This window comes from Equus asinus, chromosome 8 (assembly GCF_041296235.1).
Source record: "Equus asinus isolate D_3611 breed Donkey chromosome 8, EquAss-T2T_v2, whole genome shotgun sequence".
In the NCBI taxonomy this organism is placed as follows: Eukaryota; Metazoa; Chordata; class Mammalia; order Perissodactyla; family Equidae; genus Equus; species Equus asinus.
This window is the reverse complement of record NC_091797.1, coordinates 16,397,075-16,469,163: the sequence shown is the minus strand read 5'-3', so window position 1 is coordinate 16,469,163 and position 72,089 is coordinate 16,397,075. Positions and strand designations below refer to the sequence as shown.

The 72,089-nt window shown below is 35.0% G+C and overlaps 2 protein-coding genes across 2 annotated transcripts; both read right to left on the bottom strand.

Annotated features, from left to right (window-relative positions):
* Positions 1-38,594: 38,594 nt before the first annotated feature.
* Positions 38,595-47,013, bottom strand: DEFB114 (defensin beta 114). Its single transcript, XM_044776837.2, has 2 exons — positions 46,956-47,013; positions 38,595-38,737 (listed from the first exon to the last, which is right to left on the bottom strand). The coding sequence occupies exons 1-2, from the start codon at positions 47,011-47,013 to the stop codon at positions 38,595-38,597; spliced, it is 201 nt and encodes a 66-aa protein (XP_044632772.1).
* Positions 47,014-56,221: 9,208 nt separating this feature from the next.
* Positions 56,222-57,200, bottom strand: DEFB113 (defensin beta 113). The gene is made up of 2 exons (XM_044776838.2): positions 57,143-57,200; positions 56,222-56,433 (listed from the first exon to the last, which is right to left on the bottom strand). Exons 1-2 carry the CDS (start codon positions 57,198-57,200, stop codon positions 56,222-56,224), a joined length of 270 nt encoding a protein of 89 aa, XP_044632773.2.
* Positions 57,201-72,089: the final 14,889 nt, after the last annotated feature.

The window sequence follows — 72,089 nt, the reverse complement described above, 5'->3', positions numbered from 1 at the left end:
TTGGATAAAGAAGATGTGGTATATATACACAATGGAATACTACTCAGCCATAAAAAAAGACAAAATTGGCCCATTCACAACAACGTGGATGGACCTCGAGGGTATTATGTTAAGCGAAATAAGCCAGTCAGAGAAAGACGAACTCTATATGACTCCACTCACAGGTGGAAATTAGTATATTGATAAGGAGATCTGATAGGTGGTTACCAGGGAAAAGGGGGGGTGGGGGGAGGGCACAGAGGGGGAAGTGGTGTACCCACAACATGACTAACAAAAATGTACAACTGGAATCTCACAAGGTTGTAATCTATCATAACATTAATAAAAAAAAAAACACACACACAAACAAAAGACAGAAGGAAATTGAGACCAAGAATCAAGAAATGCAAAAGAGAGGAGAGAGAAAGAGAATTCGCAATATGATATTGAAAGAAAATCCTAGGATTATTGGTGTATAGTCATTTAGGGAAGGGGAATTAGAATAAGACCATACAAGAGACATGTCTTATTGGACTGATAGATTATTTCATATATTTGAACATATTGGAGGAGTCTTCACAGTTCTGTCTGAGATTTTGTAATAGGTAAATATATTTCTAAACAAATATTTCAACAGGTATTATTCCAAATTAAATCCAAACAATGTATATATAATCACAGTATTTTTTTCTCAGTATGCTAATAATCACAGTATGCTATTAAATATCTGAAAAAATTATCTGCTCACAATCATGTAAACATTGAAGAGTGAGATTTAAAAAAAAAATCATGATATAACTCTTTTGAGAGGATGAGAAGAGGTGAAAGTTATGGATGGTGAAATGATATTTTGAGTTCCAAGTCCTAATGCATTACAGAAAGTTAATAAATAACATCTAAAACTAAATGAAAAGTGTAGTATAAACATATTGTATGGAAATATAGAGGTAATAATAGATCAAATAGTGAAAAGACACTGAAAAATGGAATTTAGAAGTGGGGAATGGTGGAGCAGGGGTTGCTATTTTTCATAAAAAAGCTACAATACTACTTGACTTTTTAGGAACGTGTATAGCTATCACTTGAATGATAATCAAAATTAAAATTGAATCCAATATCACAAAAATTAGAACAAAAATAAATACTGAAAACAACTGAAGACTTATGTACAAAGCCCAGTACATGGAGATTTGCATTCATTATCTCATCTAAAACTCAAAGCAATCTGTGAGTATTTATTATCTTTTCATTTTCTGTACATATTACCTATGAGAAAAGAGAACCTTGAGAGTTCAGTAACTTACCAGGATCACACAATATGCTTGAAATAAGAATTTGAAGTCACATCTTTCAGATTCCCAAACCAGCACTTTCAATAAGTACAAAATGCTACTTGATCCATCTCCTTCATTCACTCAATAAGTATGTACTTGGACGCTTACTATGCCCTCAGCCTTGAGTCAAGCACGTAATATATATAAGTGCTTAGTTAATGGAATTAAATAAATTACTACAACATCATTTAATTACAACTGTGAAATATGCTAAGAAGAAAGTACCACATTCCCACACTTAGATTTTTTTTTTTTTTGGTTGAATTCTTTGTATCCTGTCCCAGAGAATTCTCTGACAAGAGATGTAGGATGTGTCTCACTACATCTCTTTTTCTGTGAAGCACAGTCTTGAGACACAGTTAGCATTGGTTACTCAAAGCCCGGTCCCATGAGATGGAGAAGTAAGTCTACTTAGCAATATCCTGCTCCATAATGAACACTTATACTGTCTCTTAAGGATCTAGAACAGAGAGTTTATAAATAATCAATTTTTGGTAATATTTGGAGGAAAGAAACTCAGTAAAGGAGTCAACAAAGTCAGTGTCAGGAAGAGAAGCAGGTGACAGTAGCACTGAGAAAGGAAGTAAGTGAAACTTAAGGAAGTGAATTCCTCATCTCCATAAAATATAAAGACGCTCTATCATAATGAGAAAGAGAATTAGAGGACAATATAGGATGAAGGGAGTGCTTTTAGAAAATCGCAGTAATTTAATGGATTCATAGGGTGAAAGGAAGCGATCAAAGTAGAGAGAAAGGGAAAATGATCACTGAGGTGTCAGAGCAAAACTAGGGGATGGGCTTTCTTAGAGGTAGTTGATTAGCCTCAGACAGGAGAAGCCCCTCACCGTCTGAGACAGGAAGGAAGGCAGCACTAAGAGGGCAGAGACAGACATGAAGCAGCACAGTGAGAAGAGCTCATGTTGGTAGACTTTTTATTTTGCCCCACCAAGTGATAGATGGGCAGTGCTGGTGGTGGGAGTTTGAGGCCCTGAGATGTATGGTGAAGGTAGGGAGGTACCATTGTGGATTGTGAGGAAAGGAGGTAAACACAGAAGACTTGAATGATGGCTAGAGGGTAATCAGGGACCATCCATCTTCTCCAGCAGCATTCAGCAATAGGGTGTAGAAGACTGGGGATTGAATCAATCCAAGGTTAGAGTTTTTCAGGGAGAGCTGGGCAAAGGAGTTGAAAATGCTAGTAAGAAAGTGGTTGAAATTTAGCAACAGTGGTAATAGGGTTGCAATGGAAATGGATTGGAATAGAATATTTATAGTCTGTCTTTCTCTGTTGAAATAGGCAATCTATTATAAATGCAGATATTGACATTGTTTGACATGATGCCTAGAAATTATCTGTAATCCTAGAATATGGAAAATATGGTGAAAATAAAACTAGTAAGCCAAATCTGTGATGTCCTTGCCCTTTTCTGTTACATATGAACTATTTTGAAGCAAGATGTAATAAGAATCATATAAGACTTTTCCTACTATTTAAAAATATGTTTTCATATGATTTTACAGAAGTTAATGAATAAAGTTTTCCCTTGTGGTCTTTTTGACTGTAGTGAGAGTGTATGTAAGTGTGTGTGAATGTGTGTGTGTGTAAATTCACGTGCAGATACCATATTTGGGCTCTGAAAACCAGTTACGACTGAGGCCTGAGTGACAGGCTGCTGGATCGGGCAAAGGCGGTGCTGCTGCTGTGGGCCCTCCCTGGGACACCAGACGGAGCTCCGGTTACATCTCTGCCCAGACGATCGAACTGGGAGGCTAGAGAAGCTTCTCATTCAAAATGTTCCACAGCTGGGATCTTGTTTGTAGTATTAGTCAATGCTTCAGTGCTCTGATCCTGCGGATCAGACTCTAGAAGGTCGTCTATTCAGTTTTGTAGGCCGTTTAATCAGTTGCTGTTTTGGACATAAAAAACAATCTTCCGTCATTGGAAATAATGCAGTTATTTCCTCTTTGGCAATTTGTTTGGAATCCGATTTTAATTTGTAGAAAAAATGTATAATAAAAAAGGAGAGGTCTTATAAGTGACTTTTATTATATGAATTATAGAAAAAAGTGTTCATTTTAATTTTTTTAAATAATGAAAATTTCAATAAAAGCTCTTTATCTAAAACCCAAGTGACTAAAAAAAGTGGGAAAAATTATAGGTTTCAGATTTACCAGTTTTTTTAAAATATAGAAAATTATAAAAACCTGTAGTTTGTTCTCCTAACTTATAGATTCTTATTAGTAAAATAGCTTAGGTTTAATGAGATTTTAAGAGCAATAGTAAAAATAATATCCACAAACTTTGTAGTAAAAAAAGAAAACCAAAACAATTTTTTTCTAATTTATTCCTATACATTTCATCTTCAAAATAATTTCTACTCCGCATTTAATATATCAAAGAAATGACAAAAAGTGATTTGATTTGCATATATATGAAATTTCTCAGTTATCATCTTAATGGCATCTTTTAAAAATGTGGTGCATTTAATACTTCTTGAAACTCCCCGCCAGGACTGCTGCTCACATATACAGTGTTTCTTTGAAAATTAACTGCATTGGGATCCATCATTGCACTTGTCCGGTCCTCTTTCCCTTTGACTGACTTCTCCCCTTTTCTTTGCCCTTCCTCTGAGAGTCCCACAACACTGCCCTCAGCACAGCTGATAAGTTCATCATATCATCCTTTTTCATATCTTTTTGCTTTTTACTTTGTGTTTATTTCTTTTTCTCATTTTGTCATTAAAACTAATGCTTTGGAATGATGTTTCAGGCTATAAAATATTGCCCAGTGGAACATAACAGAATACAATAAATTAAGTGGTCTCTCAAGGTAGAAGGAAGCTAGGTGATTTAGATTTTTAAGATTTTTCTAATTTCCCAAATATTCTAAAATGAGCCAGAAGAACTAGTGAGCAATTCATTCATCCTTATATCTTTTTATTTTCTGCCAATGAGTGGATATTGAAAGGAAAAAATTAGAGTTTTTCCCCTAGAGTAATTAGGCAGAAGACAAAAAGCAAGATTGTATTGAGAGGAATAAAGAGAATTAATACCAATTATATTCTCAGTTTTCCATTCTTCAGCCGCAAAGCTTGCAGTGAAGTTACCTGTTTTCTTAATGCAGAATTTCTCTTTTTTAAAGAATCACTTAAATCAAAATACGTACTATTACTCAAACTCAAAACTTTAAAAAATATGTGATTTTGATGGCACCTTTACTAACTCCATCACTCTCTGACCACAGCAGTTATATTTCCTAACTTCTTGAATAGGCTATGTATATCTAGGAAAATCTAGCTTCAAACAAAATAACTTCTCTTCTTATTGCTGAATATCTACAATTTCCATTTCTAATGCCTTGTTTTTCATATCTTCATTACCTCTTTATAGGTGACTTCCAAATTTTATTCCCATCTGTAACTTTTTACCTGATATACCTATCCCATTACAAAACTACTCAAGCACTTGACTATCTCACATTTCTAATGTGAGACTCTATGAATTTGAATAATTTATCTAAAGATGATATCATCACATTCCCTCCCAAGAAGGTTCTCCTTCAGATCTTCTCCAGGGCTGTACCTAGTCTCATCACTTATTCCATCTGTCATGCTGGGAAACACAGAGCTAACATTGATCCTTCCTTTTCTTTCAACTCATTTATCTAGTTTGATCCCAAGCCATGATGTATTTCCTTAAAAATATTCCATGGAAAATAGATCTGGAACTTGAAGAAAAATGGTTACAAGTCCATAGTTGAAGAAGAAAACAAAGAGAAATAATTGGGTGCTGAACACATGGCATTCTAAAGATCATGAATGTCCTTGGAAGAGGTCAAGGGACCATGGGACATAGTCAGTAAAGAAAAGTAAAAAGCAAAAACAAAGAATTAGGATCATGCGATGTCAGGCAAGTTCAGAGAGAGGAAACTAAACAATATTGGGACTTTTCAGATCAATCTACCAAGGTTATGGAGAAAAGATTAAGAAGAGAGCCATTTCAGTGATTAGGTGTGTATTTAGAAGACAATGAATAGAACGGTTAGGTTCCTTTGTTTTATGATGCAAATTACAGTGATAGATTTTCTAATGTTACATCATTTTTATATTTCTAGATTTACTGGATAATTGTTGTTTTCTTAACTGCCTAGCTTCTGAACCTCTTTACAATATTTGGTTCTCTTACTCTTTTCTAAAGTTTGTATAAAATATTTGCTTCAAGTTTTCACAGAATTTAGCTATATTTTGCACTGACCTAGGTGGTGGTAAGGTGGATAATTCATTGAGATTTCCTGAGGCTGCTTTTGTGACCTTTATTTTTCTACTTCATTGACTAGATTTTGAGAAATGTATTAAATTCTTCCATTGTAATTCATTAAAAATCTTTATTTGGGAACATCAATAAACAAAATAAATAAATATTCCTCTTCTAAAGGAGCTATATTCCAGGGGAAGGAGTCAGCAAACAAATAATAAATACAATAAATAGTAAATTCTATAGCATGTTTGCAGATTGAAAGCTATTGGGAGTGTCGTGCAAAGCAGATTACAATATTAAATAGACTGGCCAGGGTAGGCCTAATTGAGAAGCTAAAATTTGAGCAAAGGTCTGAGGGAGTGAGGATGTTAACCAAACAGTCATCTGAAGGATAAACTTTCCAGACAGAAGGAACGGTTAGAATAAAATCACTCATGCCAATTGTGCTTGACTGGTGCAAGGAAGAGCAAAGAGGCAGCATGTCTAGAAAAGAGGTGGCAAGAGAGAGAGCAGCAGGATATGAAATCATTATGTAATGGGGGCAGATCACATAGGGCATTGCAAGCAATTGTAAGGATTAGGCTTCTACTGTGAATGTAATTGGGAGCTTCAAGGAGTACTTTAGCCAAGGAACTGATGAATCAAATTTTTTACAGAAAGTTTATCCAAGTATAACATGCACACAGAAATATTCACAAATCATGAGTTCACCTCAGTGAACTATCATAAATTCAACATACCAATGTGAGGTCATGTCCATGACATCAAAGTAAGAACCAAGAAGTGAATAAGCCACCCAGAAGATCCCCTCATATCCTTTTCCAATTATCACTTGCCTTATGGTCTGTCAAACAACTCTATGGATACAACTGAAGTTATTAGCTAAGAGGCATGACCTCCATATTGCAGGGAATTCCTTCATCGTCATCTAGTCCAAATTGTGAAGAGCAGCATAAACACTTGTTTTCCTGTCCAAAGATTTCCTACACCACTTTACGTAAGTGTTGACTTATTGCAAATCCTAATCTCTACAGTTTGCACTATTTATGTGACACTACTGTTTGATTCCTTAGCTAATATTAGCTTATTTTCTACCCCTCAGAGTGTCTTTCTAAATTGTATATAGGGAATTTCACCTAGTACTTTAAAATTTTCAATCATTCGGAAAGGCTGACCTATACCCACCTTTACTCTCCTAAGCACAATTATCTTATTTTACTGTCAATTCAAACTTCTTTCCTGTACCCCAAATAAGTTTGGGGAACATGGTTATGTCTTCTCCTTAGCTTCTAGGTTTGGGAGACATGATGCTATAATAATGATGCTGGAGAAAATTAGGGCCTTGTAGCACACGACTTATTGTCATTCTTCCAGGTCTTTTGGATAGGTTTTGGAAAATGCAACAAATTTTTTATACAACCATTTTCTCACTTTCTTAAATCAATATTTGATTTATCTTTGTGCTTTTTTGGAGCTTCTTAGAAGAAGCCACTTCGTGTTTTATTTCATCTTTATTTCACATTAGCACTTTCAATTTGGTTGATACACTATTAGTCCAATTTCACTTTATTAGTGAAATGGAGAATCATGTTTAAAGTAGAAAATTCAGATATATATGTAAATTTGACCTCTGTTAAAGTATCAAGTGTAGAAATCAGCCTTCTATTGAGAAGTATTGGGAAGGCACTTGAAAGATAACAGGATGAATAATAGAGTCTATGACCCCAAGTATTTCAGAGACTACTCCTTTGTAGTAGGCAAAATAATTTTAACTTACTCAATAGATGGTGAATGAAATCCTTTATTGATTACTTTCGAAAGCTTTTGATTGGGAGAATGAGTAGTTCAGTCACTAAAAAAAACCTGTTTATTTTTACATGTGTAAACAATAGCAATGCTTGCAATAATAAATCTAAATCTCCATACTGAGATTTTACACGTGAGTGATAAAATAAGGTGTTTTATTAAGCCTTATTTCAATGTTTTCATTTAAATTTTAGTCATCTATTTCTGACATATTTCTTGAAAGTATGAAGTCTATTTTGGGATAGAATAATAATTAAAATAAAAAATCTTTGCAAGAAGAATGGATATCCATTGTCAGAGAAACCATATCAAGTAATAGCCTATAGTTATATCTCTTCTACCATAAGACATTCAAGGAAAATACGAAGATGAAGTCAATACAAGGTTTTGGCAAGTTAACTGAAGCAAATATAGAAACTAAAACAAAGAAATAATTTTTAACTCTTATGGTAGCTTGTTTGTTTACCAACTTAAGGAAATAAGAATTCGCTATACACTGGTGATAGTATGGAAGGCAATGCCATTGCATAGCTTTGCTGTTGTAAAACGACTGCTATGATATAATTGGATAGCACTCATGCCTTCTTAATATGCTTAGACAAGATTTATTTGAGCTCTAAGAAATGCTTATAATAAGAACTTCCCCAGAGTACACTTGGGCACTGTTGGTGGTTTGGTGGTCAGCAAAGTAATCTGCAGGACTGTCACTTTTCCAGGACAGATGAGGTTACAGGAATGGCATACTGCTCCTGAAATGTGTGCCAATATTGACAGAGTACCCACATAGCCAGGATGCTTCAAAACACTGTTGAAACCCAGGTCTCCCTGAACCTTCCTCCTCTTATCCACTTCTCATGGCTATAATTGAAATGAGAGAGAAGCCAAAGGCAAGGGCAAATCCAATTTATGTTTCACGGTATGATATCTTCTTCTCTAGGAAACAATCACTTACAGCACTTTTCTAGAGGCAAGGTCACTCATGGATCAGTATCTAGAGCTAACTCAAGCTAGACATCCACAGAAACACACATCTCAGTATCTTCAGAGGTTAAAATGCCTTATATCAGAGTTGTTCCAGAATTATGTTCTGGAATAGCTGTCTCAGAATTAAATACACTTTAGAATTGGAAGAACTATCCAAAGTCATTCAATTTACCTCTCCTCTTCATAGATGCGAAGACTGAGAACCAGAATGGTTAAATAGCTGGCCCCTTGCCTATGGTTACCCACAGTAGGTGTGTGAGAGAAAAGAATTCCTTAAAACCCAGGTCCTAACTTAACCAAATTTATCTTTTCTTTCTTTTCTGCCTCACTTCCCTTCTCTGAAAAAGAGTTGAGAAATCACAGAAAATTACCTTAGAGGAACCTTAAAGCTTTTGTCACCTTTACCCTTCAAATGCATAAGACCATAAAAATTAGTATTTGAACTTTTCTGGCCCTCTCTTTGTCCTTTATGTGATTCCTTACACCAGATGTTGTTTCATTTTTTCTGAAATTATACTTGAATCTGATTAAGTTTCAGTGTTATCTTGAAACTATAACAAGTTTACTTCTTCAGAGAGCTAGGCAAATATGATACTGGTAGACAAGGAGAATAATGCACAAGGAAAAATATAAAAATAACTTCTATAGAGATTGCGTTTTTAAATTATTCTGGTATAAAAATTTTTAAAAATGTAAAGCCTTTTTAAAAATTTCTGAAGTTTATGATCTCATGTCTACTATAGTACACAACGTAATGTATAAGCACAGTTAAGACTCTGATGTAGATTGGGGATGACTCCCCCAAGCACATCCATCCACTTCTTTACCAACTCACAACCCAAGGGAGGTGAGTGCCCTCCAGCCGTCCCTGAAGTAAATCTGTTGTATATACAAAGCCCCTCTGCTCCATGGCAGCTTCGCTTCTTCCTGTCTTGAGCAATATTGATAGCTATCAACAAGCCAGAAAGGAAGAGGGAAGGTGGGAAGTTTTCAGGAAGGAAGCTCAAATTGGTAGAAGGAAGATAACCCGGTAATGTAAGCTTGGCCAAAGCAGTCATTAACAATAGAGGATTCACATCAATGGAGGGAACAAACACTTTGAACTTCTTAGAATGTTGCAACTGCCAGTTAGAGGTAGGCAGCAAGGATTTGAGTTAATACGGAATAAGACATTAGAAAACATGCAAAGTTCCAAAGTATGCCAGACTATAATACTGTAATACACACAGCATGTATATATAGAAGATATATATACACACACACACGTGTGTTATATATATTATATATAATATGTATATAATATATGTTTTATGTATGTAACTTTAGGGAAATCATTCACAAAATCTACATGAGCAAAATTTATTTTTGAGACGGATGTAGTTTAGAGAAAAGGAACCATCAGTTTGCCTTAGCTCTGTGCTCCATATGTAAAATGGTGTCTGGAAGAAGAGTAAGAAAGAAAATGTAACTTTGCTAACCTACTGAAAGTGGAGTAGTTAGCTATCTTGAGATTGAGACATGCGTTTGTGATAATTATGTTAGACTGCATGAGTAGATAAAAATAATTCCAAACAGGAATTATTTTGGAATTCCAAAATAACTGGAATTATTCCTTCCCCTCCTCCAGGGCATGCGTTTCACCACTAGTCAACACAACCTGGAATCTTGCATTTGATTCTAGGAAATAAAGTGGAATATAACAGGAATCCTGGAGCATTTTCTAGACAGCAGTGTCAGATGGTATGAGGATGTAAAACCATGTTATATGAGAAAGAAAAAAGGAATGGTTAGCAAAAGACACATAAAATGCAAAGAAAGACTATTGAGATGTCTTCAGATATTTGAAGCTGGACGTGGGAACATGATTAAACTTGTTAAATATGATCTCAAAGATAGGAATGTTACTAATCATGGGGAAGATGAATTTTAGATCTTTTAGATCAGTTATCTAAAAGTGGACTCAGTTACTCTGGGAAGTTGTAAATTTACCGTTATTAGGGTTATTCAAGGATAAGTTGGGTTACTACTTGGTAGGTACATGTTAGAAAGAGTTAAAGCATCAAATGGAGGGTAGATTAAAAATTCAACATGATATCTTTTAATCTAAAACATTGTTTGGGAAATGAATGAGCACGAAACCTGGGCAGTTACCCCCCACAAAGAACTGTTTGTGCTTGATTAGTCTATTTACATGCCAAAGTCCAAAGAATAGGAAAGATGCATGTTGTACAGCCATTGAATTAGCATGCTAGAACACTTGGATCTCTAAAAATGAACTCTATGGTTAGTATTAGAGTCATTAGTTATGAATAAATTTATATATTATTTGTCTGTTCTTGAGCTTGTGTGTGTGTGTGTGTTAGAAACAGCTGATCAAACAACTGTTTTTTGAATGTCTAATCTATAGTATATTTTACTGGGTATCATAGGTACTGGTGGTCTAGTAGTTTAGATTCTGTGCTCTCACTGCCTAGTTGTAACTGGGGTTTGTTTCCCTGTCAGGGAACCACACCACCCATCTGTCAGTTGTCTTACTGTGACGGCTACATGTTGCTGTGATGCTGAATGCTACACCACTGATATTTCAAATAGAAGCAGGGTCATCCATGGTGGATCGGTTTCAGCAGAGCTTCTAGACTAAGACAGATTAGGAAAAAGGACCTAGCCATGCACTTTAAAAAAACTGGTCGTGAAAACCCAGTGAATAGCAGTGGAGTGTTGTCTGATATAGCACTGGAAGGTGAGAGGATGGTGCAAAAAGACCAAGTGGCGTTCCACCTGCTATACACAGGATCACTAGGATATAGAATTGACTCCACAGCACTAAAAAGAACATTTTGAGTATATAGAAATTCATAGATGCAGTTTCTTAACTCAGAGTTTACCTTATTCTTTCCTTTTTCCTTTCCTCCCTCTTTTCTCTCTCTCTCTATTTCTATACTTCAGACATCTTGAGTTTTTACTTCACATTAGATATAGATTTCAGTCCAAGCTTTGGCATTTATTAGCTGTATATAATCTTTGTCAAATTACTAACCTCTTTAAGTTTTAGTTTCCTTATTTGTGGAAGATAATAATAGAACCAACTTCATAGTGAGGAGTAAGTGAAATATGATCATAGCTCTTAGCACATGGTGTTTGTTCATTTACTGCTAGCTATTATATTATTGTTTAAACTCTTTGTCATGTCTGCTGTTATGATCTCTCATTAAACTCTTCTTACTCTGGGTCCATTGGAACCTCCAACATCACTTCTCCCTGCCACACTGCAAACACCCATTCTGTTCTGTGATTATCCTGCCTTGTTTTAGAAAAGGATGGGCTTTCCACTTCAGTTTAAACCTCTACACATCCATACCTCTACTCTCACCTCTTGCCCTTCCATGGGGAGATGGGCAAATCTATTCTATAATGTCATAGAATTTTAGGTCTGGTAAATGCTAGAGTTTATCCAGTCAACTCGCCCATTTTAGAAATGAGGAACCTGGGATATCAAAGACAAGGTCTGTCCTTTTTAAGAAGTAGAGCAATTAATTAATAGGAGCAAGGTAATAGCAGAGTAAGGTGTTCCTCTGCTATCGACTACCCCAAATCCCCAGTTCCAAACAGTTATGAGTGACATTGGGAGCATGCAGAAAAGAGGAAGAAGGTCAGAGTTTGACCTATCGCCCTCAGTGGAGTATAGGGCAGTGTTTTGGATATTAAAGAAGGAACAAATTAAGGAAAAAGCCAACATATTTTTAGTGTCTATTATGTTATAAGCACTAAGATAGTTTCTTTCTATACAGCAGGCTATTTAATCCTCAATAACAAAACAAAAAGGCACAAAGAAATTATATTATTTGGCAAATGTTAAATTGGTAATAATAAACTAATAAATCGGAATGCCACAATTTAACCTATGTTTCTATGACTGTAAAATCTGTGCTGTTTTACTGCTTTTACGGCAGTACTCACTCTTCCCGATCAGCCATTCTCAGCCAGTCTTACCCGATCCCGGCCCCCTCAGGCAAATAAGACCCTCTTCTAGAGATGTTCTAGGTACACAGGATGTATTTGCCTTTGGGAGAAGAGTTGGGTAAGGAAATTAGCTATGTAGGCTGTCACATTTTATGGTTCCTGGGCACTAGGAAGTCTAATTTAAACAACTCCCCACCAGGGTGCTTACCCCTGAGATCATTCTATGAGAAGTTGGATCTCACCAAGAGAGATGTGGTAAAATTCCAAAGCCCCAAGAATATAGAGAACACTTTAATGTCAGAAAGGGTGAGAGAGTGAGCAAAAGAATTTTTTTTACAACTGTCAAGAATTGTTTGAACCTCAGAATTGTCACTGGCAACTTTGGATAACAGGAGACATTGGAACAATATATTCAATTTGTATGTTATTTTTGTTTAATGTGCCATCCTTTGTAAGACCAAAAATTTAGAAATCATCATCCAGCTTTCAGAAAAATTAAAAAGCTCTGGTTTCTAGCGTTTGCTACTTTCTGTGGCATAAGTACTCCCACCATGGCCAGTTTCAAGCCAGTAACATGAATTTGCTAACTGCAAAGTTGAAAGAGATATGCGCATTGTCTTTTGTGAGCCCAGTGCGAGTTATCATGTGCATATGATATGAGTATATGGGTATTTGACATAGGTACATGCATATTTGATGTGCATACATATAAAAAAAGACCTGGAAGAATATACCAAAAATATTTTATTGGTTTCCTCTGGAGAGAAGATATGTTTCATGAAAGGGGATTTTTCCATTTTATTCTGCATATTTTTATATCTTTGAACAAACATTTTATTGAAGTATAATATATACAAGAAAAGTATATATTGTAAATGTAGAGTTCAGTTTTCACGAACTGAACACACCTATATAGCCACTACCCAGATCCAGAAACAGAACATTATCAGCATCACTCATATCTCTGCCAGTCATTATTCCCCAGCACCCCAGGAGTAACCGTTATTCTGATTTCCAACAGCGTAGATCAGCTTTGCCTGCTTTTGTAATTTACATAAATAGCACGGTATATATTATGCTAATTACTTAACCAAATATTCAATGATATATACATTAATTTCAATTAATGATAATCATTAAATTAATCATTATTGACAATGATATTATAAACATTTTTTAGGGGCCGGCCCCTGGCTGAATGGTTAAGTTCGCATGCTCTGCTTCTGGCCCAGGGTTTTGCTGGTTTGGATCCTGGTGCAGACATGGCACTGTTCATCTGGCCATGTTGAGGCAGCATCCCACATGCCACAACTAGAAGGACCCACAACTGAAAATACACAACTATGTGCTGGGGTGGATTTGGGGAGGAAAAAACAAATAAATAAATAAACACTTTTTGTGTATTATGAATTCCTTTGTAGCAAACTTCTTTCAGCAAACTTTTTGTGAGATTCATCATTAAACATATTAAAACAGACAATGTAAACAATAAACCATATCATTATGTGCAGTAGAAGATCATTCATTCTCATTGCTGAATAGAATTCTATTGTGTGAATATAATCCAATTTATTAATCATTCCACAGTCGGTGACCTTAAGTTATTACATAAAGGGAGGCTGGTAGTACCTACTTCAATTAACGTCCTCCCCATTTTCCCTCACTATTACCTTAAGAGGCTTGAATTTAACACCAGTCTGCGTACCTCTACGTAGCACCTGGACACCTCAGGTTCTTTGGAATAGAGGCTGTTTCTCTCAGATTCCCTGGTGAATATTGTATGTCACCTTTTCAGAGACATTGTGCCAGAGGTTTTTAACCCTGGTTCCACAGAATCAATAGAACTCAAGTGCCACTACTTGAATGGATGGGAAGAAAGCAATCTTAAAAAGCATAGATGCCACTCTATTTCTTAAGAAGTATTAAAGAGAGACGTCCCAAGTAGGTGAACATGGAATTTTGAAATTTGACTTTGGTCAATTGAAGGACTAGTAGACCATAATTCTTGTGAGTATATCTCTTTAGATAAACTTTATACACAGCAGCATTGTATTTAGGTTTAAGTAAGAATACAGCCGTGTCTCTAGGGAGGAATGGCTGGCGACTTTAATCTGCCAATCAATATGATGGGCTGTTTTTAAGACTCTATGAGAAGAATCAGGCAAGTAGCTGGAAATATATTGATTACAGACTCATGTTCAACTATGTTACCTGGGGCTTAATCAGCACTACCTCAGACCAACACACAAGAAAGCATATAGGCGAGAAAGCACAAGAGTGAGAGATTCCAATTATTTCCCTACTCAACAGATAGTAGGTTCAGTTCCCTGAGGACTCAAGGAAGCCTGTAGCAGAGAGGCTATGCCTGGTGGTCAGCATGCTTAGCACAAACAGCAGAGATGTAGAAAGGAACAGTGGCAGTCTAACTTGGACGAAGACTAGGAGAGCACTAGTTCCATGGTTGAGTCTCATATCCTTCCAAGATTCCTATGTACTTCTGTGGAGCTTTGGCTGTGACTATTGAGGTTCTACTCCAAAGCCAGTGAGAGATATGAGCCAGTGACATTCAGTAATTAATGGTAATATATTCACAAATATACCCATAATCTGGCAAATTTCAAATTATTTTTGTTGAATCCATGCCTCATAGTGAAAAGTGAGTGGATGAAAGAGTTGAAAATATTAAAGAGGAGATATTGCAAATCCTGTAATCCCAATGAGAATGCACATGATAATGACGTAAAATAATGTTTTGATTTTGTCATGATAATTTTTCTCAATTTTTTTCTAGAGAGGAAATTCCAATGACTCTTCATGGACTTAGCCACAGTCCATGAGTGATGGTGGGGATGAGAAAGCTGGTAACTATAATATCTCTCTATTTGACTGGTAGGATTGGAACCTAGGGTTGAGTCCTAGAATTGCTTTAGAAGAGGTTCTGAAATGATAGGTTAAAAATGTTGTCTTTTCTATCAAAATGGAAGAAATTTATTGGTGAAATAAAAGATATGTTCTAGAAATGTCAGCCTTCTTTCTGTAATCCTCCTTCCCAATTCAAATATGGAAAGGGTGATATATCTCAAACATATCTGTCCCAGAACCTTGCAGAGCCAATTTTTCAAAATTTGATATAAATATGTAGCCTAATATACTTATTAGGAGTATCCCAACTGAAGAGATTTTGTAAAGCAAAGATCCAGGTGTGTGCAATGCTTCTTTTATTTAAATTATAGCTTTATGATGAATATTACAGTGGGTTTATTAACTTATTCAACAACAATTTAATAGCTAAATATGGAGGAAAAGTGAAATGATTTAGACATGATCTTTGTCCCAGAGGAGCTTGTAGTCTTGTGTCAGAGAAAACATGTAAGACAACAACTCTAAAAAGAGTTATCTTTTCTGATTGGAAGTGATGTATGTCCACGTTGCTAGGGTAGCACACAGGAGATAGTGTATAACTATGCTTCAAAATAGATAAATATGTATATAAGTTTACTATGGTTTGGTATAATGGAGTTCCAGTTACTCAAGATTTTCTGATCTCATAAACATAATGAATTTTTAACCATTAAGTATTTTTTTTAAAGATTCCTCATGTGGGTGTACTATTTTTGATGCCACAATTTAAAAATTTTAATTTTAGGATGCAAGACATAATCAGAAGTATTTTTCTGTGTTAAAACTATAGGGACTATAACACAAACATTATTTCATCCAGAAAATTAAAAGAAAAAACAACCTGGTTTAAAAGTATTGTACTATGGACATTGCTTAACCGAAAGATGGAGAAGTAGGAAGGGCTTCATAGAAGACATAAGAATCATCGTGTGTTTTGAAGAATGAGGAGTTATACAGATTGAAAATAAGGAAAGATATTTTAAGAAATATAACTCAACAAGCACAGTGTTAGAGTTATGAATGTCATCAAATGTGAGGGATTGACGATAAGATTAGGAAAACTAGGCCATTGTGAAATTGACAGGATAAATATTCTGTAGAAATGAGGAATCATTAGCATGCTTAAGAATGAGAGTGACTTTACAAATTTTCTTTTCTAAAGATTAGCCTAGTGAAGTTGTGAAGTGACAGTTTTGTAGGAAACTATTAAAGCAAGAAGAAGCAAAAAGCAGACAGAATATAGCCCAAGAGGGATGACAAATGTCATTAATTCTGTACTACTGGCCAAACGACACTAAGAGAAAGGGGCTCCAGACAATCTACCTTGGCATTTAGAACATATGGACATTCATGATCCAAAGATGAAAGCAAAGAAGTATGATAAATCCAGAGTCTGTCTCCATTTTGAAATAGGAAACCGAAGTTGTCATGAAGGGAAGGAATATTATTCTAAATTTCCAGGATGTGAAGACCACAATTCAGCAGTAATTTTAGGAAACAGGTGAGAATTGATTGTTAATTACCAAGCCCATGTAAGGAGATATTAGAAATAGCAAAAAAGAATGCCCAAACCTGAACTGTAGCTCTGGCAGGAAAGATGTGAGAGAAATAGGCTGAGGCTGTGATTAGGGACTATTCCTTGGGATTGTGATTAAGATTAGTATTCATGACTTCATTCTAAAGTCACTTCAAATTTTAACTTTCCACACAAAATTGAGTTTGACAGTCCACCTCCAATCTGATAGCTATGTCCCTTTCTAGAATCCTAAATAGATCCCTGAGCAACACTAGACACTGGATGTGAGCGAGCTAGGTGTTTATCTGGTGGAGAGCACTTCTGGACTATTGCACTACCTTGAGCACTTCTGGACTATTTTCTCTAAATTTCCATAGGACATCAATCTCCAACTCCTGTAGATCGTATCACCCCTGTACAGCTAATATTCATCCAGTTCTTCTCACCTCCTTTGCAGGAATCTTCTCTGAGTCAGCATCATCTGCCATCTGTATTGCTCTAGCAGCCTCTTGGTTTATCTAGAAGTACACACTCCTGATCTTCCATTCTTCCCCACAGTAGCCACAGAGATCCTTTGTTTAGCTTCTCATTTTTAGCATTGAGGGAAATTTTCATACACTTAGCATGGCCATTCATGACCTTACCTCACCCAAACTTCCACCTTTGACTACTTTCTGTACTACTCTTCCTTTCCTCTCTGACCATATTGAGTTTTCTCTGTTACTTGTAATATGTCTTTGCTCTTTTCTGCTTCAGGACTTTATGCATTTACCTGATACATCTGCTAGAAACATCCACAACTACCCTCCCCAAGCCTGTTCCCAACTATGCAGTGACGTCCTACCTATCTTTTCCTCATTCCTCAGATCCTAGTTTAAACACCATTTTCTGAATGCAGTCTTTGCAGAATTCCTCACTCGAAGGCAGGTTTAGAACCTAGATTTCTGCTATTTTAGCCCATGTCACACTAATAAACATATGATTCATGGTACAGCTCTTATGGAACCTATATTTCCTTCCATTCAGCATTACACTTCTAGTGCCTAGTACATAGTGACCCATCTGATTTCTACTGACGCTTTCTGTAACTTGAGTAGGGACTAGCCTGAAAGGTCAAACATCATTGTAGGCTTGTGCTACAGACATGGGGAAGGTAGGGCTAACAGTGAGGGCTTGACCAAGTCTGTGTTGGTAAGAATTGAAAGAGCATTATGAAGGGGTATTTAGGAACTGGAATAAGTGTACTTATAGAGGGAGAAGATACAGGACTAGGTCTATCCCCTAGGTGAAGTGTGAGTTTAACGATGATCATAAGCAATGTACGGGCAGTCAGTTTATGGGGAAAGTTTATGAGGAAAGAGAGAAGAGGGAATTATGCTGGTAGCATTGAGTTTTAGGAATCTATATTCTCATAAGAGATATGCAAGAGGCATACTTGCATCTTCAGCTAAAGAAAGAAGTGAAGGTTAGAAATACAGATTTTGGGTTTATTTCATGTGGTTGAAAGAGTGGTTGTAGACATATTGCTGAGGAGATTATTTAGAAAAAGTGGACTGAGTATGTACTCCTGGGGAACTTGGAAATGTTTCTTCTTCTATTGTGACACATCAGGCCTACAGAGTTTAACTATGTTTGGAAATAAAATGGGTAAAAAATAAGAAGAATTATTTTTGAAACCTTTAATGATTTTCATCATTATTACTGGATTTACCTAAAGCTTTAGCTTTGCAAAGGTATTTTGAATTAGAGTTTTGAAAATATAAACACAGCTATTATAGTTCATCTTTTTGGCTTGCTGTTCTTTCTTCACTCTCCAAGAAGAGACAGATAAATGAGGACTTTGGAAATACCTGGTACCTTGTAGTAAAACTTTAAGTTGTGTGTCTTTGAGCGTTATCACTAAGTTATCCTGGTCTAGCTATAGAACCCATAAAATTTTTATTACTCTGTCAAGTTTTCTAATGCTTCTGGGTTATATGAACAGTTTGTACCAGTCCTAGCTTCCCTCCTTACCCATGGCACAGACAAGAAACAAAGCAGAAACTGAAATCTTGAATTATCCCAGAGCTATCTCCTTGCCTCAGGAATTCTTTCTTGAGACTTCTCAAATCCACCCACATTTGAAGATATTTCACTCTCATCTTTTTACACCTAGTTGGTTTCTGATGATTACAATGTGATCTCTGTATACATATATGCCATTTATGAAAGAGCAGGTTTGGGATAATAAACAACTATAGCATTATTAATATGATTAAAATAATGATTATTTTTAGCATTATGATTACATGTTCATCATACACCAGATACTGCATGTGAGTTTTACTTGGATTATCTTATTTAACCCTCATATCAAGCTTATTCCGTGAGTGCTATTATTATTGTCATTTTATAGATAAGCGATTGAGACTTAGAGAGCTGGTAATGATATTTGTTCAAATAATATAGCAAAGAACATAGTGAAGCTGAGGCTCAAATCCGGGCAGTCTAACTTCAAAACACGAAGACTTCATCACTGTGATGTTCTCTTACCCACCCTCCTGATTCACCTAAATTTCTTACTTCTAGAGAAACCACTAGCTTCTTAATCACTACCTTCCACCATTTGGGAAAGAAAATGAACGTATCAATACTTAAGTCATCAACAGATATGCGCAGGGATAGCAGAGGTTCACTCATGACATAGTTTATTCATAAATGATGCTGAGAATGTACACGACAACAGGTGTCTGGTTCCACAGCAAGATGGCCAGTTCTGCAGGTAAGTGATGGTCTCCAGTGGTGGCTGTGGCTTTTTCCAGCCTTACAGTAATGTGCTTGGGTTCAGACTTCAGAGCTGTAATAGAGCAAATTGGCTGACTACTTGGATAAGACTGCTATTGTTGATGGACTTTAGTGGATATGACTTATTTAAGAATGCAAATTAGACAAATAACATTTTTTTGACTGTATTATGTGCTCCAATGACTGTGGTATTGAGAGGTATTCAGTTATAGACATTTTATAAAACTGTCTATGCCATCGTTACTCAATCGTTTGCCAGGATCCAGTAGGCAGCCGATTGGAAGTGGTTGGTGAATACAAATGACCACATTGTCTGTAGATTAAATGAATAATAAATCTGGTGTATCTATATCTGTCTATCTATCATTTCTCTCTCTCTTTCTATCTGTCTAAACTACTTACCTATGTGCTTGCCTACCTACATACCTACCTACATACCTATCTATCTCTATGCACATACATATGTATGGACGTGTGCGAGTGTGTGTTTGTGTGTGCACATGTAGATTATTTTCTGCTCATACTGTAGTTCCTTAACTTTTTTAGATCCCCAAGTTGCAATTACTCTCCTTTGGAAGAACTATTAAATTTTGTGTAGAAGAGGTCTTTATTGGAAAGTTTTGGAATTAATGGTCTAGGCTATAGGAGAATGAGTTTTTCCTTATATGGATTATAAACTCAGTTTAAGAAAATTGGTTGAAAGCTAATTGCACAAGCTTGAGGAGTTACAGAATTTCCTTTTCTATCTCCTTGTAAAAGTCTCAGTTGTTAAGGTCAACCTGGAAGGTTTTGTGTGCAAGAAAAGATGAGATAAGGGGAATTACTCGGCTACCAGATCAACCTAATTAAGTTTGTCTCATAGGCTTATTAAAACTGTCAGTAACCAAACATGAACTTATAGGTCACCAGACCTCCCCTACTCCCTGTTCTCATTTCTATGTCTGCTCCTCAGTTTCAGATGCCTCTTCTTTCAAATCTCTATTTACCTTACCCTCTTTCTCCAGCTGCCCCCAATGATTTCAAAGTAAGTGAAGTATTCAAAATTTGTTTACATTTATGATGCTCATTGTATAACAGAGCTTAATTTCTAATTGTGTATAAATGCCCAGCTAGCTATGTGGCCTCACAACCTCCCTCACATTGTTTAACAAATCAGGTTAATTTAAGAACATTGCACACTATTCATCTGGCAGAATTAGAACCCTGGTAATTTGTACCCTTAAATATATGTTTCAACATGTTACCTTATATGTTTCATGGACATTGCATTGTCTCATAGAAATTTTGTGACAATCAAAAACATTTCTCTATCTTGAAGTATTTCAAAAACCATATGTTAGTGTAAAATATAAACATATGACTATTAATAAAGTTCCTAATATTTTTAGGGAGCCAAGAATTATCTTTTGTAGTGTTCACACTGAATTCTTTGTCCCTTGTTCTCCAGGTATTAGCTATGAATTCTTCCAGCTTTCATCAGACCTCCCTGTTGCCTGTTTTCATTGTCATACACCTATGCCTTAGCTTCAAATATGGCCTCTTTTTAAAATTCCTTGTTTAAGAGAAAAAATGCATAAAACTGAAGGGCCAAATGATGTTAAGGCTTTGTGATGGCAGTGGATCAGATCTCTTTGTCCATGACCTGATGACGATTCTATTTGTTCTATTTCTTTGGTCGCTCTCAACTCCTCCCTCATTTGGGGAAGTGGTCCTACCAGTTTGGATACCTTTGAATTGAAGACTGCTGATACTAATATTTTTTGTGTGTGTCCTTTAGCATTCTTCCCTCAATTGATTGAGCACTGATATCCAAAATGATGAAATGTTTCCAAAGAACCACCCTCTATATTGGATATCTCCCACTATTTTTAGATCCTTAGGAGAGAACCTAGTTCCGCAAGTGATGCTGTGGTAACTAGGAAAGCGACACATACTGTACAGGAGTGGTTTGTATCTCAGTTTTATTTATTACTAATGCTTATACTCACTGTGCTTTATGTTTCAGGAATGCTGATTTTTATTTCAGACTTCTACATACAACAGGTGACATTTAATTTTGTGCAGAAACCAACTGGTTTTTCAAAATTATGGCACTCACGTCTACATTTGCCTTTCTTGACAAAGCAACTGTAGGTGTCTTTCATGGCGCATTTCACTGTTAAAAGGAAACAAAAAAGTACATAAACCATTGAATCATTATATGTGTCTTAGGGACACAAACTTGGTATAAATCAGTTGTTGACATGAAAATTATTACAGCGTCTGCATATGCTAGGCTTCCACCCTTGAGTAGGGATTTAAGAAGTTGCTTCTTTTACTATTTTTCTGGCGGTGACAGTCTTGTGATAGTTTCTGCTTCATTGTCAGTTTTCTCTCCAAGTTTTAGCTGGGCCCACTAGTGACTAAAGGTTAGTTTTCCATGAGAATTTCTAAATAGAAATTATTAGAGCCAGAGTGGCTTGGAACAGACATCATATATTCCTATGGCTACATACCCATAGGACAGTTGCTTCCTCTAATTCAAAAGCAATTAAACACCTAAATATTTCTGGCTTTAGGATTTAAAAATGGGAAAGTCAGTTCACATTGTTTAAATTGCTATCTTGCTTTTATCTTTTGGATTCTCTTTAATGGGAAAATTAAAGAGAACTCTGGCAGCCACTGGGACAAGAAGGATTCTTTGAACACACAGAAAGATCTGAGGTTAGTCAGGGAAGAAAGGGTTGCTGGGAGTACTAGTGATGTGTTCAGGACCAGTCTTAGACAGATGGTGAAGAAGGGTGAACTTGGTCAGCATCTCCCCATGTCTCCTTTTCTCAGAGTCCTGTCCTCTATAAAGTACTCAAGCCGACATTATCACAACTGTACCAACTAATGAACTCATCCATATCTTGGGTAGGAGATTTAATGTTTCACCTCTTCAAGAAATGTTTACATTTTTAAATTTTGGGAGGGTGACTCCCAAAGTAAAAGCATTAAACACAATGGTGAATTATCAGGCATCAACAGATAAGGCATGTGAACTTGTTTTTCCCTCTTTCCCTAGAATCTTACATATAGGACTCAACTGTGATGCATTTGATGGCACTGATAACCCAATATATTGATGCCCTCTGATTTAAATGAAGTTATTTTACCATAAATTCTCTCTGTTACTTTGGGCAATAGGCTTTATAGGAAAAAAATTATATTGATTTTTTTGCTATATAATTTAGGCCATGTGATATCACTGTTCCACTGGATAAATTAATGATGTCTCCTTATTTGTATTATCTAGAGAGATGTTATTTATCGCCTTTGATGCCAGAGGGAAAAGACATTATCTCACCAGCTTAAAAATGCATCCTCAAATTACTGTCCTTCATGAGGGGTGTGAAGCATGTATGTCGACTTAATTGGAATTTACAAATAATAGAAGATGACAGCTGTCAAGCACCAGTATGAGAAAAAGAATAGCATTATTTAAGTGGGAATTCTAAATTAGGATTTTCCCACTAGTAACAAAAACAACAAATAACTTCTCTCTAGATAACAGCTATTGCATCATATAAAAATTCATATTTATGCACAAGAAGGAATAGAAAAGTTTTCAACCTTTAGATGAAACCATACACACGCAACTCTCTTAGGTTTCTGAAGATACTGAAAATGTCATGAAGGTTTTCACATATCTTTTTTCAAAAGCAAGTGACACAAGGGACACATGTAAATCATGATAATAAAACTGGAGGTACTATTTTATTAGACAAATATGGTCATCCTATATACTAGTCCTCTCTATTTTAAGAAAACCCTTCTTTGGGGTTAATAGAAACAAAACTTGTTTTTGATTCAATTTGTCCTGAGTTTAGAAAGATTTAATATAAAAATAATCCTTTTAGTTTTCATTTGACAAAAATTTATTTTAATTATAGAAGAATTCAAACATTTGAATCTTTTATCCAAAATACTAAAGTGTTTCAGTTGAAAAATTTACTCAAAGCTAAACTTACTCGCTAGAGCACTTGGTTTTATCTGTGCTGCTAAGGGATGGAGTTGGAGTTCAAATAGTAAACTATTGAAGTTCTAGGGCTCTCCTAAATCAGGAGTTTCCAGAGTTTTTTTTGTTTGTTTGTTTCATTTGTTTATTTTTGTTTTTAAAGTGAGTTGAGTTATTTTCTTGGAGTGTGCGTTTTTACAGTGCTCTTGCATGCACAAGAAAAATACTTTTCTTGTCTCAAGTAGCCTGTAACGTGTCAAAACAGTTCTTTCAATGATCTCCATCAAGACACATATGTCTCTTTGGCTGGTAATCCAACCTAAGATGAGTAGGGTGGTTTACAAAGGAGGGCACACAACCCAAACTCATGAAATCCAACAGGGTACATGTTGCCTCCATTGTTCCTACAATAGTTGTCAAAGAAGAGTTCCTTCCTCCAAAATGAGGCACAAGAGGTTACTTCCTTTCTAAGATGTTTCAATACAATGGAAAAGCAATTATAATATTTAAGAAGAATCTAATAAATACCATAGTCTGTATTGGGCATTTTGCATATTTACATATTATTAATCATCATGGTAATACTATAAGGTAGACTTAATTACTGTATTTAATTCACAGATATGGAAATTGATGCTGAAGTTTAAATAACCTGTTAAATTTGTATGACCAATAGGTGCCAGAAACCAAATCTGAATCCAGGTATCGGTAATTCCAAAGGCCGTGTTCATTTCATTAACTTGGTTGCTATGCAACTGGACCTGAGGTAAGAGAGCCATTAAAATGTTTTACACTCTAAATCAGTTAAAAACACCAAATTTTTCAGAACGAGGAGTCTCAAAGTAAACTATGCAACATAACATAGTCAAATCTATCATTCAGCATAAGTTAGTGGAAAACCCACTGTTACTATGCTACACACAGTACCCATTATTTCTCAAGGATCCAGATGATTATACTTTAATATCATATCTGACTTGTCTTTCTGGACAGTCAGCCCATACTGAGAACAAAGCCTTTGATCGAGTCCTTAAATTGTCTCCCACAATGATATGACTCACCAGGAGCCTTACTTTTTAGTAAGATCACAAGTCTTTTCTTTGTGATTCACTCCTGGGGCCATCACAAACCACTCTCTTGGCAATTCAGTCACTCCTTTATCTCCAGTTGACATCAACCAAGACTTCTGTCTCCAAAAAGATATTTCACCCACTCAATTAACATTTCCATTTTACCTGGTGACAGTGGGGCCAGAAAGAAAAATAAAAGAAAGAGAGAGACAGGAATCTTCATGATTGAAGAAAGTCAGTCAAACCAGTAGCTCTGGAGTCTTTCAGTGAGAGGAAGGTAGAAAGTGCATCTTCTTATATTTCTCTCCCTGCAGTGATATGAATTTAGTCATTCATGTTTATCAAAAGCTAACAGTCTTGTTTAGCAGTGCCTGGGGCAAAAGTGCTGGACACTGCTTTTCTTTTATCTTGGGAATATAAAGGGCTTATGACATCCCCAGCAGATTATTATGATTTTTAATAAGTAGTTGTCTAAAGAATTTCATATCACTGGGAATTTCTTGCAGAAATGAGGAGTATAAAAATGAGAATTTAATCTTTTCTTTTTCTGTTTCTTAAAAAACTGTGCAAATTAAACTACATACTAAATTTAAAAAGCAGAAATTCTTGTCTCCTAATTTACTACTTTGCCACTAGACCACCTTTCCCCTGTGATCTACGGTCATTATTAAAACCCTCTTCATCATTACTGACATAAATAATTCTTTGCTGTCTCTCATATGCAATGTAGATCTCAGAGACACAATAGGTATAAGAGAATTTTGCAATGAATACATACACTCACACATACATACATAGGCAAATAATAATGTGTATAATGCAATATTTACAAGATGCCAAATGATGGCACCGTCAATAAATAACAAGTCATTTTAGTAAGAGAATAAATTATTTGGATGGTTCTGCAAGAAGATATTTTAATTACGGTTATATTGAGGGGATGTTTAATAAAGATCCAAGTCAAATTTTACTTTGCTTTGGGTATTCGTTTTTTAAGATCTAGAAGTAACGGGATTATTGGAAATGGTGGTTACCATGGTCCATTAAAGAGAAGTAATAATGAAATGTCCAATTGAAAGGCATTAGGTTTCTCTGGTCTTAGAGGGCAAGGGAAATTTCTCTATTAAAGATAGAAATGTAATAAATGTTATTGTGCTTAATTGCTGAACCAAGAAACCTGGAACACTGCAAGATTCTTCATTGGTTATTATATAGGAAACTATTGAATTCCTGAGACCAGTCTCTTTCTGCAACAAATTTGCAACAATGGAATTGGGTCCTCTGGACTATTCTTACTCTTAGGGGAGGTTCAAAGACTTGGTAATTATTCAAAGTGAAGGTAGGTATTTTCAGATTCGATGTTACCCTCAGTCCAAAGGGTGCTATTACAGCTTTGATGCTCATCCGAGCCTGGTGTTTTTAGGATGTATTTCTCATTCCCAGTACAATGATTATTGCAAAGGCTGCCTGCGCTGCTCTTGATTAAAGAAACATAAAAGAGGAAACTATCATGAAAACAACAAAACCCCTGTCCTTTTTGACATCTCCCCCCTACTGTAGGCTCCTTTCATGGAAAATAGCCTCTCATGTATCTAGGAAGTGTTGTCTAGGAGTTATGGTACCTGAATTCTTTTCCAGATGCTACTGACTTGCTGAGAAACATTTTGGTTAGTTCATCTATCTGGGCTTCATTTCCCTTATTACTGCCTAATAAGAGCTAACTTTTGTTCATCATTTACTATGTAGGCACTGTTTTGAACATGTTATATGCATTAACTCATTTAATTCTTACAACATCCTATAAGGTAGGTAAAATTATTACAGTATTTCTAACTTCTGGATGTGGAAACTGAGACATAAAGAGATCAAGTAATTTTCCCAGTTTGATACAGTTAATAAATGTTAGTGAGGCGAATTGAACCCAGGATGTTGGATACCAGAGTCCCATCTCTTGACCACCTTATGCATTGTGTAATGAAGGGTGTGATTAAATTATCTTGAAATCTCCCCAGTGAAAACATTCTTTTGCCTTGATTTCTTTCATTACTTATGACCTCAGACATAGATAAAAATGTAAATGCAAAACACTAGAAACTTCTATGTAATGTTATTATTATGAAATCACTCAGATAGCTAATCCTCCAATATGGTTTTTGAAAATAATTTTTTTTTAATATATTTTATTTTTTCCTTTTTCTCCCCAAAGCCCCCCGGGACATAGTTGTATATTCTTCGTTGTGGATCCTTCTAGTTGTGGCATGTGGGACGCTGCCTCAGCGTGGTTTGATGAGCAGTGCCATGTCCGCACCCAGGATTCGAACCAACGAAACACTGGGCCACCTGCAGCGGAGCGCACGAACTTAACCACTCGGCCAGGGGGCCAGCCCCGGTTTTGAAAAATAATTTTGTAGTTTCTAGAATGAATTTGTTGAGCTTATTGAATATTCTAAGTAATCTATCACACAGTACTTAAGCTGGTAAGGTAAATCACTGCATTTATCTAATTATTTAACTATCAGTCTGTCAAATGTACTGAAAAAGTACAATAACAAAGTCTCTTTGTTCTTCAAACGAAGAAATTTCTTTAAGAACTCAAGAAAGTGAGACACTGTGATACCAGAGTTGTAACATTGGATTCTGGTAGTAGATCAGATGGGATCAAGGGCATCTTCTAAAGATAAAGTATCCTAAAAACAGCACAAAGGAGAATGTACTTTATCATGTATAATATCCCACAAAGTTATAGCAATAAAAATAAGACAATATTTCTTAAAAATATTGATAAATTGATCAACAGTCCCACATATATATCAAGAAGTTTAATTTTTCATGAGTATAACATATCAAATCAATATAGGAAGTATGGTATATTCACAAATGATGTTGGGATAAGCAAAGTATCAGAAGAAAAGTGTGTAAAAACCCATGTCTCCTAATATACACTAAATTAATCCCAGATGAATTGAATTATATACTTCAAAGGAAAAATAATCAAATCTGAAATATATTTATGTCTGTGTGTATGTATATTTATACATATACGTGTATGTAAAATCTATCAAAAATATATGGAAATTTTTTATAATCACAAGGAGGGCCTTTCCAAGTAAGAAAGCTTTAGAAATTATACAAAATATAATATGATTTAACTAGACACACATTTATAATTTTTTTAATCAATGAAAAACAAGCAAAGTTTGGAGGTCAGCCCTGTGGCCAAGTGGTTAATATTCCGCCTGCTCTGCTTCCATGGCCTGGGGTTCATGGGTTGGGATCCCGGGCACAGACTTACTCCACTCATCAGCCATGCTGTGGAGGCATCCCACATACAAAGTAGAGGAAGACTGGCACGGATGTTAGCTCAGAGTGAACCTTCCTCGAGCAAAAAAAAAAAAAAAAAAAAGACAAGCTAAGTTTGAATGAAATATTTGCAACATATAATAGCTGAAGGGATGATATAAATATATACATAAAGAACAGTGCAAAATTATTTTAAAAATACAAACAATCCTGAAGAAAATTAGGAGTTGGTTGTGAAAAAACAAGTCACAGGAGCGTAGATAAACTTATCCAAAATATTTAACTCACTGGGAATTAGGAAAATATAAATGAATGCAATTATGAATTTTTTCATAATCACATGATGCATTTTTTTGTTCTTTAAAGAGCAATCATGAGTTGTGGGCCCATTGCTGGAAAATAAGCAGGACAGCCTGGCTGTGTACAACCAGTAAAAATTCACATATACGTTGACTCAGGAATTCCAAAACTTCACATTTCTTCTGCAGATAATGTGCATAAAACTGTGCATGAAATTGTATGTACACAGATGTCCAGTGCAACATAATGAAAAATTGAAGAATTGAAGTGAGCGTAACTAGAGGAGTGGTTTAAAATAACCTTATGACGGCTTCACGCCATGATGAACTATGTAGCCATTAAAAACAAAATGAATGTGTGCAGAGAGAGAAAATCATTTGTAGTATCTTCAGTAGTTTGTGAACTTGTGTATTTCAAAGTAAATTGAGGCCTTTCCTAAATTTATATGAATGTCTTTATATTCCCAACATGTTTACCACATAGACCAGCGAATATTTTGACTACCTCTTGGCTACTTTTCTGTTTCCCACCTTTCTACCTACATGTTTACCTTCTGTGAAGCTCAAAAATGATGTGGAAAAATAAAAGAGTAGGTTTTAAAAAGGTGCTCCTTGCTTTTCTTACTTTCAGATATCAGATGCTTCCCTGCAAGTAGTAATTATACAGAATGTAAAGAAAGAATAAAGGAATTGCTAATTGGGAATTGAAATACCCAGATGGAGTGAAGACAGGTATAAGCACAGCAGATGACGTGTCTTCTGTCACATTTCAATGTGCTAGAATGTAGTACCACAGTGATATTCTGTCAAGGAAAGACCTTGTCCTGGACCCTGCTGTACAGGGTACTCCCTTACCACCTCTGTACTTTGGAGTACCTTCCTAGAATTTTTCTGAGTCCCTTGGACCATTCAAGGCCATTCAGATGGCAGAGCCATCTGAGTGATGCGCCCTATGCCCTGGTTGGACCTGAGTAGTCCCTGGTGCTGTTTATTCTAGGCAGTCTCTTGACTCTCCAGGCTCCCCTACAATACCTAGTGTTGACCAGATGTTTTAGGGAGCTCTGGGGTTTCATGTCTAAAGGTCATCCTAGGGACCCTATAGTGAGGGCATCTTTGAGCAGGAGGTCTGGAGGGTGGATTGATCCTGCTGGTTGGCATGATATCTCTTTTGTGGGATTAGGAGAGATTGGGCTTCCAGAATGGTGTTCATGCCCTAATATTGGGCAATTCTCATTCAAAGGGGACAGTGAAGAAATTCAGAGCTTAGGGCTACCAATGGTTCTCCAGAACCCCTGGATCTGAGCTGCATGCTTGGGCTTATGGGGTAGGGGGTTCTTTCCCTTCTGTATTTCCATATCAATACCATCTCCAGAGTACAGCACCCAAGGGCAGCAGGAATGGAGATAGATTTTTCTTTACTTTATGCACCACCACCCTACCCTTTTCATCTATCAGCTGGTACTCAGGGTGGTCACTCTACTCTCTACCTCCCTTCACAGGAGTACCAATTATCAGGTGGTCTTGAGGATGAGTAAGCCTATCTTCCGAGAATTTTCCAGATGATTGTTCCTTATTTTGAAATGCTAATGGGACCTTTGGCTCTCTTGCTTCTAATGGATGTGGTGATATTGTACTCTCCCCGGTTGGTGTTAAGCTCTGCTGAAGGAGAGAGAACAGTTCTTGCTCTATGGGACCATTCTTCTTGTTCCAACCACAGGCTCTTCTATCTTCCATCCTCCAGTGATGTGACAGTGATGCATGGAAGACAGAGGAATGGTCAACATCAAAATAGATCTCATTCTAGGAATGCAGTGATTGAGACCTAAAGCACTCAAAAAATGGTTAGAAGAGGTGTTGTACAACCTATATGCTATAAAATTCCTAACTGTAAATTTAACATAACCAGAAAGTGAATTATCCTTCACATTTTCCTTCATATTCTGGGGAAGGCCTGCACGTGTGGTAATCACCAGAAACACAGTAATATTTGAGAGAGTCATCAGAAACCAGTATTTAATGGCTGGTTGATGGGTGATGCAGCATCATGAGAAGACATATTAATTTTAATAAAAATAGGCTTTCAAGAATCATGGCATTATGATTAATAACAGCATTCCTGCCTTGTATATTTGTGTGGGAGACATGAAATTCATGAAGAACAGTCTTTTGACAATAAAGGACATGAAGAGATGTTGCCTGAACGATATGAATAATCTTCACATGCACCGATTGGGCAATAAACCAACATATAACACTTCTTCTCATTATTAGAAATCTTCATTGATACAGAACTATACTTCACATGGACAGATGGATTTTGTGTTGCATTTCCAAATCAAATGATTTGTATAAACAGGCACCCTGTTTATTTTCAGAAATATTTTCCTCAGCTCCTGCACACCCCAGGGGCAGCGCTGCTAGAATATTACTTCTGCACTTGAGTTGCTTCTCCTCAAATTAGATGCCAAGAGTTACCACAAAGGAAAAAATCATTTCCAAGAACTAACATCAAATGTATGCATTATTTCTTTCAAAATTCTAGCCTCCTTAATTGAGTTGGAGATCACACTCCCTCATTTTCTTTTCATTTCCTTAATGATTTTGAGCAATATTAGAAATTTTCATTTCTTGAACATTTTGTTGGACTCAGCAGTAAAGCTGTCTAGTCATGGGGTTTCTTTTTGAGAAGAATTTTAACTATGATTCAATTTATTTAATGCTTATGAGAGTACTCATTTTAATTATTTTCATCTCTTCCCTCAGTTTGATGTTGTATTTTAAAATAAATATGTCAATTGTATAAATTGTCAAATCTATTGCCATGTGGTTACTTATAATATCTTATTTTTAATATCTGTAGAACCAGTATTAATACTACTTTTATATTTTTGTGGTGGACTGTCATTTGTGTCTTTTATTCTTTTTTCATGATTTACCAGGTTTGCCAATTTTATTAGATTTCTCTAATCTAATAAAGATAATAGATATAATAAATAAATAAATAATGGATATAGATAATAGATAATAGGTAATAGATATAATAAATACATAAATAAAGATAAAGACTTATCTTGTAGCTTTAGATAACAGATAGATAACAGATATAATAAATAAATAAGGATAATAATCTTTTAGCTTTGTTCATCTTTTTTCTTGTGATTTTTTTCTATTTCTTTAATTTCTGTTCTTATCTTTTTTTTCTGAGGAAGATTCTTGCTGAGCTAACATCAGTGCCAATCTTCCTCTATTTTGTATGTGGGTTGCTGCCACAGCAGGGCCACTGATGAATGGTGTAGGTCTATGGCTGGGAACCGAACCTGGGATGCCAAAGGGAGAGCACCGAACTTAACCACTAGGCAATGGGGCGGGCCCCTCTGTTGTTATCTTTCTAATACCCATGAGATTCTTCTCTAAATATATATCCCATTACTGTCAGTTGTTTTAATTTTATTTCGTTTACTTTGCCTCTTAGATGTTACTATTATCAATTATGTAATCAATTAGTATTTAGATTTATGTGCATATACCATTTTCTTTGGTGTTATGATCTCTTTGAAGAGTTCATCTTTGCTAGTCCTAAGGAGTGTGTGCTTATTTAAATATATATATATATGTATATATAATTTCCATACACATGTATATGCAGTAACTATGTTCTATAAAGTCTCTGGAAACACTGAAATAACAAATACTGAACCATTGCTCCAATGAGAAATATAGAATTAGGTTCCTATGAGCCTCTAGTTATATTTTCACCAACCAAAATGTATTATTTTCTTTGTTTGCCAATGTTCTTATAAAACAAGCCAGTCTCATCAATGTTGAAAACCTGCTCTTCCACATAACACTTTTCTTATATAACATTTAATAGGTATTTGAAAAATTCTTCTGTGGCTTCCTGATACGCAGAACCCGCTTGCCTGCAAGTTTACCATTTTTGTAAACATTGTAGGAGGACAGAATTAGAAAGGGCTCAGGAATCAAAGACAGATTGTAATTTCCAAAGGTGGCCACACTATGTATGGATCCTATCTCACATGATCTTCTGACTATGTGACTGGCATCCCTCCTACTAAGTGTTGGAGTCTATGTGGTATTCCTCAGATTTTTGGTGGGAGTTTGTAAATATCTTAACCAGTGTAGTACAGTCAATGTGGTGCTGTGTGACTTCCAAGTTTAGTTCGTAAAGGATATGGACTCTGCCTGGCTTTCTGTCCTTCATGATGTTCACCTTTGGAACTCAGCCACCACATTGTGAGAAAGGATAAGTCAATGGGAGAGGCTCCTGGGAAGAGGAACTAAGATCCTCTTCCAATAGCTAGTACCGACTTGCCAGCACGCAAGTCATCTTGTCCGTTTTCCAGACCTACTCTAGCCTTCAGATGAATGCAGTTCAAACAAATATGCGCTGCAGTTTCAGACAGTCCCTGAGCTGGAATCTCTCAGCCAAGCAGCTTTTGAATTCCTGATCTACAGAAACCATGAAAAATAATTGGTAATTATTTGTTTTTAAGCCACTAAGGTTGGAGTGACGTGTAATGTGGTATTAGATAAATAGTAAAACAATTCTGCTCATTTTACTATATTCTCCAAAATTCTTTTATACATTTTGAATTTAGATTGAAAGCATAATTTCCTAGTAGAATTTTCTAGAAGGAAGCTACAAAAAGCTCTCCATGATCTTTTTGTACAGTCAAAGACAGTAGCTTCTGGGGATTTTTATAAGCTGAGCTGAAGAAAGCACAGAGGATCAAGGACTAAAACTTCAGGAACATCCATAGATAGAGTGCTGGATTATGAGTAAAAATTTGCAGTGTTCATAGAGAAAAAAAAGGTCAAAATATAGCAAGAGACAATTCACACAAGCAATAAAAGAAATTTTTAAGTAATAAAGAAAACTTATTTAAGTTCATTTGTCAAATGAACTAAATTTAACATGAAAATAATGGCATATAAAAGGTAACTGAATTTATAAAAATCTTTTTCTAAATACTTTGAGGAAATCTTATCACTATAAGGCGAGAGTAATAGCTATGTTGCATGACATTAAAGGAATGTGGTTAGATTGGTACAATGAGAATGTAGGGGAAGGAATTGGAGGTTTTAGTAATAAGAGAATTTTCAGTATAAATAAGATAAATAAAATGTTATAAAACTGGAAAGTTTTTTTGTGTTGAGTCCATTGAACGAGGAACACAGATTCACATTTAAAGCAAAGTATAGAGAAAAGGAAACTAACAAGATTAAACAACAGGTACGTGTCAGACAATCTGCAGAGGGTCTTTTAGTGCATTACTCCATTTACAGCTCCCCTCCCTACAGAACTCTACAGAGAATATAGTTTTTCATATTTTTACAGCTTACAAAGCTGACATTTTTGGATACTAAATAACTTATCCAATTTAGCGCAACTCTTGAGCAGCAAACCAAAGTCTCTATGATTTCAAAGCCATTTGTGTCTTCTTTCTGTTACAACACTATGAAGATGCCATTGAGAAAAATCAAAAGGGCTATCACTCTAAAACACGCTTAGTGTTCGGCAAATATGTTGAATGAATGAAATGAGTGAATGAATGAAAGAAATCTAGCAAGTTCAGCAGAAGTCAACAAGAGAGGAGATTGAGAACTACACTGCCCACAGAGTAACCACTTGGCACGATGAGGCTATGGGGCACTTAAAATGTGGCTAGTCCCACCTCAAGTGTGCTATGAGTTTAAGATGCACACTGGATTTTGAAAGCCTAATACAAAAAAAGAATGTTTCAGGTTCTTTTTTAACTTTTTCCAGTGTTGCTACTAGAACATTTAAAGTTACGTATGTGGCTTGCACGTGTGGCTCATGTAATATTTCTATTGCACAGCATGGATTTAGAATATACAGGTGTAACAGTGATATTGGAACATGGAAGAAACCTCCTTTTAATACAGGGAAGAATTGATGAGACATCAAGAAGATAAAAGGTGTGAAAGCATAGAACTGGATGTCTAGATTTCCAAGATTTATAGTAGTATGAATATATTCAGCCAATATTGCTTCACCACCAACTTCATATTTTTTCCCGGCTTTCTTGAGATATATTTGAAAAATAACATTGTGTAAGTCTAGGATATAAAATATAATGATTGGATACACATATGTACTGTGAAGACCTCCATCACCTCACATAATTATTCTTTTTTTTTTTGGTGGTGAGAACATTTAAGACCCACTGTCTTAGCAACTTTCAAGTATGTAATATAGAATTGTTAACTATAGTCACCATCTTGTACATAGATCTCCAGAACTTATTCATCTTACAACTGAGGGTTTGTACATTTTGACCAACATCTCCCCCATTTCCCTCAAACCCTAGCCCCCTGGCAACCATCATTCTTTCTCTTTCTAGTAGTTCAGCTTTTTTAGATTCCACATTTAAGTGAGATCATACAGCATTTTTCCTTCTCTGTCTGACTTATTTCACTTAGCATCATGCCCTCAATTTCCATCCATTTTGCTGCAAATTTCAGGATTTCCTTCTTTCCATAGCTAGTATTCCATTGTGTATATATATATTGTGGGCAATCTTTCATGGTTTCCTATTGCCCTTTAGGGAAAACCTATGTCCCCTCCTGTGGTTCCCAAGTCCTCCTGGTCTGGCCCCTAAGCTCATTTTACCCCAGCATTGCTGTAGTTTTCAGATTCTTGTGCACTTCCTTGCCTCTGTAGCATAGAATGTGTCTTTCCCCTTTCTCTGGTGCTTTCTCTTGGGCAGCCGTAATATTGTGCTAACTCCTTCTCATCTTTCAGGTCTCTCTTCCTCCCAGAGACCCTCTATGTCCCCACCCTATCCCCTGCTCAGATAGGGATCCCATCACGTACCAACTTGCTCCAACCATCATGCCCCCTGGTTTCTCAGTTCCTAGCCCTCATACTCCTGCTGCATATAAGTAGCTGCTACCTCCACTCTCTGCTAGACCCTGAGGCCCAGGCTGGATCTTCAGTCCCCAGAAGGGGGTCCAATAAAAAAATATATGTAATATAATGTATACATATAACGTCTTCCTGATTCGTTTGTCCATAGATGGACATGTGGGTTGTTTCCATGTCTTGGCTACTGCGAATAATGCTGCAATGAACCTGAGAGTCTTTGAGATTTTGTTTTCATTTCCTTTGGATAAATACCCTGAAGTGGGATTGCTGGATCATATGGCAGTTCTCTTTTTAAGTTTCTGAGGAAGCTCCGTACTGCTTTCTATAGAGTCTGTATCAATTTCCCTTCGCATCAGTAGTGCACAAGGGTTCTCTTTTCTTTACATCATCACAGCAATTATCTCTTGTCTATTTGATAATAGCCATTCCAACAGGTGATATTTCATTGTGCTTTTGATTTGTGTTTCCCTGATCATTAGTGATGTCAAGCCTCTTTTCATGTACCTGTTGTGCATTTGTATGTCTTCCTACGTAAAAGATCTCTTTAGTGCTTCAGCTCATTTTTTAATCAGTTGTTTGTTTTTTGCTGTTGAGTTGTATAAGTTCCTCATGTATTTTGGACATTAACCCTTTATCATATAGATGATTTGTAAATATTTTCTCTCATTCCATAGGTTGCCTTTCATTTTGTCTATCTCCGCTAGATCTTTTTTATTGTTTAAAAAGTGTTCTAAAATTTCCGATTATAAATACTCAAAAAAAATCTTTCTTGGTGCCATTTTGACCTCTAGCTACCACATCATTTCCTTTGTTCCATTTATTGCCAAACTTTTTAAAGTAATTTTCTATATTTTCTCTTAAATTTCCATCCTTTCATTCTCTCTTGAACCAGGCTTTTGCCTCTTCCATTTTTCTGCTCTAGTAACAGTTTTCAAAGAGTTTCACATGCTAAATAATTGGGTATTCCTTTGTGTTTATTTTACTTGGCTTATTAGCAATAGTTGATACATGCTTTTCAGTGAGGTTTCAGGATACCACATTATCTAGTTGTCTCCTGATTTTCTGGTCACTTCTTATTGGTCTCTCATACTGATTTCTCATCTCATCAATCTTTGAATTTTGGCATCTCCAGGAATATAAGGACTAATCCTAGAAGTCTTATCCAAATTCATTCCCAAGGAAATCTCATTCAATCTCATGGCTTTAAGTGCCTCTAGAAGTTGATGAATCTAAGTTTTTTTTATCTCCATCCTGAACCCTTGCTCTTGAACTTTAGACAAATATTCAACTGCCTTTTGGAACTTTCCAATTAAATGTCTAACCTAACATGCCCAAACTGAGCTTCTGACATGCACAGTCTCACCAAACTTGCACCTCCCACAGGTTTCCCAACTTATTTAATGGGAAACTCTATTTTTACAATTATCCAAACAAAGAACCTTAGATCATCCCTGGCTAGCAAGGATGCAAGTTGCATCCTCACTTTCTGTCCCCAGCAATTCTTTTAGCTCTATCTTCAAAATGTGTGAAGAATTTGATTATTTCTCATCATACCAACTCTCACCACTATGAAGAGGAAGAATTCTAGGAGTATCAGAATGACAGAAATTAAGAGAAGAAAGAGAATTTTAACGTGTTGCTGTGAACTGCATATAAGGACCACCTTAAATATTTGGGAGATATATGGATAAAAATTTAAATTACCACTTGGAGGACTGAATAATATAAATCATAGCTTTATTTGTATTTATTTAATGATAATATATTATCATTATTATTTATAGATGAGCAAACTGACAGCTAGTTTAGTAACTTGTCCAAGATTACAAGTCAATAGTAAATCCTTTAGGATTAAAACCAGAAATGCCTTCTTCTAGAAATCTCAGAGTTTTCCAGTTTAGCACTAAAATGAAATTTAAAACCATAAAATTTCAAATAAAATATTGTCTGCCTAAGACAAACAAGGAATAAGTTTGAATGTTTAACATAAATCTTTCATTATTTTCCAACGTTTATTGATTAATATTTACTGTGGTTACAAGCCTGATATAGGCTTGAGTAGAGACAAAGGAAACGGATATAATGCTTTCTAAACCATCATAATTTACTTGAAATCTAACTGTGGATCTTAGAGAGAAGAATCTATAGGAGCCAGAGCACAATGGAATATAGTATAATGAGCAAGTACATGACGCTGCTGATACCTCAGTTAGAGCCATAGGACCATATTTTGTACATCATTCTTTGTCCCTAATTAACATACTGAATTGGGATATTAAGAAATGGGGATTCTGGACCTGGATCTGTCACTGACCACAGGCATGGGCAAAAACTGAATCTCCCTTCCTTCATTTTCCCAGTCCTGGTCAATTTCTTTTCCCCACTCCAGCAGTTTTTTTTCTTAACATTGGCTGCTTTCTTGGAAATGAGCCCTATCTGATCAATTTCAAGAGTTCATAGGAGTAGATTTCCCCAGCCCTTTCAGATATTGCCAGTTATCACTTCACTTAGTCACTGTTGGATTGGAAAATCCTTCCCAATTACAGCTGCTGTAATCAAATTGTCATACTATCCTTCCCAGTGAATGCTGTTTGTGGAATGGGGCTCTTCTATTCTCAGATGCATCAGAAGGCCATGTTTTTTCATTTGCTTTCTCCCACATAGATGGAGATTTCACAAACGCCTTTAAGATATTGGCGTTTTTTCCTCCGTATCTCCGTTTATATAATAAGATATGTGGAGATATCTTATCACCTATTTTGTTGTAAATTTTTCTATGAGTTTTGGTTTTACTATGTAGTAGCTCTATTTTAAACAACTACGTTGCCGTGATCATCCTCCAAAATCGCTTTCCTCAGAGTTTTAATGTAGATCTTGAATTATTTTGCCATATTTCTTATCACATTCAACTTTTCAAACTGTTCTTCAACACTGGAGCTTTTTATACACTTCTGTCTTTTCTTCTCAAATCCTTGAATTTCATTCTCCTGTCTGATTCTTGATCCTACAGAAGTATAGACTTTGGTTATCTTCCTTGCCTCTAGACTTTTGGGCCAGCAAGTATCTCCATGCTCTACTGCAGCTATGCATTCATCTTGCACTTAGGTTTCCTATCTCTTAATGTCAGTAACATAATGATGTTTAGACAATTGATAAGCCTATGGATATTAATTTTCATGAATCAAATTTCTAATAAGGTCATGGTTGAGTTGGGAAATGTTCAATTGTGTAAGTGTAGATGAACCACAACAGATCAAAAGTGGTCCTAAATTGAAGCAAACTTGGTATCCATATGATGGGAATTAGCACCAGGTATGCCTCTGTCCAAATCTCTAGCTTAGAGAAAATAAGAAAGGCCCTACCTCATTCCATTAAATATATAATTGACATCTACAAAGGAAGATATCGATATTGGCTTATGTGTTTATTACGAAGTTTCTAATTATATTCTTACTCCTCTCTGCACTGATGCAAAGACGACTCCTTTGGTCAGAGGTAAGTCTTCCTTTTCAAGATTAATCTTCAGTAAACCTCTCAGCGCAGCAGATCTTACTTGGTGAGAAACATATATCAATTTGCTTTTCCTCTTTAAGACACTGTCTCCGGCAGAAACCGAAAGATTTTGAGCACCGACCAGGATCCACCAAGGTACCTGTGGCTGTGGTAAAAGATGAGTAACTGAAATTACTGATCTCTTATTTAATAACATACTACTTCTGATTACAAAAAATACTGTGTGTACATTGTACAAATTTGGAAAATATCAAAAAATAAGAAGACACTAAAAATATTACATATCCCTATATTTATACATAAGATTGAAACTTGTTTTTAATTAATATATGATTAGTTTTTTGGCCATCTGTTACTCTCCTCAACAAGATTCAAGATGTTTTTAGAACTATATAATATTCCCTTGGAATGATACATGACAATTTATTCCATCTTTCAACTAGGCCATATTTAAAATTTTAATGTTTTAGGATTATGATAAGCAAGTTTGTAGTACATATTTTAATATTTACACGACATATATTTAGGATACTTATGAAAGAGTTAGATTCTAGGGTTCTTAACTTATATACTGCCACCAACAATGTATGTCAATTTTGCCCCAAAATAAAATGGCATCCATTGCAATTTTAATTTTTTACGCCTTTGGTAATTTGTTGTGAATAGTTTTTCCTTCTTTTTCTTTATTTAATTGTTCATATACTTTGCTTATTATGTTGTTGGTATTTTTTGTTAGTGAATTCAGAAGAGCTCTTTTTATTTTTTAAGAATTCTATTTTTTGGAGCACTTTTAGGTTTATAATGAAATTGAGAGAAAGGTACAGAGGCTTCCCTTATACTCTCTGCCCCCATACATGCATGTTGATCCCCATTATCAACATCATTCACCAGAATGAAACAATTTTTACCCAAGATAAACCTACGTTGACACGTGATAATCACCCAAAGACCATAGTTTACATTAGGGCTCACTCTTGGTGTTGTACAGTCTATGGGTTTGGGCAAATACATAATGACAAATATATACAATGGGCAAATATATCATTATAATATCATACAGAGTATTTTCACTGCCCTAAAAATTCTCTGGGTTCTGCCTATTCATCTCTCCCCGTGTCCTTCTGGTAACCATTGACTTTTTTTTTTTTTATCATAGTCATAGTTTTACCTTTTCTTGTCATAGTTGGAATCATACAATCCATAGCCTTTTCAGATTGCCTTCTTTCACTTAGAAATACACATTTAAGGTTCCCACATCTTTTCGTGGATTGACAGCTGATTTGTTTTTAACACTGAATAATATTCCATTGTCTAAATGTACCACAGTTTATCCATTCACCTACTGAAGGACATCTTGGATGCTTTCAAGTTTTGGAAATTATGAATAAAGCTGCTGTAAATATTCATGAGCAGGTTTTTGTGTGGACATAACTTTTCAACTCTTTTGGGTAAACATCAAGGAGCACAATTTTTGGATCTTAAGGCAGCAGTATGTTTAGTTTTGTAAGAAACTACCAAACTGTCTTCCAAAGTGGCTGTACCATTTTGCATTCCCACCAGCAATGTATGAGAGTTCCTATTGCTCTGTATCCTCACTAGAATTTGGCATTGTCAATATTCTGGATGTTGGACATTCTAATAGGTGTGAAGTGGTATCTGATTGCTGTCTTAATTTGCATATAAATCTCTGTGGCTATTTTAGTACTCATTAAACTTAAACACCATCAATCTTATCCCCTCACTTGCCATCCCCTGGTAACCACCATGTTACTATCTTTTTTTTATACAGGTTTGAATTTTTTTAGTCCAACCACTATAAAGAACAATATGGAGGTTTCTCAGAAAATTAAAAATGGATCTATGATACAATCTAGCAACTCTACTTCTGGTGTCTGTTTTCTAATTTTTTAATATCTGCTAATGTCTTATATCCTTTTTACTTTGGGTTTAATTTGATTTTTTTTCTAATTTCTTGAGTTAAATTTTTAGATACACTTTTAAGTTTTTTCAGATATATAAATATAAGGATATAAATGCTACTATAGCTGTATTCCATGAGCTTTGATTTATCTCAATTTTATTACCATTTAGGTAAAAATATTTTCTAATACTCATTGATATTTCTTCTTTGAATTAGATCAAATTTTGTTCATCTTCATGTTTAAATTTTCTATATTCTTACTTTGTGTTGTTTTTACCGTTTTTTGTGTAACTAAGTAAGGTATGTTATCATAACCCATTATTATGGCATTCTCTACTCTTTTTGTATTTTTTTGCATATTTTGAGACTAAATTATCAGTTTCATTAAATTTATGATTGTAGCATTATCCTGTTGAATTGAATCTTTTATCATTTTGAATAATCATTCTTTGTCTCTAGTAATGCATATTTTATTAATGTCTACTTCATATAATGTTGATATAGCTACTTTACCGTGCTTTTTGTTAGATTTTTATATAATATTTTCCTATTCTTTAGATTTTACAATTTCTATTATCTCATATGTTAGGTGTTTCTCTTATAACTATGCACTACATTCAAAATTATATTCACTACATTCAAAAGATTCATTATAAATTTTTATTTTTTAATTTTACATTTATATTTGCAATAGTTAGTAATATATGTTGAGTGAAATACACCTGTTATTTTTCTTTTCCTTTCTCTCTTTCCTGTCTTCTTTTGTATATATTGGTTACTTTTTATAATTCTATCACCTTATTTACTGTTGGGTAGTTACATTATCTTTTATTATTCTTTTGCTGTGTATGCTAGAGGTTCCAACTTACCGAAGTTTTATTAAAAGTCATTGCTTTCTTTTCTTTGTCTCTGAGCTTTCACGTAAGAAGATAATTTTCTTTCTGTCCCAACAATGCTTTTAAGAATTTCCATTAAAACAGAAGTGCTGTTGCTGAATTCTCTGTTTTTGTTTGACTGAAAACATCTTCATGTTACTCATTCCCAAAGGCTATTTTCACTTGACACAGAATTCTAGATTACCGTTATTTTCTTTCAGGATGCTGAAGACATCATTGCATTGTCTTCTCAAGTCCTTCTTTGTTGGCAGTATTGAGAAGTCAGCTGCCAATTTAATATTCGATTTTTTGAAAGCAATCTGTTCTTATCTTCAACTTTTGCTTTGTCTATCTTTTTTTTAGGTTTACTATGCTTTTTCTTCTTTCCTCTATCCTTCCTTCATTCTTTTCTTTCTTTGTTCCTTCATCTTTCCCTCCCTACTTGCCCCCTGCTTTTTTCTCTGTTTTCCAATGTTTAATTTTCCCTTGTTACATTTCAGATATTTTCTTCTGATTTGTATTTCCTCTTTATTAAATATCTCACCAATTATGCATGGACTACTGCTTAACACAATCTTTATGTATTTAATTTTGCTTTATTTTATTTTTTTGTCCCAGTAGTAGCATAAATCTATCAGATTTCTGCTTTTCAACTTTCCTCCTGCCTCTTCAAGAATGGGCAATAGCTTCTAGGGAGAAGAGCTGCCTCAAAGCTTGCCTCAACCAGACCCATTTTTGTAATTATTAATTGACTTGTTAACTGCAGTGCCTTTATGTAGAGTTGGGTTTTTATCTTTTTGTCCATCTGTGTTCCTCAGTGAGGGGGTTATACGAAAAATCATAATTTTATAGTATGTTTTAATATCAGGTTGTTATGTAAGACAGGCTACTATAATTTTATAGTGTTTTAACCTCTAGTAGAGCCACCAATTCACTATTCTTATTTTTCAAAATCTTTGTATGGTGTAGACTGATAGTTCTTTCTAACTGCATAGTGAAGATGGGTTTATAGCCATGGACTTTGAGCTTGAATTTTAATTCTGTCTTTTGCTAGCTATGTAATTCAAGTAAGGTACTTAAGTTCTATGAGTCTTAGCTGCCTCATTTGTAAAGTGGAGACAGTGGTAGCTAATTCACAGAGTCTTGTGAGACGTGATGACTTAATATGTAAAAATGTTTACAACAGTGCCTGGAATATAATAGTTTCTCAGAGATTAAGAACTATTATTAATTAATGGTGAACAAAAGACTAGAGTTAAAATTAAATCATTATTAAGTACAAGTTTTAGACCATGCAGTGGGCTTTACCTTGGAGATAAAACAAACCATTGAGGCAAAGAGATAAATACACAGACATGAAAAAAAAGACAGATTAATTAAACATCATGATAGAGAAATATATTGGGTCCAATGAGTGAACAAATAAGGGTTTGCTTATTGTTGTGAGTGAAAGAGAATACAATATGTTTAGGTCCAAAAACTAATAATAATGAAAATAGTTTTCATTTATTGAAAACTTATGTCTCAGGTATAGTTTTAAATATTTTGCATACATTATCTCATTTAACTGTCATAAAACTTTGAGGTAGATGCTGGTCAGAGAAAAAACCTGAGGCTTTGAGTGACCCAACGATTTGCCCAAGGATGCAAAACTAATACTTGCTTAACCTAGGATTCAATCTTAAATTGTTTCAAATCCAGAATTCACACTTTAAATATTTAATCGGTGGCCTCTACATTGAGAAGGTTGAAAACTGACGCATGAAAAGCATTCAACAGGTTTCTGAATATTGCCTCAAATTAGATACTGCTGACCATAGGTCTGGCTGTTTCGAGGGACCTTAATTATTTTATGGCTAAAGAGGAACATGAAGATGTGAAAATTGGAAATTAAGTGTTAGGTAAATGACAATATGGGAGTCTATTAAAATGAATATGTTTACATATTTAAAAAATCATTATAATAAGTACTTGATAATGCACTCTGATATGCTTACTAAATGGTTTTCCAGGCTGCAACTTGATTGAACAAAAAATTTTACCTTAGGCAAATTTAAATAAAACAATTCTATCCTCTCTATTAGGCATTCTTTGTCAATTCCCTTCATTTTGATATGTCTTAACTCAGAGATTGGATGATAACTGGAAATTTAATGTCACTTTTTGTTCCCCATTTCTTACCCACCTCTAATTCAGATCTTAGAGTTAAATTTTTGTTTTCTTTTCTATTGCTAAAACATTATCTGTTTGGCAAGAGTTATACTTATCTCTTATGGCTGGGACCTGGATCTCTGCTATTGAAGAGACTTCATATCAATGAATAGTACCATCATGCAAAAGTCATAAAGGGTTTTAAAATGTTAATATTTGTGATTTATTAGTTCTTTAGCTTACTCAAGAATATTGAAAGGATTTACAAATTGAGGAAAGTATAATTCTTTCAGTCAGATGAATAAAAATATAGAAAGGAACACTAATTTGTAAATTACCTTAACTAATACAAATTAATTAATGCAAACTAATCATTTGCACAAGAGAAGCACTAGCATGGTGTTCATTTGTCATAGATCATCTCTCTGGATTGATCAGGAAGTTATTTAGCTGGTCAATAAAATCCTAGCCCATTTGAAGAGGTTATTTAGTTTTATAGGCTCCACTTTTCTCTCAATATTTTATCTTATTCTCAAGTAACCAAATTTCCTTTGTGACTGACTCATCTTAATTTTCAATTTAATAAAAGCTAGAATACCAGGACTGATACTCTCTTCTTGCCAACATTCGATCACAGGTGAATGTCTCTCCACTATTCTGGGCTCAGCCTCCCATTAACCACGCAGTATATCATACAGCTGCCAAGGCCACCATGTTTCGGCCATTTGAGATCCATGGACTACATCTTAAGAACCATCTACATCTGAACATTACCTTGTATTCCTTCTCCTCTACCACTTCCCCTTCTTTTCTCTTTTTCTTTCTACTTCTATTCCTCTTCCTCCATTTCTTAAAATATTGTAGTGTGACATCCAATGTGTTAAACACTTTACTCACACTATCTCTTTTAATCTTTCAAAACTTTATGAAATCAATGATATTACCATCCATTATACAGTTAGGAGAACTAAAGCTTCCTCCACAACTACAAAGGAGTCCCAGCTTCTTAATATAAATCCCGGTCTATTTGATGGCAAGCTCACTCTATAAACCGCTATTGTATGCCTCTGTTTTCACTATCTCTATGGATTATTTTATGCTTGTACTTCCCCTAAAATAGTGTGCATTTCTTCATGTTTTGGACATCAGCAGTATTGATCTCTATCAATTTTCTTCAACTGCTCTGTTCGAACCAAACACTGATCTTACATATTCACAAAGTATCCACTTAGACTGATACCCTTCATTGCTTCTTTTGTGACTTTAAAGTTTTACCAATAGCCAAACCACAACATTGTGCAACTGATAGGTACTACCCTGTGAACTCCTCCAAAGCCACCCACTTACCTGCATTGATACCTTGTATTTTCCTCCTTGGTTTTTTTTTTTTTTTGATCTATCAAACAAAATAGAGATCATTCTGTCCATTCTGGTAAACCGTATAACTTAGTATCTGTTTGAATGATCAAAAGCTAAAGGGAAGCTTGTGGTCATATTCATAGACCAAGTGTCTTCAAAGCCTTATTTAAAGTTTTTTGCAATGCTCAGAAAATGTAGAGTTTGATGGTATAGACCCTATACATCTGAAGTGCAGCTATCTCCCCATGTGACCCTTCTGCTTTTGACCAAATTATCTATTCAGCCTTTTCTTTAACCTCAGTGACTTCTATAGGAAGCATGATAAAGTGGAAGGAACAAATACGCTGGAATCTGAAAAGCCGGGATTTGTCTCCCATTTATCACACATAGTAGTGTAGGTGTGACCTTGAAAAATTATTTTCATTCATGTCATTTACGTCTTCTATAAAAATAGGCAATTACAGTCATCTCATAATGTTATCTGGAAGGTCAGATTAGATATCTACATGTAAAGTTATGGAATGATATTTGGCACATACTAGACACTCATATTGACTTCTTGTCTTCCCTTTCTCTTACCTTCCAACGTCTATTTACAAGAGTCTTATCCTCAATTTCAAAACTCTTTGTTAGAGGATTCAGGACATTTTTCAAAACTTCCACCATTGCCGTAATTCCGCCAATCTTACTATTTAAAACATACTTATATAAATCTTCTAAATAAAGAAAATCCATTAATTTATCTGAGATTTATTAAATTAGCTTGTAAGTCTGCCTAGAGAAATACTGTGTCTTTTGTTTCTCTGTTTCCTGTGTCTAGTATTTTGTTCAGTAGGTCACTAGTCACTCAATAGTAGATGGTTATTGATTGACACAATAGCATTATGTGCCTCAAAACCTTCCCTAATTATATTTGAGGTCCTCACTTCCTCAGGCCCCTTTCATTATCAATAATAACTATAACAACAGCCATAACCATAATAATAATAACAGTACCTAAGTTGGTAGACTAATTTTCAGCTTGTAGGGCTGTCTCCCAGTAAATATTTCACTAAATCCTAACTGCAATCTTTTGAGGTGCATACAATTAATAGGCATAAAATTTTATATCAGATTTTTTATTTCTTAAAGTGGTGGTTGTTATTGATTCTACTTGTATTTTCTTTGTTTTTTGTTGAGGACATTGACAAATCACTTAAATTCTCTTGAGTGGCAAGGTTCACAAGTTATTAAATAGGGAGCTAGTAATAAAATCTGGATTGTCTAAGTTTGATTCAGTTCTATTTCTGATATTTGCTGTACCTCTTGAATTTCGAACTTTCCAGGGCCAAATTAGAATACTCTTGGCTATAAATTTATGTCTCCGTTTTTAGAGAACCTGTATTGCCTCAGTGGCTACCCCTGTCAAGAATATCACATAATTTCCACCAAGGGCTTCATTGCAGTACATATTTTGATTGCTTATTTTTAATTGATTCATAAAGCCATTGTGGTATTCCTTTACTAATGCGTTAACTAATTCAATAAGGATTTTTGAGGTACTATTTCTTTACTTGCCCTTTCATTCCTACTGTACCTTATACTGTACTGTGCTTATACTGTACTGTACCAGCATATTCTGAGACTATATCCTGGATCATCTTATAGATTCTGTTATTGATATCCCAAGAGATATATACTACTGTTCTCAGTCCATTCATCTTCCATGGAGCTCAATTTATTATGAAGCCTTCACTTTTGAATCTTATAAATAAATTAATAAATTATTATTTTCTTAATAATTTCAATATCTAAAAAATCAAGGCCCCAAAAGAACATAGGATCTTACCTTAATCATCTCATTTTATCTGCATATTAATTTTCAAAATGAGGTAAGCAAAGTACATTAGTATAACACTATGCTAAATGAGGAAGCGGAGATTCAACCTACTCAAGAGAATTCTTTAATTGACAAGATTGTGTTAAGAACCTGCATTTTCCAATTCATCATCTAGTATTTCTATTTTTAGCTAGAAGCTATATGTTACATACAAATACGTCAGAAGCATGTATTTTACCTTGTAGAATGAAGGTCAGATAACACAGAAAATGGAGGAGGTAGTGAAAGGTCTTCATTTTGTAGAAAGAAGCTGCTGAAAGATTTAGTGTCAAAATCTAGAGACTAGAGCAATGTCCAAAAAGCCAAGAGACATTTACCATTTATAGTTTTCTAATGGAAGAAAGACTCTCTTTATCCGGAAATTGTTTTGATTTTGTGTACTTGTCTCTGCTCCATTGACTAGGACTGTAGGCAGAATTACCCAAATTGAAACACTTGAAATTAATTGATCTTTGGGGAAAAATCTTTATGTGGATGATAGCTGTAAACACGACACCATTATATCAATGGTGATCAATTGAACATCGACACTGGGGGTATATATAGAGTGGGTTCAAGAGAAATATTTATTTACCATTTTCCGTGTAAAACAACTGAACTTTACCTTGTCAGTTAAACTCCTGCTTGCTTCTCAGAATATATTCTAGTCACTAATAAGATGTATAAATTCATCAATATGCCATAGATATATGACCAAAATCTTGACTTATATCCAGTTATCCCTTTAATTTCCCCAAATTATTCATTTACCAAAGGCAAAATATTAAGCCTCAGTTTTGTCACTAATTTTTATTACTTTTTTTCAGATGCAACTTGAATATTTATGGAGCTCTTTTTTTTCCTAGAAAAGCCCAATTAGTTTCCATTTATTTAAAATTTTTTTTTGAGGTAATATATGTACACAATATTGAAAAAAACCTTGTAATGAGTGGAAATAATTTCCCACCTCAGTCTCCCTCTTTTCAGGTTTTCTGGTTATTATTAACACAAGAATTAGGATCTAGCTTATACTTCGTCCTTGCTTGGCAACCACAGAGTATATCTTTTGGTTTCCACTAGGAAAAATGTGCATTTAGATCACTTACACTCTCTCCTGTGCTGTCCTTCACCTCAAATGTTGGAAAGTTATATTGTTTTTAAAAAATTTCTGTCGATTATCTTCAAACATTTAAATACCTCTATTTTTTCCCCACCACCTTTAGTCACAAGGTCAACTTTTATTTATTTAGAATGAGGTAGCCCTGTTGCTCTTCACTCCAACCTTCCTCCGCATTTTGCACCTCTCAATCACTTGTTGTTATACGTTTCCTTTTATTTTGTTGAGAATAATATCTGCACTCTGTGTATAACCAGAATTGAGACATTCATGCTTTGTGTTCAAACATTGTAATACACCAAGCAGTATGAATTATATTGCCTTTTTTCTTTTTTTCTTTATTTTTTTGCTGAGGAAGATTCATCCTAAGCTAACATCCATTGACAGTCTTCCTCTTTTTCTCTTTTTTATGTGAACCACCACCACAGCAAGGCCACTAACAGATGAGTGGTGTAGGTCCACACACGGGAACTTAACCCAGACCGCTGAAGTGGGGCATGCCAAACTTAACCACTAGGCAACTGTGGCTGGCCCTGTATTGCTTTTTTAATGTGTCTCTACATGACAATACTTTTGCTAATAAAAGACAAGTGTTCTTGGTTTTAAAGTCAAGTGGATTATTACTATTTTTACTATTGTTATTATTTTCTTTTATTATTATTTCCTTTTTTCTTATTTTCATTTTTTTCTCAACTGTTTTCAAGTCTTTTAATTTTAGTCGTTTCATTTTTGAGAAGTATTTTTTTCTGTAGTTTTCTTGTAGATATGGGCAAAAAATATAAATAATGGTCATTCCTTATCCTCAAGTTTATCTTAGTATCATAGGCTATTTGTGTGTCTGTTTCATTCTAAGATTTGTAAAACTTGTCCTCTTGCATTGAATCTACTGGTGTCTAGACTCGTGTCTACTTTTTCTTGTTTTTCTCCATCCAGAAAAGTTCTCAGAAAAGATATAAAATATGAGCACTTCTTTATTGGAAAATATTTTTATTCTGCCAAATGTTTGTTTTTTTTCTCTCTAGACACTTTTAGGAATCTTCTTTATAATTCATTCCCCAAATTTTATGATTCACACATTTTGTGGTGTGAATTTCTTTTTTATGAATTGTGTCTGGCATTGGTGAGTTTGTATCTTTCTTTGAATTCAGGAAATTTTCTTCTCTTTTTATACTTTTTTCTCTAATAAAGTCTTTCCTTCCTTATTTGTCTGTTTGTATATTTCTTTTCTCTCTTTTTGAGATTTCTTTTAGTCAAATGTTGGAATGTTCCTCTATAGTTTTATCTTTACTCTCACACTAAACCTATTTATGTTATTTATAATTTTAACTTTACAGTTCTCTTTTATTTTCAGTTCTTCTATTTTTTTTTTTTAGCAAACATATTTAGGATGTAAGTGTCCTTATCTGTTCTCTGATTGTTCTTTTGTCATAGAGCAGAATTCTTGTTTTATAGATGTAAAAGCATCTTAAATCCCTCTGCAAATATATATTTAAGAGGGTTTTGTTTGTTTATATTAAATTCTGTTTTCCTTGAACTATTTTTCCCCCAAAGACCTCTCTTCAATGGAATTCTCATATAAGTTCTGTGAATGTAGGTTGAATGGGCTTCTTTAATGTGAGCAGAAGGGATTAAGATCCTCAATGTCTTGAAGAAGAAACTTTGCTTTTTTTCTGGGACAAAAGTTCCTACACCAGAAATCATAGCTCTTGCCACATAGCTTTTTCAGTTGGGCTGTGGTTTTATTTAAACAAAATTAAAAACTCCATGAGAGAGGAACAGTATTTGTCTTGTTCTACAATGAATGTCCAACGTGTAGAAATGTTTTAGTTACAGAGTAAGGACTCCAAAAAGGAATATATAATCCAAATGAATTTCTTTGGCGTTTTTGCAAAAAATCAATTGACTGTATATATATTAGAGTCTATTTCTGGACTTTATATTCTGTTTCATTGATCTATATATCTCTCCTTTATGTCAATACCAAGTTCTCTTAATTACTGTAAATTTATAGTAAAATCTGAAATCAGATAGTATAACTTTTACAACTTAGTTCTCAGTTATTCAATTTCTCTTGGTTATTTTAGGTCTTGTGAATTTCCGTAAGTGAGATTGTCAATATCTATTTAAAAAGTCAGTTGAACAAGATATGGAAACAAGCTGTCTATTGACGAATGAATGGATAAAGAAGATGTAGTATGTATATATAAAGAAATACCACTCAGCCATAAAAAGATGAAACCTTGCCATATGTGACAACATGAATGGACTTTGAAGTATTATGCTAAGTGAAATAAGTCAAACAGAGAAAGACAAATACTGTATGATTTTGCTCATATGTGGGATATAAAACAAATAAAACAAACAAACAAAATGAAACAAAAACTCATAGATAAAGACAACAGATTGGTGGTTACCAGAGGGGAAGAGGGTTGGAGAGGGTGGGTGAAATGGGTAATGGGGGTCAACTGTATGGTGATGGATGGAAACTAGATTTTGGTGGTGAACATGCTATAATGTATACAGTTGTTTAATTATAATGTCATATACCTGAAACTTATATAATATTATAAGCCAATGTTATTTCAATAACACACAAAAAAATTGCTAGCTGGAATTTGGTTCAGATTTTGTTGAATCTATAGATCAATTTGGTGATATTTGACATTTAACATTTCCAGTACATGAACAATGTATATCTCGCTGTTATTTAATTCCTCTCAGCAATGTAGTTTTCAATGTATAGGGAGGTATTGCATATATCTCTATCTCTATCCTTAATTTTGTCATTATTTTGGATACTTTCATATACAGTATTTTTAAAATTTCATTTTGCAAGTATTTATTGCTAGTTTACAGAAATATAATTGATTTTTGTATTGATCTCGTATCAACAACCTTGCTAAATTCAATTATTACTTCTCTGGTCTTCATTTTTAGATTCCTTAGAATTACTAGAGAATCATGCTCTTCAAATAAACATTGTTTCTGTTTTTATTTGTAATCTGCATATCTTTATTTTTTTCTTGTTGCACTTTCTGGAATTCTCTTACAATGTCGAATTTCAGTGGTGAGAGTGAACGTACTCACCTTGTTCCTGATCTTGGGGAAAATGCATTCTCAGTCTTTGACCGTAAGAATGATGTTTGCTGTTAAATGTTTCATAGATACCTTTTTTCAGGTTGAGAAAGTTCTCTTCTACTTCTGGTTGCCAAGAGTTTTTATCATGATGGGTATTACATTTATTTCAAACATTTGTTTGCCTCTATTGAAATAATCATGTTTTTGCTTTTTCCTCTTGTAATATGGGGAATTATGCTGACTGATTTCTGAATGTGAAACTAAATTTATATTTTATTTGATAATATTTTGTTAAGAATTTTTGCATCTATGTCCGTGAGGAACATCAGTCTGTAGTTTCCTTGTAATTTCTTTTTTGAGTTTTGGTATGGGGTAATGCTGGCCTCCACATATCATTTGGGAAACATTTGCTCCTATTCTTTTGTACAGAAGTATTTGTGTATAACGGATACGCTTTCATTATTAAATATTTGGAAAAATTCAACAGTGAAGTCATCTGTACCTGGTATTTTCTATGTGAGAAGATTTGTACATAGACATTATTTTTAAAAATAGATATATGATTATTCAAGTTGTAAATTTCTTCTTTAGTGAATCTTGTTAGTTTACCTCATTTGAGGAATTTTTCCTTTTCAGAACAGTTATCAAAGTATTGGTATAATGTTGTTTATTACATTCTCTTATTGTTCTTTTAATATCTATTGCATCTGTAATGATTTCTCATCTTTCATTCCTGATATTGGCCATTTATGCCTTCTCTCGCTCTCTCTTTTTTTGGCTTGATATAGCTAGAGATTTCAGAAAAACATTTTTTTAAATATTTTTAAAGAACCAGCTTTTGTTTTTATTGATTTTTTTCTATGTCCATTTCATATTTAATTAATTGCTGAACTTATTTTACTATATCCTTCCTTCTGCTAAGTAAAAGTAAGGGTTTCCTTGAAGTATATATTTTATAAAATTAGGTTTAATTTGCCTTCTTTTTCTAGATTCTTAAAGTGGAAGCTTAAGTCATTGGTTTGAGACATTTCTTATTTTTTAATATAACCATTTAAAAGATTATGGTTATAGTCATAGGCTCTCTCATTGTCTCTGTCTCTTTCTCTGTCTCTCTCTGTATGTGTCACTCTGTCTCTGTCTCTGTCTCTCTCTGATTCTCTCTGCTTGTCTCTATCATCACTCATACTGGCGGAAGCAAGGTGCTACATTGTGAGAATCCTTATGGAGTGACCCAAATGATGTGGTTAGAATCTGTGATCTTCTATTTAACAACTTGTAAAACACTGAAGCCCTAAGTCCAGTAGTTCTCAAGAATGAAGCCTTCCAACAACCACATGAGTGAGCTTAGAAACATCATTAAACCTCAGTTGAGTATTGAGATGTCTACAGCTCGGGTTACCTGCTTCAGAACAACCTCATCAGAAACCTTGAGACAGAAGCATCAATCTGAGTTGTTTCTGGAAACCTACCCATAGACTCTATGAGATAATAAAGATTTTAAGGTGTTACTTATGGGGGTAATTTATTATGCAGACATAGATGACAATATCCTGTCTTACAGTCTCTAACATAATTTCATGTTCACAATATTTACATTTAATGAAATTATAGTATGGTTGTGTTTAAACCTGCCGCCTTGTTGATTTCTTTGTTCTCCCTGTTTTTATTCTCTTTTCCTTCCTTTCCTCTTTGTGTATTTTTTATAATTACATTTTATCTACCCCTTTGGCTATATATTTTGTTATCCTTGCTCTAGAGTTTATAATATACGTCTTTAACTTTCATATATAATGTAAGAGCCTTAAAATCCTATGCTTCTATTTTCCCCTTCCTGTGATTTGGGCTATTGTTGTCATTCATTTCTTTCTGCAATGCTATAAACTGCACAATATACTATTACTTTCGCCTTAAGTAGTAATTATCTTTTCTAGAGATTAAAAACTGGGGAAAGGATATTTTATATTATGCATAAATTTAGAAATTCCAACTCAATTTATTCCTTTGTGTAGATCCAAATTTCTATCTTGTACACCTTTCCTTCTACTGGAAGAATTTTGTATTTTTCCTTAAGAAAACTCTGATGGAAATGTGTTCTTTCAGGTTTTGTTTGCTTGAAATTGTCCTTATTTCACTTTCATTTTTGGTACTTTTTTCACTGAGTAGAATTGTAAGTTGACAGAATTTTTTTCAATATTTAACGATGTTGATACAGTGTCTTTTGACTAGCGTAGTTTTTGATAGGAAGTTTACCTATATTCTTCTTTCTTATAACAACATCGTTGAGATGTAATTCATGAACCAAACAATTTACTCACTCAATGTGTGTAATACAGTGGTGTTTAGTTGTGTAACCATCACCAAAATCAAATTTAGAATATTTTAATACCCCAAAGAAACCTACCATTCTTTAGTTATCACACTTCTGCAAGCTCCCTCTCTCCCTAAGTCGTAGGCTACCACTAATCTACTTCCTTTATCTATATATCTGCCTAGTCTAGATATTTTATACAAATGGAATGATACAACATGTGACAATTTGTGACTGGTTACTTTCACTTAGAAAATATTTTCAAGGATTATCCATATTGTCTCATGAATTAGTACTTTATTCCATTTTATTGCCAAATAATATTCCATTGTATGGATAAGCCACATAATGTTTATTCATCGATCAGTTTATGGACATTTGGGTTGTTTCTACCTTTTGGCTATTATGAATAATGCTGCTATGAACATTTATGTACAACTTTTTGCATTGACATATGGTTTCGTTTCTCTTGCATATATGTCTAAGAGGAATTGCAAAGTCAAATGAATACTCCATGCTTAACTTCTTCAGGAACTGTCAGATTCTTTTCTAAAGTGTTTGCACCAATTTACATTTCCATCAGCAATGTATGAGAGTTCCAATTTCTTCATATCCTCACCAACATTTGTAAATGTCTGTTGTTTGGATTATAGCCCTTTAAGTGGGTTGGAAGTGGTAACTCAATATGGTATTGATTTGCATTTCTTTGATGGCTTTTGAGGTCAAACATTTTTCCATGTGCATGTTGAACATTTGCATATTTTCTTTGGAGAAATGACTATTCAAGTCCTTTGTCCATTTTATAATTGGGTTATGTATCTTTTTATTATTGAGTTGTAGATATTCTTTATATATTCACAGACACCATGGTTGGGAAGTTGCTGGTTCAAGGCTACTGTGGAGCTGGGGAGAGTTGAAGAGTAATAGGGCAGTTAAAATGCCACGAAGCTGGTTGTTCTTTCTGAGATTCAGTGTTTTTTCTTGAATAAATACTCATTGGTTTTTGCAAGTCTGTGGTTAATTTGCAGAGCACTTAAAAGGTTGATTTGACAATTTCTTGCCAGTGTTTTGTTGTTTTTATGAAGGGGCAGATATTTTGGACTTCTTTATCATTTCAGAAGTCCTGCCTATGACTCATTATGTATTGTTTCTTTTTCTTTTTTAAAACTTTTGTGGTTTGGAAGTTATACAAACTTCTGAGTAATATTGATGTACTGAAACTTGATGGCTTTAAACAAAAACCATTTCATTATGCTCATCGATACTGTGGGTGAAAAATTACTGCAGAGCATAGTGGGAATGGGTAAACTTTTTTCTTCTATATCTGGGACCTCATCTGGAAAGACAGAAAGACTAGGAGTGAATTCTCATTGGCTAGCTTAGCCTTCTTATTCTTCTTTGTGGAGTTCAATTTTCTTTAACATAGTGTAAATGTTACTCCTTGGGATTTTGGACTTTTTTCTTTCTCAATCTGTAGTCTTCCTTTGGGTGATTTAATCTCATTGCTTCAGTTAACCGCTTCTCAAAACTATATTTGAAACACACTTTTCTTTCCTGAGCTTTACACATGTATTTGGCAGAAAAGTCTAAACTTATCATGTCATAAATATTCCTTTCCAAATCTACATCTCTTACTATATTTTCTAATGAATGATTGCTTCATTAGCAATGATTGGTCAGCAATTTCTCTAAGTAAGAAAACTGGGATTATTCTTCCCTCTCAAACCCCAAATTCACTGAACTTCTTTCCTTTCCTCTAAATCAGAATTCTGATCTAAATTTGTATATTGTCTAGATTTTTGCTATAGCTATAGGTAAAAAATACATGCGGTAAAGAATTTAAATTCTGAATGCCAAGCATTTACTGGTGGAAAGCTTTATAATTCATAAGAAAGTTTATGCTAACGTTAGTTCAATATTATGATAGAATTAATGTGGAAAACTGGAAACACAATGGGTTTATTGAAGACAGGGTCGAGGACAGAGCATTACATACTGAGTTATAAGGTGAAGGAGTTAAATAAAATTCTTAAGGACCAGGAGAGAAGACCCTTGGATTGGCTACCTATGTTCAGAATTGATTATGATAAATAGTTAGCTCTGGATAGTAGAATTAGAAATGACTTTCTTTTTATCTTTGGAAATTTCTGTGTTCTTCTAAATTTTCTTGTTATTTTATAATAAGAAAAATATATACCTTTAAAATGTTTTTAACTTGCTTTTATTCTTATCATATTTTACTCCCTGTTGAGTTTTGTTTGATTGCTTTTTCTCACAATTATATTATCAATACTGTCCCATTATGTGATTAACATGTATGTGACTGTGTCCAAGACCCAAGCACATTTTTGCTGAAACTATGGAAAGGTAGAATAAACCGTGATTGAGAGCTGCTACTTAAAAGATCATATGACAGCCAGCCCTGATGTTCTAATGGTTAAAGTTTGGCACTCACTGTTTCTGCGGCAGGGGTTCACTTCTCAGTTGCCTAAGCATACCACCTGCCTGTCAGTTGCCACACTGTGGTGGTGGCTCACATAGAACCAGAATGACCTGCAAGTAGAATATACAACTATGTACTGGGGCTTTGAGGGGGAAACAACAAAAAGAGAGGAAGGTTAGCCACAAATGTTATCTCAGGGTGAATCTTGCCCTAAAAAAAAAAAAAAGGGACACTTAAAAAATGATATGAAAATAACTAGGCTACTGCAGAGGGCATAAAAATAGGATAGGGGTAAAGGGAAGTGTTCAGGAAGGAGGGTGTTCATTATACAATGGAGGGAAACTGCCAATTTAATGAAAAGGCTACCACTCTTTGTTTCTCTTGTACTAATTCAACATTGAACTCACTAGTTGCCATGATATAATTGTGTCATCCAGAAGGCCAGAGGACATCCACATGAAATAGATTTATAGAAAGTAGAAAGTTCTTTTTTATTAATAATATTGTTACAATGTAGTGCTATGCAGGATAATTATAATTTACATCTGTATAAGCTGTAGTACTGACGCCTTTAGGGGTTGGCTTTCGGTATTCCCGTACAACGCAGCAGGGCTCAATATTGCAGAAATTATATATGTATTCCCAGGTGTTGCACGAAGTCTTACAAGCACCACGGACAAGGTAACATTCTCTTTTTCTCTCTGCAATTTCTCTTGTTTGTTTCTGTGAAACTAGGAAAAAGTAGTTATGATCATGTAGCCAGGTTTAATCCCCTTGCATAGCTAGCTAGCTAGATAACTAAAGTTGTTTATAGAGTTAAATCATTTTGTTTCTGAAATTATGCCCAGGCAACCGTATTGAGAGTTTAGATCTTATCTCCTGTAAATCGGTACACTATACATGTGTATCCAACAATATTTCCTTTGCCACTAGCTTTATTATTTTTTTTTGTAGATAGAATATCCTTAAATATCTAATCTGTGCATGCTTCCTCAAGAGTAAAGAGGAAAGGATATGGAAAAAATAGTCTACATGTTTTGTGCTCTAAATAGCCATTCACCTCCAACAACCCATCCCCCATCCCCCGACAATTACTGAGCCAGTTGTAGAAAGCTTAATTTTGACAACCACCACAATAGTAGTTCAGTAAATTGAATTTAAAAAGAGAAGGCAGTAGAAGCATGTAAGGAGTCATAGAGTCATCAAACAAAACAACAAAATAAACAGGTTAATTCTGCATCTTGGGATTTTTTTCCCCATTATCTTTTCAACTATTGATTCTACTCATTTCTTCTGCCATGCAATATTATTAGAGTGAATTGCATTATGAGTTCATATGGAGTCTCCTAACAATAATTTATTTGTTTTATTTTTCCAGAATAAAGCCTTTATGAAAAAAAATTTTGCCCTTCCCTCCTTTTCCATGTTAACAGATATTACCTGATGGACCACAGGACACAGTGAAGACAAAGGTCAGGAAAATACAAAGTATCTTCATTGCTGATATAGTTATTTGAGTAAGGTTAAAGCAGAGCTCAAAATGTCTGAGAGTTGTGCTATTCTTTCATAAAAGAAAGATGAACTCTTCTTTTTATAGCCTTCTCAAGGTGATTACTATTCTGATTAATGCCGCCTTTCAAGATTGAGTGCATATTCATGTAAGTATTGTGAAATAGCAACAAGCAGAAGAGGGGACTTCCTTCTGTTATGACCTCAGTGAGCCAAATGTGAACTCATTTTCAGTTACACAAGCAAATAATGGGGTTAAAGTCTTCTTTAATTGCTTAATTGAAAGCATGTAATCATATCATTGATATTTTCAGCAGTATGCTTTTTTGAGCCTTTGTTATGTGCAAGGCAGTGTTCTAAACCCTTTACATGGACTAACTAGTTTAATCTTCATGACAAATTCTATGACATAAAAACTTGTTATTTTTCAATTAAGGAAACTGTGGCGCAAAGGGATTGTGTAACTGCCTCAAATCATACGTTCAGTGATTGGTAGAGCTGAGATGGACTCTGAGGTGATGTGATGTCAGAGTCCATACTCACAGCCTCCACCTTCTTCACTCTCATAACTGAGTAGGGGTGTTCATCATGTGAAGTTACTCTCTTTACACATGGCCTGATCCAGGCACTGTTTCTGGAATTTAATTTTTCTACAAACAGAAAATATACAGTTCAAGTACTATTACATTAAAAATTATCTTAGCTATGCTACAACAATAATCAGTATAATTCTTTACATACCATGTAATGACTCAGTCATAAGATTATCTCATTCATAGAAGAAAGCAGTGTGTTAAAAGTTGAAAGAGCACTGGATTTAGATACAGAAAACTAATATTGAGATCGGATTCCTCTGTTTACCAGCTGCACATTTGGGATAAATATTCACTAACTGAGCCTCAAGATTCTCTCCTTGAGGACTGGATTGGTAGGACCGCCATACTTAGAGGTTTATGTTAAGAATTAAATAGATAACGTATGTGAAAAATGATTTATTAGTAATTGACACATAAATATAAACAATTTGGCTGGATATGAAAATCCAAAAAGAAGTATCCTTGCAATTCAATGATTTATGTTCTAACTCCCTCTGTCATTGCAGAAAAACAAATTATAAGAGTATTCTATAATCTGAGTTTTAAAAGCAGTAATCTAATCTTCTTGTTACTTCTGTGCTTCATTTCTTATCTGGAAAGTACTTATATATTTATAGCCAAACCATGGAAAATCTATTGTCTCAATATCCTCTTTCTAAAAGCATCAAACAGAACCCTTTAAACTGCTGGAGATTTAATAAGACCTATTGTATGTAAGCAGAGCAAAATAGCGTGTATGAAAAATACATTAGAAAATTAAAAATCCAGGCATTATCATAGCAATGATATGGATGGATGAGAAGATGACCTAGGCAAAGGTGGCCCATTTGTTTGCTTCAGTATAGTGGTACCCATTTCATCTGTTGAAAACCGGCCACTCCTATCAAGTTGGAACATCAGCTAAACTCTTATAAATTGCATGGTCTTTTCCCTCTTTGCTCAAATGTGAAGTTGGGAAGTTGGGACTAGTGACATCTCAATCACACAGGACAAAGATAAAGATTCAAGTGACTATCATTTCAATTTTTCCAAGGAAATGACATAAGTAGAAACAAGCTGGATGCATAGGAGAGAAGTTAATTTATTGATTTATTGCTTAAAATGTATAACTTACATCTTAATTTGGGAGAGATCCAGATTCTAGATTTCTGCTAATAAAACCTTTTCTTTAGGGGGACAGGTATAGGCCTTATTATGAAACATTTCAATCACATTGCTTCTTTCCAGTTGCAGTCCCTCACTCTTTTACCCAGAATCACAGTTGATTTTTTCTTACTTTCCTGATCTCTGCCACTAACATGTCATCTTATTAGAGAAGATTTTGAAGCCGTTTTTGGCGACTATTCTAATAATAATAGTGACCCTTGCTTCATCCAAATTTTTTTGGTGTTATTCATTTGTCTGTATTTGAAATTAATTTGGCTCATTATTGGCTTGTTTGTTTTATTATTTATTCATATAATTTGGTATAATTATTGTTACTATTACTACTATTGTTATTGTTATTAACTGCCACATCTCACTAAAATGTAAACTCCATGAGGGCAGGGATGTTGACAGTTTTACAATGAAGCCTAGGACAGAATAGATATTTAATACATACTTACTGAGTGAAGAGTAAAACAAAATTATAGTAGCAATTGTAGTATCCATCACTTATCTATCTAGAAAACTTTAGAAAGTGACACTTCTGAGAAAGTGAAAGGCAGATACGTAATTCAGTACCTAATCCTAAGGGCTCAGAGAGCAGTTCATCCATTTCTTTCTCTTTTTGGGGTATGGAAGATGATTGGGGGAACAAAAGCTCTGTCTTCCTAAGCTTCAATTAGTAATTATGATTTACAGCTCTAACTATGGCTTGTATAAAAGACAATGATGACGGAAATGTCCTGAAAAAGCATATAGACTATACACACAGATATTCTTTGCAACTCCACTTTATATTTTTATATTTTATGTTTAGCAAAAGGCTTGGTTCCTACTCAATGCCCAACATAATAGTGAATATTTTTTGAACACTTACTAAATATCAATTACTTCCTGAACACTTTACATTAATTATCTCAATTAAACATAACAACAATCTTATGAAATAGATATTAGTCTTACTGGCATCATTGCACAGTGAGGTAGATGAGGTTTAGAGGCATGCATTTAACACCTTGTTCAAAGTTGCTGTGCCAGTAATTACCATGGCTGACATTAGAGACCAAAGTAGTCAGACTCTTGAACCCATGTTCTTATCCACTACACTGAAATCAATGAATTTGTGAGTGAACAAATTTCTGAAAGGCAATAATGAGTTTCTCTGATTTTTTATATCTCTGTTTAAAACATAGCACTAAGATTGTTTAAGCTTTAGTAAATGGCAGATGATTGACTGACTCTAAAAGGAAAGGGCGAATTCACGCTTAGAAACAGTAGAAGGATTAGCTGAATCAGTGGTTATTGGAACTTCATAATTTTTAGAATCAATTGGGATGACTAAAAACATACACACTCCTGGGCAGCACCCCTGCATGTTCTTCTTCTGGCCTTACCCTGAATATTGTCCTGTCATTATTTAGGAATCTGGTTCAGAAAATTGCACTTTTAAATATACCCCCAAATCTTTCTGATGTTTACCCCTGTCTGATACCACCAATTTAGTCACATTCTGTGCTTTTGTCAGGCATGAACTCATCTATGACATTTCATCCATTTGTACAATCAGGCTCATCTCTTGCATTGCTCTGATTAAGTGACGCCTGGAATGCAGAATAAAGCATATTTTTCTTGTCAGAAAGCCCAGGAGAACATGAATGCCCCTGGATGAATATATGCAAGCCCTCTAGTAAAGCAGTGTAGCAGTGTGGACAGACTGACCTGTATAAATACGACTTTACTACTTTCTGGCCATGCGAGCCTTGGGCAAAGTGTGTTTCTGTTCTGAGTCTCAGCTTTCTTAGGGGGACGAGGAATAAAATTAGTCACCTTGCATAGATGATGTAAAGATTAAATAATGCAAGATGGCTACTTAATCTGACCTAAACTAATCTTTCAAGTCAGGAGATGGCCTATGGAGGAGAAAATATTATCTATATTTATATTTATATATACATTTATTAAAGGTATATTTGTGTGTGAGTATATATACACATGGAGAGAGAGAGACATACTGTATTTAAAGATAGAAAGAAAAACGAGTAGGAATAAAACAATTGAAAAAATTAAATATGAGAATATTTATATTTTCCTCAGTCCTTATAGAAATATGTCCCTCAATGGTGTTACAGGCAAAACCCAATTTTTCTTCCCTTTTCTACCACGCAAGGGCCCTACTGCAAAGCCTCTATTTTGTAAGAAATTACCATAATCAAATACATCTGGGAAAATAGCTTCTAATATAAGGTCACACAAGTAAGAATTTATTTTAGGAGCTGAAACCAAACTAAAGAATATAGAGAGCTGTCAACTGCATGCTCACATCCCTTTGAAAGTGGTCCACAGACTCTGAGAAATGAAGAAGCAAGATGTATAAAGTATTTCCAAAGTCCATTCAATACAGTTCCCTAGTTCTGAGCATCCCTACCCTTGACAAATCACCTCCGTCTGGTACCCCTTGACAAATCACCCCCATCGAGTACCCTTTGACCAGACTGACTGATTTTAGGACATAGAATTAGCCTATTGTTTGACATTAGAAAAATCTGGAATTGAATCACAGGCTTGCTTTTACTATCTAGGTGATCTTTTTGAGGTCCAGTTTCCTTATCTATAAAAATGGTGATTTTAACATCAAATTTATTGGGTTGTACTGCATATTAAATGAAATAATGCAAGAAGTTGACAAAGAAAGCACTCAGCAATAACTTTAAAAATTACTGAGTTCTTACTATTTGTTGGCACAACTCAAGATAGTAAGCAAGGTGAGCATGGTCACAGCCGTGCCTGGAGCTTAAGTTTCATATATGAATTGCTCTTCATAAAATTCAATAGAGTGCTGGAAGAGAGTGACTATCAAGCGAGGATTGTAATAAGTGATCAAGGATGACTTCATCGTCTTGAGAGGGGGATGGCCAACAAAGGATGTCTAGTGCAGAGGGACAAAGTTTGATATTCCTGAGAGCATCGTGTGCATGAGGAACAAAAAGCAGGCCAGTGAGCTGACTCTCAGTGAACAATTAGGCAAGTGGTGAGGGGAGGACAGGGAACAGCAAGGCTCCTTCTTACTGGGCTTTTTCGGCCATGGTGAAGTGGGGGATTTTATATGTTTGATGAAAGCCATTTTAAGAGTTTATGAATCCACTCTGGTTCTTGGTGAGAGAAGTGTTTGGAAGGGTGTGCAGGCAGAGTCAGGGAGGGAGGTCATTTTGGAGAAGACTGCCAGTGGTCTGTGAGGGAAAATATGGTGGCTTAGATAAAGTCTCTCTCTGAGCTGCGTATGCATGTTCTTGCTCTTTGTTCTCCCCATGGTTTTGCTCGGTTCTCCTCACTTTGAACCTGCCTAAACTCCTACCTCTCAGGGCTGACTACAGATAAGGAGAGCCTGTCCCTGAGGTTCTGACCCGTTGTCAGACCCTTGATCATTGATATCTGTCTGTCCTCTCCTGCCAGCTTCCAGTCAGCCTCGAGTTGGACTCTCTGTACTTTCTCAAAGAACAATCGGATAACATGACATACTGAGACATGTGGGAGTTCAGAGCAGAGGGTTTTCCTTTTATCTCATGATATGTGCACTTTAGGGACGTTCACATCCCCCAACAGTGTTGCCATCTAACACACAGAAAAAAACAAACTCCCATACAGGAAATTTCAGATTAATTGAGAGATTAGAATAAATACTTGAGAAAGGAAAGAGGGGGAGAAGAAAAGAGAGGAAGAGGAGGGAGGGAAGAATATAGAGAGTGATTAGTAGATGGGTACAGCTCTGATGTGTTGCTAACAGTGTTTCTTGAACTCTAATGTACATGTGAATCCCCTGGGTTCTTGTTGAAATGTAGATTCCAGTTCAGTAGGTATAGGCCAGGGCAGAGATGCTCCACGGCTTACAAACTCAAGCTCTCTTGGGGTATAAATGCTCTTGGTCTGTGGAGCACACTTTGAATATCAAGGCCCTAGAGCATGTCATGTAAGCAGACACTTACTCCATCGGAATTGTGCTATTGGTCACTTCAACCATGCCATCAAATGAAAAGGAGACCCTCCCCCTAGGAGTGGTGATAATATAGAATAGAGGTGCATTGTTGCAGTGACAATTATCCTTTCATCCATCATCAATGTATATTTTTGTTGTGGTGGGAGTTGGAATAAAACCCAAGAGTATGAAATGAGTTTTGGTTCCATAATTTTCAGGAAAATGGGGTTCTCCAGTTAGTCTCTCTTCTAGTCAGTGAGGCGAGGAGCAGTTCAGAGAGAAAAAAAAATTGATGATAGAAGGGTTCGACTTGCTTCAGCTTTTTGCCTATAAGACACAGAGGAAAATGTTTAACAAGAATATGTATTAGGGAAGAGATATTACCAGTAAAAATAAAACAGTAATTTCAATTTAGGTGTATATTTCAAGTTAGAGTTAAAGATGTTAAAAGATAAAGGGTTACTGTCCTGCCCATAATCTAGCAATTCTAAACTCCTTCTAAACTCCTTCTAAACTTTTTCTAAACTCTTTCAGTCTTAACAATCCTGGAAACAAGTTTAGCCATGTCCTGCTGAATTAGTCCTAGATTCTTTATCAGCACTACTTTACTTGTTCCATATTTACTTGGATCATACATAGTAATCTGGACAGAACTTCAGGAATGCCCTGTTACAGATTTCAAAGAAAAATTCCAATAAATATATTACTCTTACTTGTAGGAAGAGTTACTTACTCTTACTTACTTATATTGGCACTTGCACTTCAAAAAGAAGGAACATGTTAGAAATAAATTTCCATGGCGGGTGAGGTTTCTTAAAGTAAGAAACAATGAGATTATATATATATGAAGCCCTCTAGAGTGGTAGGAGAGACATATGCATATTAACAGTTTATTTTTATATTTATGGTCCACCTATGTGGCTCATAGTTTAGTTTATTGAAACTTAGAAGACTGTTTAATCTTTGGCTTGTTGAGCAAGACTGCAGATGAAAAACTTCATCAACAGATCTCAAAGAAATGAAAGGGAACCTGAATGCTGTTATCCAAAGCTTAGTAGTTTCAAGGATGTTAATTTTGGTAATGATTCCCTGGCGGTTTACTGCCTAGTGGTTTTAAGTTTTGATTTCTGAGTCTCTGCTTTTCGTTTAGAAATCTTTTATCTCCCTTGTTTTTAAACTATCTCCCCAGCTTCCGTAATTATCTGTGGAAATATAGTAAAACCATGTGGGTGAAAGTTATTGAACAGTGTGTCTCTGAGACACAGACATTCTACTTTCGAACTCGCAGCCCACAGGTCTCTCCTGTCCTCTGCAGGGTCCTGCTGTGGCTTCTGTGTGCTGCTTGATGGCCCATATGTTCTCCTTTGAAGTGGCTAGTCAATCTTCACTACCTTGTGTGTTTACTTACAATTCTGCGGTCTCTTTGTGGCTCTGATTTTCATCGCTATTTTACTGATTTTGAACTTCTCATCTTCCATATTGGAGGCCACTTTTCTCCCATGCTTCTGTTACTATCATTGCTGTTCCAGCTGAAGTCTGGGCTCCTCTTTCCTGGCCAATTTAATAACTCATTTCTCAAGGACCCCAAATGGGATATCCATTAAGTTCACACTTAATTTCTACATATTACCTTGTATGACAGCTATAATGTTTCATGTCACTATCATAAACAGTGTCTTGCATAGAACTATGACTATTTATCTCATAGCTTAGGTATGAAACCTCATGACTTTTGCTGAGTTTGGTTGCACTTTCCCTACCTCCACCTCACCTCTTGCCTTTGTCACTTTAGATTTTGGTTTCTTCGTTCATCTAGTATGTAAAGCTATCTCATTCTAATGAACATAATTAGATAATTAACAATATTAAAATTGCATTTTATGTAAAACTTCTGGCTGTTCATAGCAATAATGGATTTGAATTATCTTTTTCTCTGTCACATTACCAGAAGCAGAAATCTCTGAGGATTTTTTCTTTTTTGAAGTATGATTTTGCCCAATGATATGAGGTCTCAAGCTTGAATGTGGAAAGGAAATTGGTTTAGAAACCAAGACACATACAGGCAAAAATTCTGAAAAAGATAAGAAAAGGGGTGTAAATTTGGAATTTTCTTGTCTCCTAATACATTAACTATAAGTCAAAGCAATAATAATCAATCATTCTTGAGACTTTTTTTTTTAATAACTGAATGTCATCATCTCAATAATTTGCATCCAAACTTTGAAAGATTATGTGATTTTTCCTTTGAACTGGTGTCTTTTAGCTCATGAGTATATGATGCCTGCTGTTGATTGATCTGATTACTATGGGTGGCAATTGAATGCACCATGTGATATACGTAGGCCGTCTGCCAAGACACACACATACACACTTAGAGAAATGTCATCAAAAATTTTGCTCCATTCTGGTCTAAATTATTATTTGCAAGAAAGAGCAAACCACTCAATATAGCTCAAGAAAAAAAAAGAAGAATTTATTTTAAGACTAAAAAAAGTCAGATGTAAATTCAGCAAAAGCTGGTTTTGAGAGGAGGCAGCTGGCATGGTGGACTTGTAATCATCTCAGTTGTTTTCTTTTCCTGGCTGTTCTCTTCTGCCGGTTCATCTGGTCCATTATGCTCTGTCTCACAACCAGCTCCCTTAGATTCTTAGTGCACATGTAGCATCATATCATCCCCAACCTGATTTGACATAAACTTTCAACTCATATGTTCAACACTGGTTGCAATGTCCATTTTTTCTCTGAAATAGAAAGTATACAAATCAAACATGCTTAGTCAAAAGATAGGCAGTCACATTAAAGAAACAAAATTACCTCCAGTGAGAAATAGGTGATTAAAATCTGATTTAACATAAGTACTGTTGTTTACATTGATTGAGTGATTGATATGTGCCAGGCACTGCGCTACAAACTGGAAAACCGGATGCTACTACCTCCATTTTACACAGAAGGAAACCAAAACTTGGACAAGTTAAGTAACTTGCTCAAGGTTACACAACTAGCAAGAATACCACTCAACTAGCCCCCAGACCATCTGACTCGAAGCAGTGTGACATTAAGACTTATGTTCCAAACATTTTGCCTACGATCTCTCTACAGCAACACATCTAAAGGAGGACAAGTTTAATCAAAAAACATCTATACTTAGAGGTGAAAGTGGAGAAGCAAAGCCACATGAGACCAAAGTTAATCATGCCTGTCAAACAACTTTCTGGGGAATATATGTATGTTGATGTGAATATTGCTCCTACCTGGTAGCAGTAAATTTATCTTGGATGTGAAAACATCAGGCCTTCATTTTTGATGCTACTTAACATTCAAACTTCTCTAATTCCAACTGTTCTTATTCTTTTCTCATAAGGAAAATTCCTTATAGCTTGATTTCTCATGTAAATTGTCTATGGGGAAAATACACACTTGTCAGGCCAACACAAATGATTAATGGTCAAGAATATAATTTCTTATTATAGTTGTAAAATTGGCATCTTGTATTCAACAATGTGGGCTCAAATTGCCAGTGAGTATCCTAAATATGATACACATTATGGCACTGAAAGAATAGACTTTGTGGTAATGTGGAAGTTCAACGAGAACCATGGTGAAACTGTGCAAGGAGATGGTTGCTTTTGAAGGTTTCTATGGAGTCAATCTGCAGGCATTCAGGACAGCAGCTCCAGCTTGGCAGCCAAAGGCAGAACATTACTAAAGTACCTAGTGTGGGTCTGTGTTTTGCCTTCTGTGGCAGTGAAGCACCTCAGATCATCCTGCAAACTTTCTAGGCATTATCAGGAAGAATCAGCAAATGTGTGAAAAGAAAGAGTAGAGATAAAAATAGAAGTTTTTGAGAGTCGTGGCTATTGGGTTGCTACCCAGAAGAAAAACAAATACTGTTTTTCTTTTATAACAATTTTAAAAATTCATATTTGCCAAAATTTGACCTGAACCTTAGCAGTCTTGTGTATTTACAGCTGTCTATGTCTGTGTTTGGGGGAGCAGAGGGGTAGATGTGTGAGCTTTTTATCACCGTACACCCTTCTTATGACAGAGGAAACTTTCTCATTTTGTCTAAAATATATATATGTACATTGTATATATATGTATGTGTGTATATATGTATAATATATAGGCTGGTGCTGAATCCATTAAAGTACTTAGTCCATCTTCTTCTTTACCTTGCTACTCTTTAGAGATTAGACCCCAAAACCCTGGACTAGATAACTTAGAAGTAAAAGTGTAGATGTTTCCCTTAGAAGTGATTTTAAAAATGGAATTGCAAATCTGAAAAAGACAAAACTCTGGCGACAGTAAAGTGATCAGTTGTTGCCAAGGATTAGTGGAGAGGGGGGATGAATAAGTGGAACACAGAAGATTTTGGGGGCAGTGGAACTATCCTGTATGATACTATAATGGTGGATACATGTCATTATACATTTGTCAAGATCCATGGAATGCATAACACCAAGAGTGAATCCTAATGTAAACTATGGACTTTGAGTGAGAATAATGTGTCAATATAGGTTCCTAGATTGTAACAAATATATCACTCGGGTGCCAGATGTTGATGGAAGGAGCTGTGCATGTGTGGAGTCAGGAGATAGATGGAAACTTTCTGTACTTTCTGCTCAATTTTGCTGTGAACCTGAAAGTGCTCTAAAAATAAATTGCATTTTTTAAAAAAAGAAATCACAGCTACATATTGGTTAAAATAACTTATAGTTGCAAAGATAAAATCATTTCTGCTTCCTTATTTTATTTTGTTATATTTATTTTTATTGGCTTAGTTTTTTGCTGAGGAAGATTCACCCTGAGCTAACATCTATACCAATCTTCTTCTATTTTGTATGTAGGTTGCCACCAAAGCATGCCTGATGAATGGTGTAGGTCCACTCCTGGGATTTGAACCTGTGAACCCAGGCCACTAAAGCAGAGTGCACCAAACTTAGCCACTACGCCATGGGGCCAGCCCCTTCCTTGTTTTAAAATTGAGAAAATTAAAGCCCAGAGAAGTTAAAAATTGTTTTCCAAGTTTCCATGATTAAAATATTAATAATATCTCAAAAGTGTTTTCAATTATTATATACTTTCATGTGATCCTCCAACACCCTTCAAATGCAATCTTTGAGTTTTGAGTTATAGCTTTTGTGTTAAAGTAACAGACATCCAACTCAAAGTAGCTTAAGTGTTAATGTGTAAATGTGGACTTTAATAGGTCTCTTACAAAATCACACTGAACCAAACAAAAGAGGAGAGCCGAATCTGGGACTTTCACCAGGAATGACTCACTGGGACTCATTGCCAGCAATATTCTTTCCCAGTACTTCTCATACCTATGTATTTTCATATTGGCTTCATGTTGGTCATCTTCTAGCCTATCAGAGAGTTGGGGAATAGCGAGGATTATTTGGTTGATAGAAGCACCAAACCAACTTTATAATGCTAGTGTGAATGGAGAGGAAGATGTTAACGATCCCAGGTAAAGACTGAACCACAGTGGTCAGAAGTCAAACTTTTTCTTTGTTTTTGAGGAAGACTGGCCCTGAGCTAACATCCATGCCCATCTTCCTCTACTTTATATGTGGGAGCCCTACCACAGCATGGTTTGCCATGCGGTGCCATGTCCGCACCCGGGATCGGAACCAGCGAACCCCGGGCCACTGAAGCAGAAGGTGCGCGCGTAACCGCTGCACCTGCTGGCCCCAGAAGTCAAACTTTTAATGTTACTGTGGTCAGAGAGCAAGAATTACGAGAAAATGTTGAATCCTAATTAAATCCTGAGGCTAGGGTAATGGGAGAAATTGCCCCCAAAGGGGGAATATAACATGGACATGGCACTAGAGAACTTGTTATTAATATAAAGGATAAATAAATATTTGTTCATCTGGAGTGGGAAAGATTCGTTGTTCTTATTTTACATATGAGGGAAAGAGGTAAAATTGATACTCATGGGCCTTCCGTATATGAGAAACTTTTCCTGCCTTTGCATTACTTTTCATAATTTCCTGAGTTCTTTCATTTTCATATAATTTGCTTATGGGCAGAAAGAAATAAAATGTAGACCAAGTAAAAAGAGAAATCCTTGAGTGTTAAAGTTGTATGTGAAAGATAAAGAATGGTTCAGAATTTTAGCTCTTGACTATGTTTCTTATCCTCTATCCTTCTGTTCTCTCAATTAAATGGATATTGTATGATAAATACATCTAAGCAATGAAAGTACTATGAGAAATTACTAATATCAGTGGCCTTAGGTAAATTTTACAGTTAAAGGGACTATCCCTTTAACAGAAAAGAAACTCTCATTGAAATTTGAATTTCATTAAGCCGAAACCAAGCAAGAAATTTATGTCATGAGTGATAAGTGATGTTATAAACATTTTTTTCCACCTAGAAGAAAGAGGATTTTCAATTTTTTACATTTCTTTTTCTTTATGTGCAGAATATACATGAAATTAATTTTCTTAGGTAAATTTCTAGAACTTGTAGTTAAAAATCGTCTTATAAAGTAAACTCCATTCCCAGATATTGTCATTAGGAGATTCTACCAAACATTTGATGAAGAAAAATATCGGTTTAACATAAACTATTCCAGAATATAAAGAATATGTAGTGTATATAAACAATAATACATTACAACCAAATGAGGTTTATCAGAAATGTAAATTGGTTTACCATTGAAAATCGATCAGTACGCTCACCATATTAACTGAATAAACAATATATAAGATCATCTTGGTAGAAGCTGAGAAAAAATTTTGACACAATCCAAAAGCCATTTCTGATAAAATCTTGCAGAAAATTACAAAGAGAAAGTATTTACTCAGGCTGATAATAGTCATCCTTTATAAAACGACAGTTAACGTCGTACTGGATGGTGAAAGCCTAAAAGCTTTCTTCCGAAGATGAGAAACCAGATGTCTGCTCTCATCACTTCTATTCAACATTGTACTGGAGGATTCCAGTCAGGACAATAAGGTAAGAAAAGGTCACTCAGATTGGAACTGAAAAAGTACAACTGTCTTTATTTGCAGATTATATGATCAAATATTAAGGGAATCCTATGGTATATATAAGAAAGTTACTAAAGCAAATAATTGAATTTACCAAGTTTCTAGGATAAAAGATTAATATGCAAAAACAATTGTATTTTTAGTGTTAGAAATAATCATACAAAAAAAATTTTATAATATCATTAAAATAGCATCAGATATATAAAATAGGGGTTAATCTGATAATTAATGTATTGACTTATACACTGGAAAGTACATAACAGTGTTGAAAGAAATTTTAAACTATTTAAATAAATGGGAAGTTATAACCTGTGCATGGACTGAAGGATTCAATATTTTAATATATCAATTCTTCCCAAATTAATTTATAGATTCAATCTAATCCCAAACAAAAAGATTCTTGGAGAAATTGACCAGTTGATTATTAAATTCATGGAAAATTGTAGAAGACCTGGAACATCCAAAACAACTTTCAAAAAGAACAATGCTGGAAAACTGATGCTCTCTCACTTCCAAAACTATTGTAAAGCTTTAGTAATCAAGACAGTGTGTTACTGACATCAAGACAAACAGATCAACAAACTTACAGATACGTGGTCAATTGAATTTTTACAAAGTTGCTAAGGCAATTTAAGGGAGAAAGGATCATTTCTGCAACAATGGTGCTGGGACAGTATTAGATATTCGTATCTATGCTTAACATACTTCATACCATACACAAATCTGAACTCAAAGTGGACTATGGTCTTAAATGTAAAACCTACAATTACATAAAATTTCCAAGAGAAAGTGTGGTAGAAAACCTTTGTGACCTTGGGTTGGGCAAAGATACAACATTAAAAGCACAGCTCACAAAGGAAAAACAAAAAACAAATTGAAATGCATCTGAATAAAGACTTTCTGCTGTTCTATTCACTGTTAAGAGAATTAAAAGCAGATCACTGACTAGGAGAAAATATTTGTGAATTACATATTTTATAAAAGATATTTATGAAGATATATGTAAATAACGTACTATACTCAAAAATAAAAAAAAAATCCAATATAAAAATGTGTAAGATATTTGAACAAACATTGACCAAAGATACTTAATAGTGGATAAGAACATAAAAAATGTTCAATATTATTCATTTGGTGCTTTCAAATTAAAATGACAATGATATTACTATATATCTATTAGAATGTCTAAAATTAGAGACTGACCATGCTGAGTGTTGTCAAGGATGTGGAGGAACTGTAACTCCCTTACCTAACGGTGGGGACATAAAACCTCACAAATACTTTGGAAAACAGTTGGTAGTTTCTTTAAAAAGTTAAACACATATCTACCATATGACTCAGCCATCTATTCCTAGGTATTTACCCAAGAGAAATATAAAGCAAGCAGATGTTCACATAAGGACATTACAGGAATATTCACACTACTTTTATTTACAATAGTCAATATCTGGAGACAACCCAGATGTTCATCAAGAGATGAATGGACAAATAAATTGTAGTATGTTCATATAATAGATTAATCCTCAGCAATAAAGAGGAATAAAATATTTATACATGTAACAGTGCAGATGAACCTCAAAATAACCATGTTGAGTAAAAGAAATCAGATCCTAAAAGTGCTCACTGTATGGGAACTAATATACAGCAAAAAAAGCAAGCAGGTCAGTGGGTGCCTGGGGAGATGAGGAGATAAGATAAGATAGAGTGGGAGGGATGGAAGGCAGAGCAGCTCAAAGGAAATTTTAGGGGCGATTGGAATGTTCACTATCTTGATTTTTATGATGATTTCATGGGTACATAATTCAGCAAAACATCAAATTTTATGGTTTAAGCTTGGGCATTTTATTTGGTGCAATTATACCTCCATATAGATGTTAAAAAATTTAAAAAGCACATGAAAACTTAAATTTCCAGTGTAGACAAAAGGAAGTTATTGCTACTAAGACATTTAATTAAAAAGCATAAGTACCAAAAATCCAATGAGATACTAAGTAATGAAAGTTAAGAACGTCAAAGAAGCTCGACAGCATCAGCAATATGACATTAAGGTTTTAGGTAAGTGCAGAGCGACCACGAGGACCTCTGCCACTAGCATTCTTCAGGAGACATTTGACAGATGTTGCTCAGTGACAGAGGACAACTAGCCTGGCAAAGATAAACAC

What these genes read in the sequence shown, in the direction of transcription:
- DEFB113 (XM_044776838.2), bottom strand. Translation starts at nt 57,200, where the DNA reads ATGAAGATACTTTGTATTTTCCTGACCTTTGTCTTCACTGTGTCCTGT. An exon ending in TGTGTCCTGTGGTCCATCAG is followed by an intron (nt 56,434 to 57,142) that starts GTAATATCTGTT and finishes ACTTTTTCCTAG; the next exon opens with TTTCACAGAAACAAACAAGA.
- DEFB114 (XM_044776837.2), bottom strand. Translation starts at nt 47,013, where the DNA reads ATGAAGACCTTTCACTACCTCCTCCATTTTCTGTGTTATCTGACCTTC. An exon ending in TCTGACCTTCATTCTACAAG is followed by an intron (nt 38,738 to 46,955) that starts GTAAAATACATG and finishes CTTTTACCACAG; the next exon opens with CCACAGGTACCTTGGTGGAT.